The sequence below is a fragment of the Sus scrofa genome, chromosome 7 (genome assembly GCF_054392235.1).
Source record: "Sus scrofa isolate SSC_HxYL_T2T_F1_AM1 chromosome 7, Sscrofa_HxYL_maternal_Yorkshire_Landrace_v2.0, whole genome shotgun sequence".
Classification (NCBI taxonomy): Eukaryota; Metazoa; Chordata; class Mammalia; order Artiodactyla; family Suidae; genus Sus; species Sus scrofa.
The window spans coordinates 128,335,311-128,406,752 of record NC_139389.1 but is presented as its reverse complement, the minus strand read 5'-3'; the positions used below and the strand labels follow the sequence as shown (position 1 = coordinate 128,406,752).

Here is a 71,442-nt window from a genome sequence, read left to right as displayed (position 1 = left end):
GTTGGCACCACAGTGGCAGCAGCTCCTGTCACTGAGCTCTGTGCGGTGCCCCAGGGACTGGATGCTCAGGGCACAGTCTCTTTCATCCTTAAAACCACCCCGAGGAAGAGCCTTGTGTGTGTGTGTCTCCTCTGCTGCCTGTAATAGGCTTAAAGCCACGCAAATTTCTGTCTTATAGTTCTGGCGTGAGGGGTCCAAAGACAGTCTCATTGGGTAAAGTCAAGAACCAGTTGTGCCCAGAACCATGTCCTCCTAGGCTTCCAGGGGAGCTGCCCCCAAAGATGATCCAGAGGAGGAATGAAAAGAGAGGCCTGTCTGTGTCGCTGGCCAGGTGGCCCTACTCTTTAGGAGGGGCTAAGTCTCAGTCTTACCATCTAGGGTAGGGTTGGCAAAATGTTTTGTAAACATTTTCCACTTTCCTGTGTGTGTGATTTCTGCTGTAACAGCTCGACTGCTACTGCGGTGCCCAAACAGCTCTAGATACGATGTGTGAGTGAGTGGGCACACTCTGCCCCAATAAAACTTTATTTACAAAAACAGGCAGTGGGCCGGACTTGGCCCCCGCCCCAGAGCAACTTCTTTTCTCTTGCTTTTCCCAGGACACGAGCCAACAAAGACAGGTGCTTCCTGATGAACTTTAAAGCAGAACAAGCCCTGGAGTTCCCGTCGTGGCTCAGTGGTTAAAGAATCCGACTAGGAACCATGAGGTTGTGAGTTCAATCCCTGGCCTTGCTCAGTGGGTTAGGGATCTGGCATTGCTGTGAGCTGTGGTGTAGGTCACAGACATGGCTCGGATCTGGCGTTGCTGTGGCTGTGGTGCAGGCCGGCAGCTGTAGCTCCGATTAGACCTTTAGCTTGGGAACCTCCATATGCCACGGGAGTGGCCCTCAAAAGGCAAAAAAAAAAAAAAAACAAAAAAAACAAAAAACCCAAAACCAAAACCAAAAAAACAAAACAAAACGAAGCAGAACAAGCCCTGCTTTAACTCTTCCAACCAGGACAGAGCGGGTTTGGAGGGGAGGCTGGGCCGACCCATTGAGCAGTGAGTCCTCAGAGTGGGAATGAAGACTGGCTATGGTCTGGGAGCACGTGCCATATGCAAGGCCAGCAGCTGACATCATCTCGTTAAGTCCCTAGGACTCTCCTGCCTCCTAGTCCTAGGAAATGGAACTATAAACAACCTCAGTTCTCAGGCTGAGCCATCCTGCTCGATGGGGAGGTAGGAGGGGCTTTTATGGAGGATTAGAGGTCCTTACAGAATAGAGCCAGTCTGATGCTCAGAGGCAGCCTGCTAGTTCCACCCTTCCTTCCCCTTCCCAAGTTGGTGCTTTTTAAAGCCAGCATCGCAAACGCAATGTAAGTCAATGCCTACATCGTGGGACTAATGTCAGCTGCTGTAAGACCACATGGAGTTACAGGTGGGCTATCTTGAACATATGCCAGGTCAGAGCAATTGAGCAGAGGCCCTCATACCGTGTGTCCAAATGTATGTGAAAAAAATCTCTAAATCAGCTGCAGAAATGTTGAGTGAAATATTCCCCTGTCTCCTATTCTTCTATCTTGACCAACACACCTTCACAAAAAGTTGGAAGGCTGGATGTGATATAGATGCCTTGGACTCTCTTATGGATAGACTTCTGTGTCACCCTGGGTGGTCTATGGTGGCTCAGTTGTTTAGTCAAACGCCAGTGTCAATGTTGTTGTGAAGGTGTTGTGTAGCTCTTAACATTTAACTCAATAGACTTTGAGGAAAGCAGATTGCCCTCCAGAATATGGTGGGCCTCACCCAATCAGTTGAAGGCCCTAAGAGAACGACTGAGGGCAACTCTTCCCAGAAGAGGTAGGAAGCCTCATGACTGAAGCCTGGAAGGCCTGAGTTTCCAGCCTGCCTTTAGATTTTAGACCTGCCAGGCCCCACCATAGGAGGAGTCAATGCCTTCAAATAAATCTTTATGTACATCTGCTCTTTTTTTTTTTTTTTTTTTGCTTTTTATTTTTTGCACCACACCTGTGGCCTATGGAAGTTCCCAGGATAGGGGTCTAATCGGAGCTACAGCTGTGACCTACACCACAGCTCACGGCAATGCTGGATCCTTAACCCACTAAGCAAGGCCAGAGATGGAACCCATATCCTCATGATTCCTAGTCGGATTTGTTTCCACTGAGCCGCGATGGGAACACCCTCTATATATGTCTATTATATATCCCTTTGCTTCTGTTTCTCTGGAGAACCCTGAGGAATACAGGCCTTGCGGGGCTCTGTGCTAGAACAGGGAGAGTGGGCTCTGGCCTGGGGCCTGGACCCATTTTATGCCCCCCGCCACCATAGCCTGTGCGCCTGAGCGCCACTCAATGCCCCGCTTCCAGTCTCACAAGGAGTTGCCTTGGGAAATGCCCTGGGGCCTAAGGGTGCAGGCACCTAAGGCGTCAGCGGTCAGAGGTACCACCACCCAGGCCTAGAGCAGAGCAGAGTCCTGGCGTCCTGAGCCTGAAGTGTGGTCTGGAAGGAAGGGTGAGCCGTCCACATGGACACGTCTTTGTGGCTCTTCCTCCTACAGGAAGGGGCATGGAGAGGAGGATGGGAAAGGGCCCTTTAAGATGTGGGCTCAGGACTGGGTCTCCTCTTGCCTGGGCTGGGGGCAGGGGAGTGGCATGAATTGATAAGTGCCACCTCCTTGAAATCCGCAGCCAACCTCAGCTCCCTCTGCCCGTGGGCAGGTGGCAGCTTTGGAGCTTTCCATTTTGTTAAGAAAGCCAGATTTCTCTACTGCTGTTGTTGGCAATGAATTAAAATGAATTTGACAGCATTGCGCAGGCTGAAAGGGTTTCTGGATGAGCTGAGAACGTTTGGCTTAGGGACCTGAGTCCTTGGTTTTTGGGTGTGATGACCGTAAAAATTCACTGAACTATACACCTACGTGCGCATTTTCTGTGGGTCATACTTCAGTTGAAAGCTTTATTTAGAAAGAGCGGTGCCTGGGGAATTCTTGTCGCGGCTCAGAGGGTTTAAGAACCCAACGAGGATCTATTAGGATGCAGGTTCAAGCCCTGGCCTTGCGCAGTGGGTTATGGATCTGGCATTGCCATGAGTTGCAGTGTAGGTCACAGAAGTGGCTCAGATCTGGTGGTGTTATGGCTGTGGTGTAGGCCTCAGGTGCAGCTCCAATTCCACCCCTAGCCCTGGGAACTTCCATATGCCATGGCTGGGTCCTTATAAAAGAAAAAAAAAAAAAAAGGAGCTGTGCCCGGGCCCATCAGAAGAGGTCTGAGGGCTGGATTTGACCAGGATCCACCAGTTTGGACCCCGGCTCTAATGTCTGATTGGCATCTGTTCGTAGGTCAGGGTCTAGGGCACTCAGTGTTGATCAGTTTCTGCCAGTTTAAGGCTCCGCCCTGTGGGAACATAATTGGCTGAAAGGTACCATCTCAGAGCTTCTCCGGGTGGAACTGCAGGCCCTTCCTCACACCGTTCTTACCCCTTAAGAGAGGGCCCTGGAGCCCACCTGCCCACTTGGCCCCCTCCAGCTTTGCGCATTCCTAGGCTCATACTGACCCCTGCTGGTCCCGACCTGCTATGTTTGCCCATCTGACTTTTTCTAGACCCCAGAAAGGCTGGGTGGCCTCTGGATGAAATGCAGTGTAGAAGATAGTAGGAGAAAAAAATGTATACATATGGATGACTGGGCCACTAGGCTGTACAGCAGAAAGTGGCACGATGCTGAATATCAACTATTCTTTAATAAAAAATAAAAATTTTAAAAAGTAAAAATTACAAAACAACAAAAAATTTTTTTAATTGCTAAAAAAAAAAAAAAAATGCACTGGAATTTTCTAGACATGGTGGGATTTTGAATGGGTTTCCAGAAGGTTGAAAAGTGAGCGTTAACACAGGTACAGACACATGGAACCCTTTCCTGCAGGTGGGGGAGGGGCTGCAGGTTGGGGGCGCGGGTGGAGGCTGGCAGGGCTCTTGCTAAATTCTCTCAAGGCAGCCCCAACTCTGCTGGACTCCCTTGCTCCTCCAGGCTGAGGGGTGTAAGAGCTTGGCTGTCACCACCTCAGAGCCAAATGGTCCCCAGGGGCCCTCCAGCTACTCCTGATGGCCCAGTGGAATGCCTAAGGGCCACTCCTTATTCACGCTTGTGCCCATAGCTGACCTGTCATCAGTCACACCACACTTTCAATCTCCTATTTGCTAAATAATGCTTCTACTCTCCTTTCCCCAACCCCATTCAAAACAGAATAGCTGGTTTTGGTGATGGCCACTCTGACTGCTGTGAGGCGGAGCCTCATTGTAGTTTTGAGTTGTATTCCTCTAATAATTAGTGATGTTGAGCATCCTTTCATGTGCTTTTGGTCACCTGTCTGTCTTCTTTGGAGAGATCTTCTGACTCTTTTTTGATTGGGTGGTTTGTTTTTTGGATAACAAGCTGCACATCAAAAAGTCTATAAACAGCAGTTCCCTTGTGACACAGCAAGTGAAGCATCCACCGTTGTCACTGCAGCGGCTCAGGTCATTGTTGTGGCAAGGTTTGATCCCTGGCCTGGGAACTTCCATATGACGTGGACACGGCCAAAAAAAAAAAAAAATGTCTACACACAGTAAATGCTGAAGAAGGTGTGCAGAAAAGGGAACTCGCCTATATACTGTGGTGCACCCCGATGTTCATTGCAGCACTATTTACAATAGCCAAGACATGGTAACACCCTAAAAAATCTATCGATAGAGAAATAGATAAAGAGGATGTGGTACATACATGCAGCAGAATATTACTCATTCATAAAAAAGAACAAAAGAATGCCATTTACAGCAACATGGACGGACCTAGAGATGATTATATGAAATGAAGTAAGTCAGAGAAAGACCAATATATCATATCACTTACATGTGGAGTCTAACAAAAATGGTACAAAAAAATCTCATTTATAAAACAGAAAGAGGAGTTCCCATTGCGGCTCATCAGTAACAAACCTGACTAGTATCCATGAGCATGAGGATTCGATCCCTGGCCTCAACGAGTGGGTTAAGGATCCGGTGTTGCTGTGAGCTGTGGTGTAGGTGGTGTAGGCCGGCAGCTGCAGCTCTGATTGGACCCCAGCCTGGGAATGTCCATATGCCGCAGGGGCAGCCCTGAAAAGACAAAATAAACAAACAAACAAAACCAGAAACAAACTCCGATTTCAAAGTCAAACTTATGGTTACCGACGGGGAAGCTGTGAAGGAGGGGGGGATAAATTGGGAAGATGGGATTAAATTGGGAAGATGGGATTCCCAGGTACACACCACTGTACATAAAATAGATAACTAACAAGGACTAAAGGACTAACTAACAAGGACTTCCCATTGTCTCCTCAATGTTCTGTCATAACCTACGTGGGAAAAAAGAATGGATGTATGTGTATATGTAACTGAGTCACTTTGCTGTACACCTGAGACGAATACGACATTGTAACTCAACTCTACTCCAATAAAATTAGAAAAAAATATCCTGGAAAAAGAAAGACAGAAAGAGAAAGAAGAAAGAAAAGAAAGAAATTTCTGTTGTGTTTGACCCATTATGAAACAACCACAGCAAGACCCACACTGTAAGGGGTTGGGGACGAAGTCTTGAGGGGACAGAAGCACGTCTTTGTAACTGGCTTTACACCAAGCATCATTTTTCCCCCCAAGTGAACGGAAGCAAGTCTTTGTTCAGTAACATTTGATACCAGAAAAATTAAAACACAATAATTCTCTTTACAGCAAATATATTATCAGTGTTTTGGCCATTTTAAGGACGCTTTGTCATAACATATATGGTTTTAAATTTTACTTGAATGTATAATCCCTTCATCTTTCCTTCCTATGCACACCAAAAGAGTATAATACAATTAGCAAATTCTAAACTACAATGATAATTTATCATTCTTAGTTTGCCATTTTGGGAAGTAGCACATGCACCTCATACAGGTTGATTCCTTGGCTTTTTTGCTTTTTTGCTTTTTAGGGTCCCACTCTTGGCATCTGAAAGTTCCCAGGCTAGGGGTTGAATTGGAGCTGTAGCTGCCGGCCTACACCACAGCCACAGCAACTCGGGATCCCAGCCAGATCTTCCACCTACACCACAGCTCACGGCAACGCTGGATCCTTAACCCACTGAGCGAGACCAGGGATGGGCTTTATGCTCATGATTCCTAGTCGGGTTCATGACCGCTGAGTGGCTTTTTAGTTGCAGTGTAAAATGCAACAAAATACCCGCTGGATGAATTTTGTTCATGTCAACCGTACAGCAGCTAAATATTAGGGTTCAATATTGACATTTGTAATAAGTCTCTTTTTCACTGGAAAGATCTCACAGAACCTGCTCCCTGTTGATCCTCTTCAGGGCTGTTGGGGGTGGACAGGTGATGGCTTCCATCCCAGAGCCACACTACTGGCCCACAGAGCAAGGAAAGGGAGGGACAAGGTTAAGAGCTGTGGCTGCTGATGACGCTGGGCTGCAGAGAGCTCTCTAAGGCCCTGGTCCTGACCATGAGGCTGGAGGTGAGCCAGTACCTACAGATCCAAAGCCACACATGCCATGGCGTGATAGGAGAGACCATCCTGAAACCTGGTTGCTGGTGGCAGCTTGGGGCATCTAATCAGTGGAGGAGGGGGCAGCTTGGGCTGGGGGTCCAGGAGAACTGGGTTTGAAGCCTACCCGGTCACTCACTGGCTGTGTGACATTTGCTAAGTCACCTAACCTCTCTGAGCTTCAGCTTCCCCATCTATAAAATGGAGAAGAACCTACCGAAGTCTCAGGGCAGTCAGGATGATTGCTTTAAAGGTGTTCCCTAGAAACAGGCCTGGTTCCTGTGCAAGTGATTTATTAAGGACGTGCTTCTGGGGATGTGGGGGTAGGGAGGGTAGCAGTTTTAGGCAAGGTCCTGCAGAGTGCAGCCTCAGCCTGATCCCCTAGGAAGCGCTGGTGTGTGTGTTAAGCTGTATCCCTTTAAGGGCAAAGGAGGGGCATCTGCCAGTCCCTGGTTAAGGGCGGTCCCAGGGGTAGGAAAGAAGGAGCAAAGCCAGGCATTCCTGGCAGCTCCTGCCATAGGCGCAAAGCGCTGCTTCCACAGCCAGAGGGCGGTTCGCAGGCCTCAAAGTTGGAGGCAAAAGCACCGCTGGGGTGGGACGAGCCAAGATATGCAAGATCTCCCAGGGAATCTGGGCAGAGCACAGCATGGGCTGCAACAAGATCAAGTTAGAGGAGTTCCTGTTGTGGCTCAGTGGTTAATGAACCTGACTAGGAACCATGAGTTTGTGGGTTCGATCCCTGGCCTCGCTCAGTGGGTTAAGGATCTGGTGTTGCCATGAGCTGTGGTGTAGGTCACAGACATGGCTCGGATCTGGCGTTGCTGTGGCTCTGGAGTAGGCCAACAGCTACAGCTCCGATTGGACCCCTAGCCTGGGAACCTCCATGTGCCACTGGTTCGGACCTAGAAAAGGCAAACAAACAAACAAAACAAACAAACAAACAAAAAGATCAAGTTAGAATGACCTTGTAAACCTGAAGTGCTATGCGTGTTGTTGGTTACATTAGGCTCCTTGAAGCCACAGTAATCACACAGGCCTGTATGGGGGCTGTGCTTCCCCCCCTACACTCCTGATATGAAAACATAGGGAGTTGGTCTGGTGTGTTCTAATTCACCCGGGCCAAGAGGCAAAGAGATGCCAGTTGCATAGGCTGAGCCAGGATCAGGTCCTGGGGGCTGGCACTCATTGGTGGGGCATACCTGAGGCCATCAGAGGCTAAGAGAAGGCCAAGGTCGGGGGCTATGTGCCAAGCCAGAGAAGCTGAACCTGTGGTCAGATTCAGAGTGCAAGATGCCGTGTGCAGGGGGCACGAGAGGGTGAGCAGGAATAGACTGAGGGGGCAGCAAGATGAAGAGTCCAGGATGCTGGGTAATGAATGCGACAGAGCCTTTGGAGCTCCCTCTAGGTCAGTTCTCATGGGAGTTAAGGTCAGAGCACATTGAGGGAGTATCAGTCAAGAGTCTTTCTGTGACAAGAAGAAACCCAACTCAAACTGGTTCAGACATTAGCTCATGTAGCAGAGAAGCCCACGGGTAGGCCTTCAGGTGTGGCTTGATCCAGGAGTCCAGTGAGACCCATCAGGAACCTATCTTTTCCTTTCCACTTCTAGGCCCTGCTTCCTCTGTGGCTCCATTCTTAGGTGATTCCTCTCTTACAGGAGCAAGAAGGCAGCTGGCCGCTGCAGGCCCACATCCTCATGACTGCCCATCCAGCAGAAAGAAGCTCTTCCTGGTGCTCCCAAATAAGTCAGGTCATTCAGCTTGAACTTAATCATCCCTGATCCAGTCACTTGTGCCAGGAGAATGGAATGTCACAGCTGGCCAGGCTAAAGCCACATGCTGCCTACCCTGCACGTATCACTGTGGTCACTGAGTCTGGGATGGACCGAGTACATAGACCGAGGGGGCTCCCCAAAAGAAGATGGGTGTTCCAGCAAAAGGGGGGACAATGGGCGCTGGGTGGTCTAAGACCGAAACATCTCTGCCTCCGAGTCAAGAAGCAAAGCCTGGTTTCCGGAGGTGCCAGATCTCAAGGGGCACTTGCAGGTGTCACACAGAGATGCCCTTTCCAATTAGGACCATGAAGGTAAAGGGCACTACCGGGGCATGCCCCAAGGCACAGCAGTCCCCTGCCACCCTCTCACCACACGCAGACCCCGGCTGGGAATAAGACGCCTTCAGAGGCTCTCTCTCAGGGGAGAGCTGGGTCATGTCACGTGAACATCTCTGAGTGGGACTTCAAGACTAGACACTGGGAAGCTCCTGTTATGGCTCAGGGGGTTAAGAACCTGACACAGGCTCCATGAGGATGCCGGTTTGATCCCGGGCCTCACTCAGTGGGCTGAGGATCCGGCATTGCTGTGAGCTGCGGTGTAAGTCCCAGATACAGCTCGAATCCGGAGTTGCTGTGGCTGTGGCATAGGCTGGCAGCTGTAGCTCCAATTTGATCTCTAGCCTGGGAACTTCCATAGGCCGCAGGAGCAGCTCTAGAAAAGGCAAAAAGAAAAAAAAAAAAAAAAAAAAACCAAGAAAAAAAATTTAAAAAGACTGGACAGTGGGCCCCAGGGGGCAGGAACCAGGCCACATTCCTCTCTGTCCAGCTCAGAGTGGAAGCTCAGTAAATGCTTGTTGGTTCAATGAATGAATGAATGATGCTCTTTCCAAAGGCAGTTCCGGGGAAGCGCTTTGTAAGGACTGGGTACTAAACTCTCTTCTCTGCCAGCTCCTTAGGGTGGCTGGACACCTGGGATGGCCTCTGTGGACTGTCTCCTGGCTGGGCCCTCACCCCCACTCCCCTGGAAGTGTGGAGACCCACAAAGACTCTTTCTGAACATGCAGACTCTGCCTAAACCCCAGCACGTGACCAACCCTAGCAGGCTTCTGGTGGCCTGCGGCCGTGTCCCCAGGACCACCCAGCCCCCTAGCAGTTCCTGGCTGGAAAAGCTCCGGGCTGTCTGAAGAATTTACCATTTTTCTAACCAACGCCTGACACAGGCCCCTGATTGCCTTTTTGTAGATTATTGGCCAAAATGGGTTAACAATTGCAAACCCTCCCTCTGTCCCTTTGAGACATCTGTGGCTCTCCTACAACCCAGGAGGGTCTTTCTCAGGGAACAGAGAGCCGTTCCTGTGAAATGGGACCCCCAGGAAAGCAGGAAGGAGTGTCCTCTGGCTCCCACTCTGGAGGGGTCTTGAGACTCTATCTACAGAGTGGCCGACTAGCAGACTCAGCTGGCTCAGCATTTTCACAGACCCACATTCTTTTTCATTTCGCACATCCCTGAGCTGCCCAGCCTCCCCCCTCGCCCTCCTCCCACCCTCAACGTCCTTTCAGAAGCATTAGTGACCTCTGCACAAGTCAGAGCAGTGCTCAGCGCCCCCCACCCCACCCCCGCTCCCTCCGAGTTTACCAACCTCAGTTCTCAACATTTCTAGTCTTGCCTGCTGGGTTGATCTTGCCAGCTTCCAGACAGCCCCTTCCAAACAGCCTGCCTTTTCCTTCTAGCCCATAACTAGCTTTCTTTTTTCCCCCGTAACACTTAGCATCATTTGATATTAAAGAGAAACTGTCCCTTTAATTATAACACCTCTGACACCCAAGGCGTGGGGTTATTTTCGCCACACTCCCAAATTCTCCACCTTTCTGACACCTCCTGGGTGTCCAGACCCGGAATTTCATTCAATTCTTTTTTTTAATTTTTAATTTTTGTCTTTTTAGGACCGCTACTGAGGCATATGGAAGTTCCCAGGCGAGGGGTTGCACCAGAGCTGCAAGCTGCCGGTCTACACCACAGCCACAGCAACTCGGGGGTCTGAGCCACGACTGCAGCCTACACCACAGCTCATGGCAATGCTGGATCCTGAACCCACCAAGTGAGGTCAGGGATCGAACCCACATCCTCATGGATGCTAGTCAGATTCATTTCCACCGGGCCACGACGGGAGTTCCTTGATTCAATTCTGACACCAAGTATCTGGAGTTAAGGTCAGGCTTAATTGCACCGACTTAATTGTCTGACTTAAATGTCAGACTAGCTTAATTGCTCAGTCCCAAAGACGGCCCCCACTGCAGACCCAGGTCTCCAGCCCCCCACACAGCTGTAAACTGGGGGTTCCCACCACACCTTCCTCAGCTTTGATAACTTGCAGGAACAACTCACAGAACTCAGGGCACCACTCCACTTACGCTTAGTGGTTTGTCAGAAAGCCCATTATGAAGAGGAGCACAGAGCGAGGCCTGGGAGGGAGTGCAGGAGATCCCAGCCCCGTGGAGTTTTGGGTGCACCCCACCCCTCCCAGCCTTTGTCATCGGCCAGGACGTTCTCCCAACCCCACAGTTTGGAGACATTTATGGAGACTTCATCACACAGACAGGGTCAATGTCTGACTCCGTCTCAGCCCCTCCCCTTCTCCCAGAGAGTTCCAAGCTTCTAATTGTGGCTTGATCTTTCCAGGGACAAGCCCCATCCAGGGCCCACCAACAGTCACCTCATTAGAACAAAAGGCGCTCCTGTCACCCAGGAAGAACCAAGGGACTCAGGAACTCTGTGTGAGATGCTCTGATCACTCAGGGAATAGCAAGGGTCTTAGGAGTCCTATGTCAGAGTCCAGGGGCAAAGACCAAGCATATATTTCCTTTTTTAAAAAACACTTTAGGGAGTTCCCGTCATGGCACAACAGAAACGAATCCGACTAGGAGCCATGAGATTGCGGGTTTGATCCTTGGTCTCGCTCATAGGGTTATGGATCTGGCATTGCCATGAGCTGTGGTGGAGGTCACAGATGCAGCTCGGATCTGGCGTTGCTGTGGCTGTGGTGTAGGCCGGCAGCAACAGCTCCGATTGGACCCCTAGCCTGGGAACAATTGGACCCCTAGCCTGCATATGCCTTCATATGTGGATCTAAAAAAGCAAAAAAAAAAAAAAAAAAAAAAAAAAAAGTGATAAAACAAAACACTTTAGGAGTTCCTGCTGTGGTGCAGTAGGTTAAGGGTCTTGCCTTGTTTCTGAGGCAGTGCAGGTTTAATCCCTGGCCCAGTGCAGTGGGTCCAGAATCTACTGTTGCTGCAGCTGTGGTGTAATTCCATATGCTGCAGGTGCAGCCGGGGGAAAAAAAACACTTTATGGTTCTATGATTGATATGTAAAAGCTATAATGTGTGTGTACATATGTGTATATAATGTATATATATATATAATGCATATAATGGGTATATATAATGTATAATGTACACAATTTGCTGAGTCTGGGGATTCGTACACCCCTGAAACCATCACCGCCATTAAGGCGGTAGACAAATCCATACCTCCCAAAGTTTCCTCCATCCCTCTGTATTATTATTGTCGTTGGTGTGACCCTTAGAACACTTAATGTAAGGTCTACCCTCTTGGCAATTTTTTAAAAATGACTTTTATTTTTCCATTATAGCTGGTTTACAGTGTTCTGTCAATTTCTACTGCACAGCAAGGTGACCCCGTCACATATACATATACACATTCTTTTTCTCACATTATCCTCCATCCTGCTCCATCACAAGTGCCGAGATATTGTTCCCTGTGCTGCACAGCAGGAGCTCATTGCTTATCCCATCTTGGCAATTTTTAAGTATACAATGCAGTATTGTTAGCAATGGACACTAGGATATATTTCTTATGATGTCACAGATATATCTTTTTTTTTGGCCACGCCCATGGCATACAGAAATTCCCAGGCCAGGGATCAAACCGTTGCCCCAGTGGTGACAATACAGGATCCTTAACCCCCTGAACCCCCGTGGACATCTGAAGATATATTATTTATCTGCTTGATTTGCTGCTTCTCCACACTCACCATCAGAAAGGGAAACTGTTTCATTCACTTTGCACCCCACTGTCTGAATATGCCTGGCACCTAGTAGGGGCTCAATCATTATTTTTTTTTTTCCTTTTAGGCTGCACCAGCAGGATATGGAAGTTCCCCAGGCTAGGGGTCAAATTGGAGCTGCAGCTGCTGATCTAGGCCACAGCCACAGCAACATTAGATCCGAGCTGTGTCTTTGACCTATGCTGCAGGTCTCAGCAATGCTGGATCCTTAGCCCTCTGAGCAAGGACAGGGATTGAACCTGCGTCCTCATGGATACTGGTTGGGTTTGTTAACAGCTGAGCCACAATGGGAACTCTTATTTTCTATTTTATCTGTTTTTCTCAATCACTAATTATTGAATGAATGAGTACATGAGCTTCCATTTTCTTTTCTGAAAATTGGAGTCTTGGCCTCTGGCCTGGGCTGCTGGCCTGGCTAGAAGGCCCTCCTCTGGGCGGCCCCCACCCCCGGGCTTCCCACCATCCACACCCCACATGTACATGCTCTTTTTTTTTTTTTTTTTTTTTTTGCTTTTTAGGGTCGCACCCGCAGCATATGGAGGTTCCCAGGCTAGGGGTCTAAACAGAGCCACATCTGTAACCTACACCACAGCTCACAGCAACGCTGGATCCTTAACCCACTGAGCAAGGCCAGGGATCAAACCCGAAACCTCATGGTTCCTAGTCGGATTCCTTTTTGCAGCACCACGATGGGAACTCCCATGCTGTTGTCTTCAACTGATCATTGGTACCTCCCAAGACAAAGAAAAGGGGCCCTGCCTTCCTCCAGCCTGGACAGGCGGGGTGGTGGGGGCCAGGGAGATAGATGCTGGCTGGGAATGGCCTGTTCTGGGGCTCAAAGCTGAAAAATGCTTTGCAAACCCCAAAGGCAGCACCTCTGCCAGTGCTGGTTGCCATGGTAGCTAATGCTATTTGTTTCAGTTACAAAAAGTTCCCAGCACCCTGACTTATATAGATATTAATCATGGGCCATTTCTGCTGCCCTGGCCAAACCAAAAGGAAATGCCCAGAGCGTGGGCTTCAGAGCTCTGTGAACAGGTGGGGACCCCAGAATCACTAGGGGGCCCATCACCTGTCCCTCCCTCCCCTTTCCCCCCACCCACCCTGAGGCTCTGACAGCTCTGGGGGTGATGAGGGGAGTGGCCATCCCACCAAGCCCCAAGGGACCGCTGGGCTTTTCATCGCAGCTCCTCTGTTTTTTATTCTCTCACATGTGTGGACACATGACATGGGTCCATTGATGCGGGGGACACAGGGGAGTCAAAAGGGGGCTTTGCCCTTCATAGACAAAAGTGAAAAGTTGTGGTTGTTTGAACAATTATTTCTTTTCAGGCCCAAAGTTGCCCCTGGACATTCTGCTCCAGGAAACCTGTTCCAGACCATAAAAATATCAAAGTCGACTGGTAGCAGGCAAATAGAATGTGAACGTATGTATTTACAAACCAAATGTGTAAAACCAAAAATTTAGCATAAATGCTAGCAGGGGAGGTGGCAGTGGGCTGTGGGGCATTTTGGGGAAGGGCAGGCCTGGCCACAGCCTCCTAAAATGTACATATAGCAGTTTAGGCTGCCTCCTTCTCTTGAAAAATCTTTCCACCTGCATTCTTGGTTATTTCAAAACAATGCTCATCAATCTTTTTTCTTTTTTGCCTTTTCTAGAGCTGTACTTGTGGCATATGCAGATTCCCAGGCTGGGGGTCTAATCGGAGCTGTAGCTGCCGGCCTACACCACAGCAAAGCGGGATCCACGCTGTGTCTGTGACCTATACCACAGCTCACAGCAATGACGGATCCTTAACCCACTGAGCGAGGCCAGGGATCAAACCCGCAACCCCATAGTTCCTAGTCGGATTCGTTAACCACTGAGCCACGACGGGAACTCCTCATCAGTCTTGAGAACATGGTCCTTTGGGCTGTGTGAGTACTTCTGCCATTTTCCCACACTGCAGGATGGGGAGGAAGACCTAAGGCTACTGGTCCAAGCTGGGGACAGGTGGAGGTGCTGGGAAGATGGCCAAATGGCAGGTTTGCGAGGCAAAATCAGGAGTTACTTCCTAGCTTCCTTGCTGCCCTCCTCTTCCAGACACTGTGCCCCCCTCCTTCTGAGGACCAGCCCTTCTTGGGTACAAGCCACTGCCTACCATGACACCCACCCTGTTATCTGGGGCCCCTTCAAGCTGGCTGGGTCCGTTTAGCAACCTTATCCCCATCACCGCCTTGACCTCCAGGCTCCAGCCTGGCCTCCCTGCCACCAGCGCTCTTGCACCTCTCTGCTGTGCACCTGCTTCTCCAGATTTTACATAAGGTTGAATTTTGCCTCCTCCAGGCAGCCTTCACTGATGACTCGCCCCCTTGGGAGCCCCGTGTGGACTTACATTGTGGAACATCTTCTTTCCCTTGACTCACTTGCCTCTGGGGCATTTAGCAGGTGGTAGCCTGGGACAAAGCAGTGGCCAGGCCCTGGGGTCTCCTTCTCAGGCAGGCTAGCCTCGGCTCTGCAGGGTCCCAAGGTCATCAGGAGAGGGAGCTGCAAGCCCTCCTGAGGCCCCCATCTGGGACTGGCCCACCGTCAGTCCTACCAAACCCTCTTGGTGGATGCAGGTTACAAAACCTACATAGAGTCCAAACCAGTCCATAGAGTCAGATGTTGGGAGACAGGCTCCCCTGTTGGACGGGGGAGCTGCACAGTCCCATTGCGAAGGGAGCCAGCATGTAAGCAGGGGATGTTTTCTGGCCCTTTCTGCCTCTCCCACAAATGGTCCACATGAATTCCCCTGAAGAGCAGCCTGAGGGAGAAGACAGCACCGTGGGGTTAGTCTGCCCCTTGCTTCCCCGGGCTGCAGGGTTTGGGGCGGCGGTGGCCAGGACTGGCTTGTGGGCATGGAACCTGTGGAGTCGCTCAGAAGGGCCCCTCGCTTGGTTTCACGCCCCGTGGTCACCATCTCAAAATTCTTCCTAACCCTAAATAGAACCCCGCATTTTCATTCTGCAGTGTGTCCTGCGATACCGCCAGAACGCATCGTGGGACTTTGGAAAGTGTACGTTCTTCTGTCTGGGTGCAGAAGGAATTCAGCCAGAGGCAGACAGACGGGCAAGGAAACAGCTTATTTATTAGAGTTTAGAACGCTCGTGGGAGATACAAGCGGACAGACAAGGGGGTGCTGCGCCCCAAGAACTTAGAGGACTACGGTTTTATGATCAAAGGAAGAATGGGGAGGGGGAGAAGACCCCTTTCCTCATTCTCATGTCGGCATCGAGCATCCATCACCCACTCCTCCTCCGTGTCTGGCAGAGGAGTTTTCTTGTCCCTACGTGGTCAAACGGGACAGTTGTGATGCAACAGAAATGAGCACAAAGGCAGTAACATACTCTAAATACGGTCAGTCTTCTCCCGTTTTAGCATCATGTCAGCTTTCCCTTTATTTTTGTTTTTAGTGTGTTCAGAGAACATGTCCTAGGGATTAGGGATCATTAATTTACTAACCTCACTGGGCAGCTTATCCGAGCACTGCTTCATAGCTTGGGGGCATGCCTCAGGCTTCCGTGGCATGGTTTTGTTGCTAAGCAATCCTGTTTGGTTTTGTCCTTAAGCAAAGCCTGCCTTCTTGAGTGACCATTAACCTACAGGGGTCTCCCATACTTTTTTCTACTTCATATTCCCTAGTAGGATTCATCTTTGTCCCTTTACTCTGTCTCTCAGTGGGACCTGAGAGTGGCAGGTGTTGGTTATCTGCCCAGCCCAGGAGGAGTCCGCTCTGGGAACCCCGGGGCCCCGGGATCTTCCTGCCTGACAGGGACTAGAAAAGCTGGAGCCATTCAAAGCCATAGATGGGGGAGGGGGAAACTTCTGCAGCCCAGAGCTTCCTGATTATGAAAGCCTGACACTTGACCCATAGATCCATGGATCTTTTTTTTTCCCAAGTTAGGGAACTAATTGGAGCTACAGCTGCCAGCCTAGACCACAGCCATAGCAACGCCAGATCTGAGCCATGTCTGCAACCTACTCCTTAACCCACTGAAGGAGGCCCATAATCGAACCTGCAACCTCATGGTCCCTAGTCAGATTCGTTTCTGCTGAGCCATGACGGGAACTCTGACCCATGGATCTTTTGATGTGGGCCTGCCCTCTTCTGCACCTGCTCTGCAGGTAGACCCCTCCTGCCTTTTAGGATGACCAGGTGCCAAGTTAGGACCCAGAGCTTTGGGTCCAGCCCCCCAGTAGCTGTTAACTGTTGCATAAGTCACTGATCCAATCAATCCCTTGTACCGTTCCTGCCTCACTGGGGTCCTGGCCACCAGGGCGGACCTCCCTTGGGGTCTTATATGGACTGTTCAGAAGGGAACCTCGTGCAGGACCCAGCACTCAGACCCCTCTCGTTTCAGCATGTTACTCCTGACACTGACGTTATCTGGGCCTCTTCCGCCGCCACTCCCCACCCCCCATCCCCCATCCCCCCCCCGACCAAAACTTTTTTCCTGGCCAAGAGCTTCCAACACAAAACTTTTTTCCTGGCCAAGAGCCTCCAACACAATAGGTGTTCCACAAACACGGAGGAGCACTTCATGGCCATTAGAATATGGCATGTGAGCCAGTCCTGAGCTCTGGCCCTGCTTCTGTACCCAACAGCCTCCCTCCCTACCCCCCTACCCCCCGCCCCTGGGTAAGAAACCACTCCACTCCTGCTTCAGTTTCCTCACGTCATTTGTAAAAGCAGGAAGGAGAGTGGGTGAAAAACGTCACGGGGAGGTCAGTAGACCAAGGTTGTTGCCGCCGCTGCAGCCAAGCCAGCAGCCACTGCAGCTGCCCCCAGCTGTGCACCCCTGGGGGGTTCAGGATGGAGTAAAACAGGACACTGGCCCCAGATACCTAAGATCCTATGGAAAGGAATGATTTCAAGGAGTCCAGCCTCTTGCATCTTCCAGGACTTAGAAAGGCACTAAATGCCTTAACTCTCTGTTTGTCTTGTTTTGTTTTTTAGGGCCGGAGGTGCAGCATATGGAAGTTCCCAGGCCAGAGTCGAATCGAAGCTGCAGCTGCCGACCTACACCACAGCCACAGCAACACCAGATCTGAGCCGCATCTGCAACCTACACCACAGCTCACAGCAACGCTGGATCCTTAACCCACCGAGGAGGGACCAAGTATTGAACTCACATCCTCATGGATCCTAGTCGGGTTCATTACCGCTGAGCCATGACAGGCACTCCCAAGCATCTTTTAGATAAAGGATTCAGACACAGAGGAGTTAACATTTTCTCTTTTTAATTATCATAATAGAAAATGATGACAACAGCCACAGTGCCCACATCGCAGGGACATGATTCCACGGCCACGTTTTTACACCCATTTAGGTTAATGACTTTTAATCAAAAGGGCACATTGAGACCCTACCTTAAGAAATAGCCTTTTCACTGTAGTAAAAGTTAGTGATTTCATTGCGAAACCTGGAGGCTTGAGTAGCAAAGGGCTACAAGAATAGCTAAAATACCTTTTTATTAAGTAAACGACTTACATTTACAAGTTGATTATGAAAACGTTTGTAAGACACAGAAACATTTCCAAGTCTCTCGGCAGGAAGAAGTGGTGTCTGGACAAAGGCTAGTTACAAGAATAAGGTTTAAAACTTGAAATAGTAGAAACTTTAAACGGTAGAAAGAGTGTTAATATGTTTTCAACTGGGACAAACAGGGTGGGAAAAAGTCAAAAACATGAGAAGACATAGGTCTGCCCATAGCAGCCAACCCGCCCCTCCCCCACCCCGTCTAAAATTTCCCTCTTGGTTGTATTGGCAAGGGGCCAGGTCCCCCAAGGTCCCAGAGACACACAGTTCCTGGGTGAGGGGACCTGGGACAAGTCCAGCCCCACCCGCATACCCACTTTGCAGGGCTCTCTATTCAGGCTGATTGCCCGCAAAAGCCCAGGAGAGTGGAGATGGAGAGTCATGTGGATTTCAAAAAAAAAAACGTGCCAGATTTCAGATGGCTGCCCTTGGCTGGAGTTATCGGAACTTGAGGCAGCAACGTGATCACCTCTGTAGCTCAGAAGAGCTTTGATTTATTCAGTGACGCACACGCATGCGCAAGTGGACTTGGAAGATTCTCGAGGTTTTGGAGTCGGAGATGACAGTATTCAGGGCAGGGTTTTCCAGCCTCGGGATGATGCACATTTGGGGAACCATTAATTCCTTGTCCTGGGGGCTGTTCAGTAGCCTCTCTGGCTTCTACGCACTGGATGCCAGCAGAACGCGTCCCTCCCAGTTCATGAAAACCAGAACTGTCTCCAGACAAGGCCAAAGGTCCCTTGGGAGATAAAACTGCCCCCCCCCCCTGTTGCAAAGCACGATCCTAAGAAATAGAAATGGTTCAGGGACCGATGTCCTGGGCTCAAGACCAAGGTCTCCTGCTGACCAGTCTGACCTCAAACCTCTCAGAGACTCCTCGAGCATAATTTTTTTTTTTTTTTTTTTTTTTTAGGGCCACACCTGCAGCATACGGAATTTCCCAGGCTAGGGGTTGAATCTGAGCTGAGCTGCCAACCTACACCACAGCCATAGCAGTGCCAGATCCTTAACCCGCTGAGCAAGGCCAGGGATTGAACCTGCATCCTCATGGATACGAGTTGGGTTTGTTACCACTGAGCCACGATGGGAACTCCTCAAGTATAAACATTTGGAAGGGCCCTTCCTGCCAGTTTCCAGGGCCCCAGGCAGAACTATCTGGATTGCTGGGACAACGCTATGACTGTACATTTGGTGGTTGTCCAGTTTGTCAGATGGCTGAGGAGACAGACTCGGGGGCCCCTGGGGCTGCTCAGCAACGTGGGGGGGGGGCTTGGTGTGGAAGGAAGGCTCTGGAGTTCCCTGGCAGCAGTGGGACATGAATTCCTTGCAAATGTGCCTCCTCTGACTGGCAGGATTTATTCCCAAGCCAGCACGAGTCTCAACCCTCCTCCCGGAAGGCAGCAAGACAAGTTGCACAAGAAGCCAGGAGTGGAGAATGGACCTCGTCAAAGGCTTGGTTGGAGAGGTCTGGGCAGGTGCGAGCCTGCACGATGCTCAAAGGGCAGGAGCCAGCTACTGCCCCCCCCCCACCCCCCGGAAGGGTGTAGCCTCTTCCAGCCTCCCTAGGGCTTTCTCTGCTTTTATGATCTATCTTTACCAAAAATGTATGACTTTTACCGTGACTCAGTACAAACAATGCAGAATTATATTCCAAAATTTATGTAGTCAATTGTAGGTATTTTTTCCCTGTTTCTTTTTACAGCTGCACCTGTGGCATATGGGGGTTCCTGGGCTGTGGTTTGAATCAGAGGGGCAGCTGCCAGCCTACGCCACAGCCACAGCAACTCCAGATCTGAGCCACACCTGCGACCTACCCCACAGGGCTCTCAGCAATGCTGGCTCCTTAACCCACTGAGCGAGGCCAGGGATTGAACCTGCCTCTTCATGGACTCTACATTGGGTTTTTAACCTGCTGAGCCACAACGGGAACTCCAATTTTGGGTACTTTTGACCACTCCATTGTAACTGCCGTTTTGTTTTCTCTCTCAGGGGCGGTGGCAGGGGGCCTTTCCTCCCTTTATTCGCAAAGGTTTGCACTGCTTTGTCCCTGGCCCGTGTCCCTGCTCCCCCCTCCCCCACAAAAAAGGGAAAGAAAATGCTCAAAGTCTAATCTCAGAAGTCACTTGCTGAGGACACCAGGCCACCACTGAATTCTGATCACTTGGATTTCTTGGAGTAGCCTCTTTTTCCGCTTGGAGGTGACAGACTCTGTTCCTGTGGGCCCTCAGGGCTCAGTCACCCCGCCTCTCACCTGTCTTGATCACCACACGACCGAGGTCAGGGGTCCGTGGAGCAGATGGGGCAAAGGAGGTGGGCCGGGTGGACCCTGGACTTTTGGGGTTTGGCGAGGAGCACCCCTCCTAGGGCTTCCAGGTCACGGCAGCCCTGCCCACCCAGGACTTGGGGACATAGGGCATTTTCCCAGGACATGGTGAAGGGGGCCAGGTGACATCTGGCAGAGAACACAATGCCTGTCCCAGGGCTGGGGCTGGAAATCCAGCCCCCCACCCCCACGGCCATACCCCTGTTCCCTAGCAAATGCACAGCAAGCTGGGCCAGGCATCCGAAGACCTGTCCACTCTCCACTAATTTACCACGTGGTCCCAGCTGCCCTCCTGAAAGTTTAGGTCCTGATTAAACGCCCTCTAAGACCTCTTGCCATTGCGAGGTTCTCAGACTGATAAATCCCTGGGAACTGCAGCCAGCTCCTTTCTGGGACTCACCCTCGAAATTCGCTCTCCAGGACCAGAACAGCCCAGCCTCAGAGGCCTCTGGCTGGTCCATCCCAGAGGGCTCATCACAGGGGGTGTGGATGCAGGGAGATGCAGGGTAACCGTGCAACCTGCAGAGCCAACAGGGCCGGGTCTGAATCACGGCTCCTCAGCCGTAGGTTCTCAGGCATATAGCCTGGCCTCCTCTTTCTCAACAGAAAAAAAATGTAACTGCTGTGCACCTCTCTCCTGCCCCCGAGGGGTGATTTGAGAAATAAATGAGATACGAATGGCACACAGCACGAAGAAGGTGCATGATAATAACTGCAGGAAGAATAATCATTGTTAGTGACGTCACTGCTAATAACAGCGGGAAGGTCAAGCTCAGGGAGGAGGGGAGGACCCTTCGTCTGGAAGGCGCAGGCGGCACTGCAGATAGCGGCTGAGTCTCGCCAGTCCCCAGGGAGGGATTCTGGCGGATGCTGTGGGCTGGCAGGCTGCCAAATCTTTCATTTAGATCCAGCTGGAAAATGGCCTGTTGTTTCTCCAGCCAAGTGGTCCTAGCCTGTCTTCCCTGCCTTTCTTCCTCGGCTCCTGGGGAACGCCTGAAAGGACATAAAAGCATCTTTCTCTGGGTGGGGGGTGGGAGGGAGATGGGGACCAGGGAATCTCATTTGCTTCCTGACCTTGATCCCTTGGAAAAGGGGAGGGGCAGGAACCACAGAGAAGGACCCTGCAGAGTGCTGATCTCTCGAGGTACCTCTAGAGGCAGAATCCCCTTGGGACACCACCAGCTGAAGTGTCGTCTGGCCTGGCCACTCCTCCAAGGCCCCTGGGACCGCAGCTCCTAACCTCATAAAGCAAGTGAACACACAGGTGCGGGATCACGGTTTGCAGAGGGGCAATGGAGGGGCGTGCAGAGCAGCAAGGACAGGGAACGTTCCAGCAAATGTAGGACCCCTTCTCTGAGGAGCAGATGCTAAAGAGGCAAGCCCCTCCTTCTACAGCCCCAGCTCATCAAGCCAAGGTGGGCTCAGGGGCCAGCCCCACCCAGGAGAAGCCACATCGGTGCCCCAGGCTGGGGTCTGAGACAGCAGCATTCATCCCGGCCAGCTCGGGAGCACCCTGGGGCTCGGCGCAAGACCAGAAGCCAGGGCGGGGGCCCAGCCTGCAACACAGGCCATCCCAGGGCTGTCATCTACTCTGGCTGCATGAACCTCATGCCTCGTGGAGGCCCCTCTGTGGGGCTCCAGGACCCTTCTGCATGTGTCCTGAGAAATCTGGTCTCTGGAAACTTCTCTGGCCATGCAAAGAGGCTTGTGTTCAACTTTGGGGGGGGGGGACAGGCCACAAGAACCCCCACCCCTGAAGCCTGGGCAGGGAGGGGGATGAGCAACACCCCTCCCCCCCAAAGGCTGTCAGAGACTTCCACCTGCAGAAGCCAGAGCTGACCCAGGCCACACCAGGACAGGGGACCTTGAGAAACGGCCTCTGTAGACTCAGGGCCTGGTTTCAGTGTGCCCTGGAAATGCCACCCAACCACTGAAGGCAGAACGTGTTCCTGAAAGAGCCTGGCTTCAGAACTGTAAGGCTCAGGTTCAACCTGCGCATCACGTTGGCGCTGTGTGGCCTCGGCCAAGTTATTCCGATGCTCCAAGCTTCTGGCTCTTGACCTGTGTCTTGGAGCAAAGGTGCTCTGAACTTGGAAGGAGTAAACCTGGCACAGGGCTTGGACACAAGACTCCAGCGAGGAGGTCCGCTCTCGTGGCCTTCACTGAACAGCCAGGACAGAACCCCAACTTGGGCAGGAGGGAGGGGGCGGCTCACGCCCGCTGGAAACCTAACGTGCCCTGTGATCCTGTTCCTTGAGCGACTGGGGAACGAGTTAAAGAAACCACTGGAGCTGGGGCTGGAGGGACTTTGAGCAGGTCACTGAGATCCCCGTGAGGGCACGTTTGGACAAGAAGGTCCCTAAAACACCTGACCATGCTCGCCACGGCCACCACCCTGTCCCGCCTGCAGACAGCAGGGCCCATTAGTGATTCCAGAAGGAGTCCAGGAAGAGGGGGCCACATCCCTCCTTGTGCTCCGCAGAGGTCACGCTAGCTCTCTATGCTTATGACTGCTCCTGGGGCTGAGGCGTGTGCAGAGGGACATAGGCGGCAGTGACAGATGCGGCCCAGAGGAGCTGGCAGCCTTTGCCAGTGCTGTCTGGAGGTCAGGCTGATAATCCTGTTATCACAGCAGCTCAGCGCCAGGCTTCCAGGGACGAGTCGCTGCCTCTGGACAATTCAGATGTCCCTTTGCCTGTCAACAAGGACACTCATTTCTCCTGAGGCCACAGGGAGAAATTCAGCCTTTTGGCCACTGTCTCCGAATATGCATTAGGCTTTCTTTACCAGTCTTTTAACTTTGTCAGCTACAGAGAGGGAGTTCGTGCCATCTATTTTATTTCTTTTTTCTTTTTTCTTTTTACGGTGACACCCGAGGCTTATGGAAGTTTCCAGGCTGGGGTGGGGTGGAATTGGAGCTGCGGCTGCTGGCCTGGGCCGCAGTCACAGCAACGCCAGATCTGAGCCACATCTGTGACCTACACCACAGCCTGAAGCAAAGCTGAATGCTTAACCCACTGAGCGAGGCCAGGGATTAAACCCACATCCTCAGGGATACTAGGTGGGTTCTTAACCTAGTGAGCCACCGCGGGAACTCTGCCATCTCTTTTCTTTTGTGCAGCGCAGGGAGGAAGCCAGGGAAAAACCCGCGCCTGGCCTGTGGGCAAGCGAGCCCATGTCTGAGCTCCTGGCGCCCTTGGGGGCACAGGGAGGGCTGTCTCAAGAAGCGGGGCTCTGGGCCCTGAACTTGCCTGAGGATGGATGAGAAGTGAGCCTGTTCTGATCCTGCCCACTCCCCCTCCTCTGCCCCCACCCTGGCCCTGGCACATCCCAACCTGCTCTGGTCTCAACAGTGAGGCGGCTCCCAGATTTGCAGCCCCCCAGCCACTGACTTCCAAGCGAGTCAGAAAACCGACTCACCCCTGCAAGAACATACAGTAGCCAAACTGAGTCTAGCATGAGGGTGTCTTAGCGCCCCGCCCACCCTGCTCACAGCTTCAGGACCCTCTGGATAGGCTCCTCAAGGCAGCTGAGAGCCAGGAATCTGATCCAGACAGCGCTTAGCTGGGGCACAGGCAGCCCTGAGAGAGGACAGGCAGAAAATATCCCTCCCACTCTGATCCCTGCCTTAATGTGCCTGGGACCACAGGCAGCCCTGCCCCTCCTCCTCTCCCTGCCAAACAACGAGGTGCACACATGCCTCCTTCATCTCTAAAGCTCTGTGATTTCTCAGAGAAGAAAGAGCATCTTCGGCAGGTGGCCAGAGAGGTATCGGCTTGGCAGATCTAATTTTTCAAGGTAACCTTCTGCTCTCTTTCAAAAGAAGAGTGTCCACCCCACAGATAAAAACCACTGCTGCCACCACCCCCAAAATCCACGTCACCAGTAACCCCTCATCCTTGGGTTTCACAAAGGGTCAGGTGTCTGATAACAACGTTGCCATTTCTAAGTCAAGTGAAGAATGTTCTAGGTCCCTTCAAGGGACTGCCACCAATATTCCGAGGGGCTGATCAGGACACCAGACGGGGGGCAAGCACACTCCAGTTTGGAGGGCTGCACGCGCCCTCACGCTCAGGTGTGAGAAGTCTGCATCAAAAGAAGACACAGCGGTGACCGCTGTCTTCCAGCAACTGATCATCCAACCATATCCGTGTCATCAAACCAAACTGGCCGTTCCCTCCAGCCGCATGTCCTTGGAATGCACTTTCAAGAACTCCCCACTCTGCTCCTCCAAGGCTTGGCCCCCTCATGTCTCCAGGAGCTGGAAACCCGTGACCCCTTATCGTCTGGATCAGCTGGACCACAGCGTGGAGGATCTGAGATCAGGGCTGCTGGGGGAACATCCAGACGCATGGCGGCTCCCCTTGGAGGGGCGGTGTGCCTGGGTCAGGACGCCTGGTTCTAGAACGTGGGTGCGGCCAGGGGCCAAGGTGACCGCGCCCGGCTGTGAGCCCGAGGCGGGGTGAGCCGTCCCGGAGCTCCCTCGGCTCAGAAGGTGAAGGCATACACCACCCCCACCACCACGATGTTCCCCAGCGTCGCTATGATGGCGATCCAGAGCAGGACGGCGTCGTTGGAGGACCTCGGGGGCTCCTCCGGCTGGCCCTGGCCGTTGGAGGCGGCGTGGACGTTGTTGGAGGAGTTGAAGAGGGAGTACTCAGTGCTGAAGTCCTCGTTGGGCGAGTCCATGAAGGCGCCTCCCATCATGGGCAGCTGAGAAGAAGGAGAGAGAGAGAATTAACCTGGGCCCCTCTGGGGACGGGGCTGGAAGGCCACCTGCAGAGGGACACCCGCCTGGTCAAGCAGCCCCACGTGAGGATAGAGCACCTAACTGGGCTTTGCTTCTAGCGTTTTGAATAACAGATGGTGCATATTTTCATCTAGAAGAATTTGTATTCACAGCAACCTGTTGAAGCAGACACGCATGCCCACTTTGCAGATGAAAATGTTAGGGTGCCAATGCATTGCACGGCTGGGTGGCAATGCACTGGGACTTACAGACCTTCCCTTTCTAAATGCCAGGCCCTCGGTGATAGCACACGTGGTAAATGTTTTTATACCTCTTCTAATTTGAAAAGACATATAGGCTCAGCATAGAGGATTAAGAAAGTTCAAAAAAGGCAAAAAAAAAAAAAAAAAAAAAAGAATCATCATCTTACCACTTTGGGACCGTCACTGCTAACATTTGATATCTTCTGTTCCAATCTTTTGTGTGTGTGTGTGTGTGTGTGTGTGTGTGTGTGGAAGAGAGAGAGAGAGAGGGAGAAGAGGGAATACCTTTAAACACGAGGTTTTATATTCCTGTACTAAAAAAATAATCTATCAAAACACCATTTTATAGGAGTTCCCGTTGTGGCTCAGCAGGTTACGAATCTGACTGGCTCCATGAGGATCCCTGGCTTCACTCAGTGGGTCAAGGATCCAGTGTTGCTGCAAGCTCTACTTGCAGATGTGGCTCAGATGTGGCGTTGCTGTGGCTGTGGCGCAGGCAGGAAGCTGCAGGTCCAGAATGACCTCTCACTCAGGAACGTCCATATATCACCAGTGTGGGCCTAAAAAAAAAAAAAAAAAATCTGCGGTTGTATACTATTCTACCATAAACACAAGCCATAATTTAACCATTCCTCTAGAATTGGAGACTTAGGAATTTTGGTGTTTTCCTAGAATAAATGATGCACAAGTAAACACCCTTGTGCATACGTGTGGGTGTCCACACAGGCTTGCACATGCATTTATATTTACTGGGCAGACCCAGACTATACAACGCCTCCAGAAACAGGTGTGAACTTTTCAGCGTTTCGGGTACACAGGGACAAACAGGGACAAACTCTCCCCAGACGAGTGATTCTAAGTCTCAAGGCCTCCTTGCTTTGCTGCGCTTGAAGATGCTCGGCTGTTTGCATTCCAGAGGCCTGAGCTTCCTCTTTCCATTTGTAAAGGCTTTTGCTCCTAAGACTCAGGCTGGGGCTGGGGGTGGGCTGCTCAAAGGGAGGTCTTGGCCCTAGGTTTTTTTTTTTAGTACAGGAATATAAACCATGGCTCAAAGGGAGACCCCTCCCTGGTCCAGCCCAGGAGACCAATGTCCAGGCCGTCCAGCCCCTTCTAGACCCCTCCAGAGGCTGACCTAAACCCCAGGATGGGCTCTAGCAACTATTAGGCCCATGATAATAATTTTTTTTTCTTTTTATGGCCACCATCTGTGGCATATGAAAGTTCCTGGGCCAGGGGTGAATAGGAGCCGCTACTGGGGCCTACAACACAGCTTGTGGCAACACCGGGTTCTTTACCCACTGAGCGAGGCCAAGGATCGATCCTGCATCCTCACAGAGACAACATCAGATCCTTAATCTGCTGAGCCACAATGGGAACTCTGTAATTTTTTTTTTTTTTTTTTGGTCTTTTTAGGGCCACACCTGCAGCATATGGAGGTTCTCAGGCTAGGGGTCGAATTGGAGCTGTAGCCGCTGACCTACGGCACAGCCACAGCAATGCCAGATCTGAGCCACATCAGTGACTTGCACCACAGCTCATGGCAACGCCGGATCCTTAACTCACTGAGTGAGACCAGGGATTGAACCTGCAACCTCATGGTTACTAGTTGGATTGGTTTCCGCTACACCATGACGGGAACTCCCATAATTTTTTTTTAATGATACATGAATGAATGATTCGTAAACAGTTAAACCTTCCATCAATACACATTTATTTGAGCACTGCTAGTACTTCCAGCATGGAGGCCCAACTCCCGTCAAGGAATGTCCTAGAGATTTTTAAATACTCTCATTTAATCTTTCCACTATCCTGTGGAAGGTTGTCACAGGACCCCCACTGCACAGATGGGCGAGCAGAGGTCCCGGCCACACCCTCATCTGTGCTGGCATCAGAGGTGAGAGATGGTTGTGTCTGACTGTGGAGCCAGGGTGCTTTCTGCTCTGCCCACAGCCTCCCTGACTCCAGAGTCAGGCTCAGTGCTGAGCCCTGGAGCTGTAATGTCACTGCCCTCAGGGCCATGCTCCAGCTGGGACTATGTGTACCCCCTGGGGATGCTGGGAGCAGAGAGGGGACCACCTCATGTAGCCACTGTCTGACATGTTATTTAGGGGCCACAGCAGTTCCCACTGTGGCTCAGAGGGTTAAAGACCTGATGTTGTCTCTAGGAGGATGTGGGTTCAATCCTTGGCCCTGCTCAGTGGGTTAAGGATCCAGGGTGGCTGTGGCAGTGGTATAGGTCGAAGATGCAACTTTGATTCAACTCCTAGCCCCTGGAATGTCCATATGCTGCAGGTGTGGCCATATAAAAAAAGAAAAGAATTCAGAGCCATAGGTCTAGACACAGACAGTGGTGAGCCAAGAAAGCAAGGCCCTTGCTTTTGCAGGGCCCACACTTCGAATACCTGAAAGAAACACACCATCAGAGTATTTACGCAGAGAGGCTGCTTTCAGGCAGCTCTATGCCTGGCCTGCCCTGATTCTCAGTGGCCTGTTTTTTTTTTTTTTTTTTTTTTGTCTTTTTGCCTTTTCCTAGGTCTGCTCCCGCAGCATATGGAGGTTCCCAGGCTAGGGGTCGAATCGGAGCTGTAGATGCTGGCCTATGCCAGAGCCACAGCAACGCCAGATCCTAGCTGCATCTGTGACCTACACCACAGCTCATGGCAATGCGGGATCTTTAACCCACTGTGGGCGGTTAACCCGCAACCTGTCGAACCCGCAACCTCATGGTTCCTAGTCAGATTCGTTACCCACTGTGCCACGACGGGAACTCCCATCAGTGGCCTCTTTTTAAAGGATGCCCATGACTGCGTCTACAGGTGGCTTCTGGGGACCTGCTGGCCTGCGAGGTGCAGCCTTTGACAAGCTGGTGCTCAGAGGAGGCCAGCATTTCACCTGTAACAAGGCTCTGTCGTTTATTTAGGTGGGGATCTGGCGCTTGTCAACCTAGGGCTGTAGTGACAGGAAACAGCCACCAGGGGGCGGTCAGGACAGACCACGTGCTGATCCTTGGTGGGGCTGCTGGTTACAGGGGTGTGTCCACTTTGTGAGAATTCACCCAGGGCTGCGTTCCTATGGAGGTCTGCCTTATATGTCTATTATAGTATAACGGTGTATTAAATTAGCATATTTAGTATATATTAATAAATATGACAAACAGAAATGAGAATGACAATGAACATATCTTCTATTAAACACACAATTAAAAGTTTAGATAAAAGAACTGTGACCTCGTTTTAGCCCAAAGCTGGTGATGCAGATGAGACAGGTTACAGATGAATCAGGCCTATCAGTCTAAGGTGGTGGAGGGGCGTCCACCTTGAGGGAGGGGCCCGGGCTTTCCCATTAAACCTAGTCACCCCTCGGCTCTCAGCCAATGGTCCAGTCCACTACAGCCCTCCCTCCTGCTCCCCAAAACCACACCCTCTACTTGGGGGCACCTGTCCCAAGACACTGTCCCATCTGCATCCCCCAGTGCCTGGAAGCTCTGAGGGGAAGCAGATGAGTTTATTCTCATCGTGGAACCCTACAGAGCCTGGCCCAGGGGGCCTGATAAATCCCCATTGACTGATGGGTGAGTGACAGCCACCCTCCACTTGGACCATCAGGGTTGCCTGATTCTGCCTCTCCAATGTCTCCCTCCACTGTGGGTCCCCCTCCTCCAGCTCTGCCCGCCCCCAGAGGGCGCCACCTTTCTCTAGAGGACAGAGGCGGTGTCCTCACCTGACCCGCCCACACCAAAAGCATCACTCGGGTTAGGTTCCAAACGCCATGGCTGGTGGCCTGTTAGAAGGCAGGGCTGAGGTCAGACAGGAAGCTGGCTTTCTCCCTCCTGGGCAGGCCTGGACTTTGTGGCTGGTTCCACAGCCACCTCCCCAGGCACCCCTGCCCCACGTCCCCTCCCCCGAATTGACCATGTGCCTCTTGTCCTCTGCCCAGAGGCTGCCCTCAGCCTCCCCTCTGTCCCGCAGGGCCCTGGGGTTTCAGACAGATGCCCTCCCTGGAGTCTACACTCCATCTGGTTGTAACCTCTGGGAGAAGCCTGTTTCTCCCCCTCGTCTCTTCAGGGCACTGCTGAGTCCACTGAGCATTTTCACCCAAATCCCTGGGAAAGAGAGGGGAGCACTGAACCGAGCCTTAGGTGGGGGAGGAGTGAGCAGCCCCTAGGCTAGCACTGCCCTGCTGCTAACCTGCACGGGGTGGGGGGCCTGCCTCCTGCCCCCACCCCCGGCACGGGTCTTCCCTGGTCCCCTTCCCTTCTCTAGGTAGTTAACCCCCTCTATGAGTTTCCTATGATGGTGGAGGAAATGACCACACGCTTAGCAGCTTCACATGATACACCTGTATGATCTTACGGTGCCAGAGGTCAGAAATCTGACTGTGCTCATTGCACTGGGCTCCCTCGGAGGGTCCAGGGTCACCTCCAGCCCAAGATCCTTAACTGTTCCACGACTGCAAGGTCTCCAGCCATGTAAGGTGACAACCACAGGCTCGTCTTAGTGGAGGTCGCCCCACCCCCCACTCCACAGGGGACTCCTGAGGACAAGGCTACAGCCACTCATCTCACACTCCCCCAGCCCCACCTGTAACACAGAAAAGGTGACAAGCACGACCGTGTGGAATCAGTGAACTTGGAATCAGGAGATCTCCCCACAGGCCGAACTTTCTATGCCTGATCCCTGATGGCAGAGCTTCAGGAATGGAGGCCCATTTCCTAGCCTGAGTTTCAGGTTTCTTATTTTAAAATAGGGAAAAGAATACAGACTGTCTCATAGCAGTAGAGGGTCTGGGAAGCCCCTTTGCTATGCGAAAAGCGCTTTCTGGGGGCAAAGGGTAAGTCACAAAATAAACCAACTTACCATCCCTGAAATTAAAAACAGACCTGGGAGTTCCCACTGTGGCTCAGCAGGTTAGAAACCCGACTAATAACCATAAGGATGTGGGTTCCATCCCTGGCCTCGCTCAGTGGATTAAGGATCCGGTGTTGCCGTGAGCTGAGGTGCAGGTCGCAGAGGAGGCTCGGATCCTGCCTTGCTGTGACGTGACTCCTAGCCCGGAAATTTCCATAAGCCGCGGGTGTGGCCCTAAAAAGCACACAAAAAAACAGGCTGAAAAACAGCATTTGTATTATGCACAGATCCGCATGTGTAGAAACACGAACTGTGAAAACACCAGCCGTATTCACCGTAACAGCTGCCTCCGAGAAAGGAGGAGATGGCGGGAAAGAGACTGTTTTTGTTTGCCATATTTTATTATAAGAAAAGAGAAGTAAACGAGTTAAATATTTAAAAATGGTCTATTCTGGTTAGTGGCCATACGGGTGTGTGTCACTTTTTGGTGTTTTAAGCTTCGTGAGTGTTAAGAACAACGCTTTGAACACCTGCCAGAGTATCACTCATGCGGTGGCGGAGGGCCCGCCGCCCTCTGAAGCTAGGATGGCATCCCAGCCCTCGGGGTGCCCGTTCCTTGGCGTCGGGGTCACCGTGTGGCATGTGCGGTCCAGCATGGAGAGGAGAGGCTCCCGGAAGGCGTGGCTGTCGCGGACACGGGTCCAGGGGTGCCCCTCCCTCCACCGCAGCGCCGCTCCGAGGAGGGGGCGTGGTCTCCAGGTTCCCATGGAGACGAAGGTCCATCCATCTCCCCTGATGGGGCCTCTCCGGAAAAAGGAACAGAAGATGCTTTCAAAAGGAAATCTTCAAAGCGTGGTCACCCGCGGTGGCCCAGCCAGACACTTTCCTGAATAATGAGCACCTTCTAGAGGAACGGAAACGAGAGAAAATGGGCATTTGTTGGTGGAGGTTCGGAGAGGGGAGCTTGTTGGCCAGACTCCGGGCTCCACCAGACTCTTTGTCCTTAGAGGGCCACCCTCTGGGCCGGCAATGCCGCATCCTGGCTCAGCCACAGCTAGATTCTATGAGCCCCAGGGTGTGGATTTATTTATTTTTTTTTGCTTTTTGGCCATGTCTGTGGCATGTGGAGGCTCCTGGGCCAGGGGTCAAACTCGAGTCACAGCAGTGGCTACGATGCCAGATTCTTAACCCATGGAGCCACCCGGGAACTCCTGGGCTGTGGATTTTAAAGTTAAATTTGCATGGGAGTGAAAATATTTATATTGTCCTCTGTGCCCTTGGGGCCAGGAGTCTTGGGTTCTGCCCCTGCTGGAGCCCTGCCTCCCTCTCTGAGCCTCACTTACCAGGGAACAGCTCGGAGGAGCCATTGCCAAGGTCGAGCCCAGTGCTCAGAAGTCCTTGCCAGATACTAAGAAGCCCAGAGTCAGTTATAAATGTCCTTAAAGTGAGAGAGCCAGTGTGGGGAGGATTGTCAAGATAAGCCCTTAGACAAAATCCTCGGAGAAAATACAGGACAGCCACTCAAATAAGAATTTCAGATAAACAACAAAACACTTTTTCCTATAATAACAGTAATTTTAGTATAAGTATATCCCAAATATTGCACTGGCCATACAGCAATTATACTAAAAAACGATCTGACATTCAAATTTAACTGGGCATCCATCTTGTGTTGCTACTTGCTTATCTGGTACCTCCACACAGTCTGAGAAAGAGCTGCAGTTTCAGAATTTGTACAAGGGACTACACCTTCTGTTTCATCTCTGCAGAGCCTGCCATGTGTGGCCCAGGCCTTCTGAGTGATCTAGTTCATCAGAAAATTCCAGGAATGCCTCCAGCCAAACTACAAATATCATAAAGATAACATCTCTTATCATTAAATTCTTTTTTTTTTTTTTTTTTTTGGTCACATCCACATCATGCAGAAGTTCCTGGGCCAGGGATCGAACCCAAACCACAGCAGTGACAATGCCAAATTCCTCACCACTAGGCCACCAGGGAAATCCCTCATCATTAAATTCTTGAAGGGTCTCTGTGGTCCAAGTAGAAAAGCTGGACAGATTCAGAGTGTCACTCACCCATTCATTAGTCATTCAACAAACGCTGAAGGCCCACGCTGTACCAGGAGGTGCTGGACAAACAGGAGGGAGGCCAGGGCTAGCCCATGACCTCTGACCTCTTGGGGCTCACATTTAAAAGGAATACAGACTCACACACGGTCACCAAATGGCATTACCTGCATTTTTACAGAGAGAAGAACAAGGCACTGTTTCCCACAGCATGAGGCAGGGCAGGTTGGGGTCAGTTTCAGGGGCTGAAGAATCAGGCCTGAGGCTGAGCCCCAGCTCCGTCCCCTTCCGGCTGTGTGACACAAGCAAGTGACTGACCCTCTCTGGGCCTCAGTTTTTCTATCTGCAAAATGAGAATGGGGGAACCTCCACCCAACCCTGCCTGGTGCTCGTGTCTGAACTAGGCAGTGTCCCAGCTGTGTGCACCCAAAGCTGGTGAGCTGTCATTCTGTGTATGGTCCTCATTGCCATCACTGGGTGGGTCCCTGGCCCCCAGGACAGAGAGCAGGCCTACTGCGCTCTCAAGGCCTCACCATAGCAACTCTATTTTGCACTATGGCATCTGCTTAATTTCAGTGAATTCCACTGGGAACCTGGGAAGAGGAATTCAGAGCCCATTGAAGGGTAAAAAGAGCGATCCTCTTACAATGTATTTTTGAAGGTCAAGGTAAAAACCCATCAGGGCAGGAGCATCGGGGCGATAAGAAGGTGCCAGCTTCCCCCTCCTGCCTGTGGATCTTACTAATGATCACGACTCCCCAGAGGCCTGGTGAGGGTGTTCCCGACCCCAGGAGGGGCACAACCAGGTGGCTGTGAACCAGCAGGGGCACCTGGAGAGGCCTCAGGAAGACACATCGTCCCGGGTCCAGGCCCCGCTGTGCCACCAGCCTGGGTCACTTCTACTGCTGTTTTACCCTGTCTAAACAATGGGGAGCCTAGCCCCAGACCCAGGAGACTCTCAGGAAAAAGTTCAACCACAATGAAAGGCTTTTGGTGTCGAGATTTAGCACAGCGAGGAAGTCTGGACCCGAGGACCCTGCCCAGGAGCACAGCATCTGGCTTCGGGAGTTGGAGCCCTGAAGACAGGACCAGGGGGGGCTTTCTGGGGGTCCCCTTTTTTATTGCTCCCCCACACCCCACCCCCAGGTCCATCTGGGAGAACAACATTCCAGGTTGAGTGGTCCCAACCCTGGACCACAAGGCTGGTCAACAGGCTCCCATCAGACGCCATCGGGAGAGAGCGCTCTGTGACAGTGACACGGAGGCAGAGACTGGGGGTCCACTGGGCAGTGCGGTGCATGTCAATGGCTTAACCAGAGTCACTGCATCCCCGATGATGGCCATCTGAACAGTGGCGTTTATGCCACCAGATCCAGGGGAAGGCTGAGGGGGGCAGGGGTTTGGCCAGGGCACTTCCACAGACGAGGAAGTCCTCTTATGAGCGGGGCACGGAGGCCCCATGGGCACTGGTGGGAGAAGCAGCAGGAAGATGACACGAAACCAACTGTACAGCCAACAGAAGGTGCTGGAAACACCCATACACAGATGTCCAGAGGGGCACATCCAGACTAGTCCCAGGCTGGAAATAATCCAGTTGCCTGTAAACAGTAGAGGACACATTAATTGTGACTTGTTCACGTGATGGAATTCATTGCAACCGTGAGAATTTTTTTTTTTTTTTTTTGTGCTTTTTAGGGCCACACCCACAGCATATAGAAGTTCCCAGGCTAAGGGTCAAATTGGAGCTACAGCTGCCAGCCTACACCACAGCCACAGCAATATCAGATCTGAGCCGTTTCTGTGACCTACATACAGCTCACAGCAAGGCTGGATCCTTAACCCACGGAGCGAGGCCAGGGATCGAACCCACAACCCTCAAGGTTCCTAGTTGACTTCGTTTCTGCCGCACCACGACGGGGACTCCCAGCAGTGAGAATTTTGAACCACAATCCACACAGCAGCGTGGATGACTCTCCCAAACACAATGTTGACAAAACGAAACAAAAGGAAGCCCTCAGACACGAAGAGGAGGCGGCTGCAGTAGGATTCCATTCTCATCACTGTTCTTGGCCTGGAGCTATTCTGCCCCAGGTGACTTCCAGTGATCTCTGCAGACAGTTTGATTGTCACAGCGGGTGGGGAGGGGATGCTCCTGGCATCCAGTGGGTGGAGGCTGGAATGGTGCCCACGCCCTACAGAGCACAGGGCAGCCCCTGGCCACAGGGTCCTCCCAAATGCCAAGAGGGGCAGGTTGGGAAACTGATTTTTCTAAAGGTCGGAACCAGGCAAAACTAGTATCTGGTGTCAGCGATAGAGTTGCTCCCGGGGTGGGGGGTGAAGTCTGGGAAGAGGACAAGGGGGCTTGAGGGAGGGGCTAGCTGTGTTTTGACCTGGGAGCTGGTCACCCGGGCCTGACGACACATCAAGCTGTCCATTTGCCCGCATGTCTATCCTATTTCAAAAATCTCCCTTAAGAAGAATAAGAGCAGTGAGGCTTGTACAGGAATCTCTAATTGATTCAAATGACTTGAGATGGACCCTCTATGCAGGCAATTCCCACTTCAAGGGATATTGTTTTCCCTTCTTTGCGCCTCAAATGACAGATCGGGATGAGCTCAGAGGTCCCTGTGAACTGCAGGCAGAGGGCATCGCAGGGAGCCCATTCATTTAGCTGCCTGCCAGCGACCTGCAGGCCCCCAGGATAGAGAGCGCGGGGTGAGGCAGGGGCCTTCTGAGGGCAGAGGCTGGACCTGGATGTGGGCTGTGTGGCCACTTCTGGGCATGGCTTCAGCCTGGATTTTTATAACGGCTAACAGCCCAGGGAGGGTTGCTTTTACTAATGCCTTCAACAAACAGGGATGCAGAACCTGCCTCTCGAAAGGGTTAAGGAGTTTGCACAAGGTCAGTTCCTTGGCTAACAAGGAGTGGGGGTCAGAAGGTGTGTGTGTGTGTGCGTGTGAGAGAGAGAGAGAGAGAGAGAACACGAATGAGAGAATTCAGGTGCACAGATCAGTGGAACTTTGCGACCCACACAGCAGTTCAAGCTCAGAATCTGGGTCCAGCAGCCACACGCCTCAAGTGTGTCCCCCTCCCTGAGGCCCTGCATTTCTCTAAACACAGTCTGAGTTTTCTCTGCCAAGGGCCTCCCCAGAGAGGCTCAGATGGAGCGTTGAGGACATGACAGGTACCCAGCTCCGGGAAGGGAAGGACGCTGAGTCCACGCCCGTGACCCAGGTCAGGGTGCCCTGGGCGACACCAAAGGGGGAACTCGCTTATGTAAAAAGTAAACAACCATGCAGAGACTGTAAGATTCTGGGCATCCGAGTCCTCACTGAGGGAAATGCAGAGATGACCCCCAGAGCACCCTCCACGCTGAAGCTCAGGGCCAGAATCAGTGCCGGGTCTGGTCTGTAGCGACCGCCCCTCTAGCCCCAAGTTTTAGGCATCTGCCTAAAATCGCCCCTCCAGCCCCAATTCTCCTTTGGCCGAAGCACCCAGGCCTCGGCTCCGGCTCCGGGTACAGGGGTTGAGGTGGAGTATATGAAATGGGAGCAGGATGACATCTTGCTCTGTTCATTTCTTCCCCTGGGACCTGTGGAAAGTGCTGGAAGAAATGCTAATAAGCAGGGGTTTGGAGACTTTTTAACATGGTGGCGGTGGCATCTGGGCCCAGGGCCCCATCGAAACTTCCAGGTTGTGAAAATAAGCCAAGAAGAAGGGCCCCAGAATAAAACAGGGAGTCACTGCCTCTAAATCAACACACTTGAAAGCCTTTAAGACCTAAGACAAGGCAGTGATTTGTGGAGCCCAAAGCAGCAGCATCAGTGTCCTGGGACTCCACCTCAGAGTTCACTCTCCAAGGTCATGGTCAGTTGTCAGGCCCTGAGCCCTGAGCCTTCGAGGCCAGAGGAGGAGGCTGAAGTCTCCCAAAGCCACCCAGCCTGCTGTCCAGCTCCACATGCCCTGCCCATGGCACCTTGCGCCACGCCCACCCCACGCCTGCCCGGGGTCAGCCAGGGTGCCTCGATGGGAGGTGGTCGTTCCCCATCGTACAGATGGCAAAACTGAGGCTTCAACAGGTTCCATGGTCCCAAAGTTCCAGAGCCCGAATTCCAACTGCCCGAGTATTGTGGGGTACCTGGCAAGGCTCCAAGAGTATTACTAGGAAAATCAGCATGTGCCAGGGCTCAGCACCTGGAACAGAGGTGCTAAAGGCAATAAAGTAGCAATAGATGGAAACTTTCTACAGGGGCCGGATATGCAGGCTTTTGCTGAGAAACTCAGCTGTGCTCTGCCCGCCTTCTCTGCCCGCTGTGCTGACCGGCTGATGCCCTCGACACCAGATGTGTGCTTGTTCTGCCTTGGTCTCACGTGGAAGCGGGACCTCCTTTTCTCCTCTCTGTGAGAGGATCAGCAGGCAGGTTCTGCCTCCTACTGCAGATGCTGAAGCTCACAGCCAGAATCAGTGCCGGGTCTGGTCTGTCGAGACCGCTCCTCTAGCCCCAAGCTTTTAGGCATCTGGCCTCAAATCACTCCAGGGTGCATCATACAACGGAGAATGGCATCCAGGCTTTTGGATCACCAATTGCGAAGGCTTTCTCCTGATACCTGGGGTTGGGGGGAAAACCCTGGCAGAGAACTGGCCTCCAAACTTGGCTGTTTTGTTGAAAGAACATGAGGGAAAAAAGCCGTTCTGCCCTTAAATCAAGATTTACAGCACATAGTCAGTTACTCATTTTTCTGTTTTTCTTCCGTGTAGCCTGAAGTTAATGGCAACAGTTGCTGCCTAATGTCAATACTTGCCACTCTTGTGGGTTAATGCTTACGTGCTGAAGAGTTTTTAATTAAAAACAAAGCATAGGAAATAAAAATAAAAACCACTATGTATTGAGAGCCTGCTCTATGCCAGGTATGCACTGGGCATCTTACGAGCATGATGGTGTTTTATCATGAACAATCCCCTGGGGTGGGTGGCATCACCATGTTTGTCTGATGGGGCAAGGAGAGGAGACAGAGGCACACGCCGAGGGGGAGAATGTGCGACATCGCCCCTCAGCCCTCCAGAGTCGCTCTATGTGGCTGTGTCCGACCAAGAGGACAGATGCTTCATTCCCTCAAAGAGGGGAAGGCAGAGGGCACGGGTGATGGGTCAGATCCCATCACCTGTCTGGGCCACACTGCCCTTCTTCCTTCCCCCGAGCCCTGTGTGCCAGGCACTTTCATGAAGCATTTCACTGCTCAGGCTGCTGCCTTTGCAGCAGGCTCACCTGCTCCTCCACGCCTACGGGTCCTCTGCCTCTGCTCACGTCCTCTCCTGAGCACCCAGGGGCCGACCAGAGATGAGCAGGAAGTCCCAAGGAAGAGTGGCTGTGGACTGGGTGGGTGCCATTTCAGCCTCACACCAGCCCAGCACGAGGAGGGTGGCTGGGAGCTCAGAGAGGGGCAGTCATTTCTCTGAGCTTGCACAGCTCCAAGAAACTGATCAGGAATCACCATCCCCATCTGCCAGCTCCTAACCCTTGCTGTCCCTCTAGGCTGAATGGCTTTCTCCACTGGAGCCCCACACTAATTTATTCTTACAACTGATGAAATATTTATTAGGTTATATTACATTATATTTATTATATTATAATGTATACATTGTATTATAGTTAGCTATGTACTAACACATCATGTTCGATTACATTATACCATAGTCAGCTATGTGCTAACAGAATATTATATTATCTAATGGTATGTTAAATTAACATTATAGCTAGCTGCGTGCTTGTTTACCTTTCCTAGAGATTGTGAGGTTTTTTTTTTTAGTCTTTTTAGGGCCACTCCCGAGGCATATAGAGGTTTCCAGGCTTGGGGTAGAATCAGAGCTGCAGCTGCTGGCCTACACCACAGCCACAGCAACATGGGATCCGAGCCGCGTCTGTGACCTATACCACAGCTCACAGCAATGCTGGATCCCTGACCCAATGAGTGGGGCCAGGGATCGAACCCGAGTCTTCACGGATTCTAGTCGGGTTCGTTACCACCGAGCTGCCATGGGAACTCCAGGGACTGTGAGCTTTTGAAGGACAGGAGCTCATTTCTCTCTGAATCCTCAGTGCCTAGCATAGCAACTCACACAGAGTAGCTGCGAAAAACATTTTTTGTTAAGAAAGTTTTCTCCATTACTTGCTGCATCTTGCCCGCTTTGATACAACATCCCACGGTGGATGAGGTGGTTCTCCTTGCTGTGGCTGAATATCTCCAGGTCCACCAAAGGCCCAGGATAACAAGGATATTTGGGGATGGCTGAGAGCATTAGAGATTAAGAAGAAAAATCAAATTCACCATCTTTGAAACCGTTGCCATAGAAACCCAGCATGATGCAGCGGGAGGAAAATGCTGTCTTGTCTGAACACATCATCTTTGATTACCAGTAATAAAGGGAACACTTGCCTTGCAGACAGAAAGGCTAGACATCCTTGTGGGGGTTCAGGGCTTCCGGGTGCAGGGCGTTCGTGGTCCACAGTGGAACTCAGGGGCCCTAGCTTGTTTCTAGAAGAGGCCGACTGAGAACCTCAAGGAGAAACAGCCAAGTCCAGTTTGGGGTGATGCAACCCTCCTTGGCTGCACCTACAAGGTCAAGGGTCCCAGCAATGGGGTCCCCACCCCTCTGTGGGGTCAGGTATGAGAAGCTCCTGTCTCCTTCACTGACTATCTGCAGTTGAGCAAACAAACAATGATGGGATGTGTTTAAGTTTTCCCTTCGGGAAGAGCTGCCAAAGGTGTCATAAGTTCATACCTATTGTGCCCCAGTGAATTCACGAGCATCTTTGGAGGGATTCAAGAGCATCCATGCAACCAAATGAGTGTCTCCTGTGTGGGCCCACAGCCTCCTGATCACAGTAAATTCCCTTTCATCCTGTAGAATAAAATCTCAGGGACTTAGGGGGATGGTGGGAAATTTGCTCCACTGTTTGCTATTGTTCTTGTTGTTGTTTGCTTTTTAGGGCATGTGTGGCACAGGGAAGTTCCCAGGCTAGGGGTCTAATCGGAGCTTGGGCTTACACCACAGTCACAGCAACATGGGATCCGAGCTGCATCTGTGACCGACACCACAGCTCATGGCAACACTGGATCCTTAACCGACTGAGCGAGGCCAGGGATCGAACCTGCGTCCTCATGGATACTAGTCGGATTCGTTTCCACTGCGCCATAACGGGAACTCCCTGTTCCACTATTTATTCATTCACTGCTAAAGGAGTATCCACTACAGGGGGTGGGGCTGGGGGGGGCCTGGAAGCCAGGGGTGCAAAAAGAAAAACCACACATGATATCTCTTTTGGAAGAAGAGAGAGAGAGAAAGGGAAAGGAGAGAGAAGGAGGGAGAGAGCGAGAGGGAGGGAGGGCGTGGGGACAGAACTAACAAACGAAAGTCAGACTAGAGCGCGTTCTCCAGCAGCTGAGCAGAGAGAGGGTGGGATGGGCGAGGGCACGCCCAGCACCTTCATCTCCCTGAGTGGATCCTTTTGCATCGCTTTTTTGGGCTGCGTCTTTGGCATGCAGAAGTTCCCCGGGCCAGGGATCAAACCCGCACCGTAGCAGCAACCTGAGCCACAGCAGTGACATCAGATCCTTAACTCACCGAGCCACCAGGGAACTCCTTTGGATCATTTAAAAAACCTCCCCTCCTCTACATGACAAAACGACAAGATCAATAGCAATGGTAATATGAAACAAGCAGCAACGACACTGCAGGGGAACACTGGGACCTCCATGGAGCGATTTTAAAACACCAGAGCCTCTTCCATCCTATAAAGGTCCCCATGAATTGCCACAACTGCCCCTCCACCACCCTGGACACCTGTGTGTGCAGGGAAAAGGGACAGACCCAGCACGAGGCAAGGCATGACTAATGTCTGAGGAGCTTCCAGAAAGGAAGGAATCAGTCAGGCAGAGAGAGGGGGTTGCTCTGTCCAACTCCTTCTGATGTTCTGAGTTGGAACCTGGTGAGTAACCACCAAATGAGCCCCGACCTTTTTTTTTTTGCCATTTCTAGGGCCGCTCCTGTGGCACATGGAGGTTCCCAGGCTAGGGGTCTAATCAGAGCTGTAGCCACCGGCCTACGCCACAGCCACAGCAATGCAGGATCTGAGCCGCATCTGTGACCTACACCACAGCTCACAACAATGCCGGATTCTTAACCCACGGAGCGAGGCCAGGGACCGAACCCGCAACCGCATGGTTCCTAGTCGGATTCGTTAACCACTGAGCCACGACGGGAACTCCTGAGCCCCTCTTTTGTTGGTTGTACCGGTTACCGTCTTGGAAAGCTGGCTGTTGCTCACACAAGCCCGCTAAGGACACGTACAGCACTGACAGGTGTTTCAGGTCAGCAGCCACAGCAAGATGCTTCTCCAGCTTTGAAAAGCTAGGTCAAAGCCCCTGCCTGAGCATGGGAGAAAAAGAGCCCATTGTGTTGGGAAGAAAACAGCGCTGTCCCAGACCTGGCCTGAACCGCATCCCAGGGTGCTAGGAAAACAAATAAGGCTGGTGTGTGACTTCTATGATTCCCCCAAAGTCCCCCACCATCCTGGTCCTTTTTAGAAGTAACTGCTTCCAAGGAAGCTAATTCCTTTTCAGCTGGCATGGCCAGCGAGCCAGACTCCTTCTTAACCCCTGTCTCCGAGGGTAAGGCTCCACCTTTGGGGGCTCACAGCGCAAGGAAGCTGAGACCTTGCCCGGAGCCACCCATCAACAGCTGCTCAAAAACCTCCCTGGCCTCAGCTCGTCAAACTCTCAAACGAACCTGCTGATCCCTGCCTCATCCAACCCCCAGGGTTTTTTCAAGCATCAGATGAAACGATCTTCCTTTTTATGCAATAATAGCCATGATTTTACTGTGTTCTGACACCCTCTTGTTTTGTGATTCAGGACAAGAGGACCTGTGCTATCTTTGATCCTGAGTATTCAGCACACAGCAGGTACTCAATAAATGCTCACTGGCTTGTTTGGGCAAAATTGAGTCTGTATTACGCACCGTGGGAGACTTGCCTGATGGAGAGAAATCATCTTGGAAACAAGGCTGTATTCTTTTTTTTTTTTTTTGTCTTTTTGTCTTTTTTGTTGTTGTTGTTGTTGTTGCTATTCCTTGGGCCGCTCCCGCGGCATATGGAGGTTCCCAGGCTAGGGGTCTAATCGGAGCTGTAGCCACCGGCCTACGCCAGAAGCACAGCAACGCGGGATCCGAGCCGCGTCTGCAACCTACACCACAGCTCACGGCAACGCCGGATTGTTAACCCACTGAGCAAGGGCAGGGACCGAACCCGCAACCTCATGGTTCCTAGTCGGATTCGTTAACCACTGCGCCACGACGGGAACTCCAAGGCTGTATTCTTCCCAAGAGTATTTAAGGACACTTGAGAGCTGACAAGGGCCAGGGCACCCCAAGAAAGGGCGTGTTTGACATCCTGGGACCAAAGAAAGCACCCAGTCCTCCGTGGAAAAACCCTGGTCTAGTTTCAGCTGAGAAGCTGGAAAAGGGATCTGGGCCTGTTCCCCGGGGGCCTGACAACGATGCCACTCAGAGGGTTGGTACTGAGAGCACACGATTTTTAACAGCGGCTGGAGGGCTCGGGGGAGGAGGAATTTTCTCTAAGAGGCAGAAAATGCCTCCTTTCCAATCGAAAAACGACAGTCCTGTTGTTTCAAACAATTAATGCAAAGACACTCGTGGGTGCCTGTAATTTCCATATCAGCTTTTGCAATGTGCAGGCAAGAAAAAGAAAAAAGAGCAGATGAATGAAAGACGAGTACAGAGATCCATGGTCCTTGTGGCTTTCTATCCTGATGAATTGCGGGCAATCAGAGACCGAGACGCTCATGCCAGAGATGAAATGGAAAGAGGCGTGCAAATTCAGGCTCTGTCTCCCACGGAGGGTGTAGCCACAGGCCTGCTACCTCAACCCAAGCCCATTTTCTTCACTTGGCCCTCGGGGCCACACTCGGACTGCCAGACCATGGGGAGGACCAGCGATGATGTGTGGACAGCAGGTGCTCCATAAGTGCGGCGACTTGATGGAGAAAAAGCAGGGAGTGGATAAGAAGGCTGCCCGCGAGGGCTTATGACTTCAAAACGTGCCGAAGGTCTAGGGCAGCTGGATAGGGGATTTATCCGCAGGAATGTTGGTGAACTCTTTCTTAAAAAGGATGTGGGTACCAAGACAGGTGACCAAGTAATAGAGGAATTAGCTCACTGAGGATTACTGAGAAAGCTGCAGAATTACGCGGAGATGTTTCTTTAAATCTTGCCCGCCTGCAGGCATCACCTGCGATATGCCCGGGATACTGTGGCTCACAAGAGCTACTTAAGAGAAAACACAGTAAGTTAAACACACACCCACAAACATCCCACTTGCTCCTGTAGCTTGGATGTTCCTCACGCCAGGCCCTAGCAACTGCACTGGGTTCTCCAGGGCCCTGGTTTCTGTTCGTCAGACACTTAACTAAGATCAGACAGCTCTTTGCGTGAATTTCTGGGCTGAAATCTGGAGGTGACAACACATAGGCCTGATGACAACAGTTAATGCCTAACCCCAGCTATCCCAACAGAGAGAAAGTGCGGGACAAGGAACTGGGCCATCTGATCCTACCATATGATTTGGCCACCAAGGAGCTGTGTGACCACGGCTGCATCATTCACCCTCTCTGAGTCTTACTTTTCTCACTGGAACATGGGACCAATGAGAACTCCTGTCTCCTTGTGGTGCTGGGGGGACTGTGAGCCCACAGATACAAAGACCCAAGCTCAACGCTTGGCATGTAGTGTCAAGCTCAGCTCATGGCACTGCACAGATAATAACTTCATAAGCAACTATATTGCTAGTAACTCGTGTTAGTAGCGTTATTATTAGCGGTAGTAGTTGGTAGCTCTTTCCACTCTATTTTTACTCCTTTAAGATGGTGCATACTCTGAAAAGAACCTTCTCGATCTCTGGAATGAGGAGTTCAGTATTTCCATCCGACTCAAGACTGCAGCAAATAAGCCATGCGCTGGGGAAATGGGCTGGTGGTGTGGGTTGGGGGATTGGGGAACCCTCTGCACCCCCTTCTTAGACCACATCTTGGGCCCTCTGATGCCTGGTGTGTTAGATGGAATGAAGGGCTTAACCCTCTTTGGACAGATATGTGTTTGTTGATTGGCTGGTGGTGGACAGATTCCCTGGGGCTGGCAGTGAGCGGGAGGGAAGAGGCGCCTGGCCGAGGAGGAAAGCAAGGGAGTGGGTGCGGCAGGAGGAGGGTGAGGAGGAGGGTGAGAAAGAGAGAAGACATTGCCCTAATTCCCAGCTCTGAGCAGAGAAAGAGAGAGCGCGGGCTGTCAACCACCTGCTGGGATAAACTCAACCTACAGTTTATCCGCGGAACCAACAAACACGCACAGCACTAGAAACTTCAACCCCCCCACCGCCCCTGCCCAGAAAGCTCATCTCCACTCCCTCCGCTCACTGAGCGCTCCATGTGTAAACACGGCCACTCTCCATCTGTGACTCTGGGGGCGAGGACTTGCCTGTGGTCCTGCAGTGAGCATGGAGAGTCAGCTCAGACCTGGGTTGCCACCCTGTCCCACCTGCCTTCATGCCAGCCCTGCATTCCATGCTGGGGGGGTGGGGGATGGCGGACGGCTGGGAAGAATGACAAAGTCTGGGCCACAGGGGCTGCACCTGACACCTGCCTGCGCCAGTGCCAGCCTGGTGATGGGAAGGAGCAGTGCCCTGGAGAGCAGGGCACCAAGTTTCCTGGAGAGGGGCTTCTGAACGTGGCTTTGGAGGAGGGGCGGGGGCATTCTGGAGAAAGCACGGAGGGTTCAGGTGGCACCTGGCCAAAGCAGGGACCAGGAAGGTGTGTGTGTGGGTGGTGGGGCAGGGCAAGTCAGGATGCCTAGGGCCGCTCCCAGGCCCAGAGGGGCAGCCCAATGTTCTCCCAACGTGGGTGGTGGGGGCACAGAGGAGCCTCAGCCAGAGAAAACGCCCCGCACAGGTGAGGAAAGGAAAAGAGATCAGGAAGGAAGCAGACACAACCCACCAGGTAAGAGGCACCGGGTCCAGGCAGGAGAGGAGACCTGGCCAAGGGCTGCAGCAGCAATCTGGGAATTTGAGGATGAATGTCCCCATGTCCGGAAGTACCCCACCTTGCTAGACCCCTCTCAGTGGAGCCTGTCCCCAGGTAAACAGTATCCTTCAAGTTCTCTTGCAGTTGACAGGGGAGCTCGGCACGCGGTTGAGAGCTAGGACACCCGACCATGGACCTTCAAATCTCCCTCTGCCGCTCATATCTTGTATGACTTGGGCAAGTAATGGACCCTCTGAGTCTCAGTTTCCCCACCTGCAGAATGGGAATGATGATAAGAAGCACACTTCCTGCTCCGGGCTGTGGTGAAGATTAACACCCATAAAGTGCTTCGAGTCCTGGGCACGTGTAAGTGCTTAGTAAGTACCAGGCTTCATCCTTACTGCCACTGGTAGATCTGCAAAGCTGTCTGCACACATTAGCGCATCAATGTTCAAAATAAACCGGTATGGCGGGTAATCACCGAGCCCAGACACGTGAATGGACGCAGCTTGCTCAGGCACCTGAGGGTCGTGGCTGAGCTGGGACTGTGGACTTGAGGCCCCTTGGGTGAACTGCGGCCACTCTGCATGAAGGACGAATCATCCCCCAGCCGCCCTTGGTCCTGCCACCAGCAGCCCTTTGGCTGCATCAGAGGAGCACAGAATTCTGGGAAGGCTGGTCCTTCCAAAGCTGTTTGATGTCCAACTTGCTTGATCCAGTATTTGGAATCGCCAGGTGAGTGGGGTTATTGGTTCTCACCCCACAAAGCTCTCTGGTTGAGAGAGAAAAACCTCAAGGTTAACTTCGACTGAAAATTGTTCTGGGAGTTCCTGTCATGGCTCAGTGGAAATGAATCTGACTAGTATCTATAAGGACGCAAGTTCAATCCCTGGCCTTGCTCATTGGGTTAAGGATCCGGCGTAGCCGTGAGCTGTAGTGTAGGTCGGCAGCTATAGCTCCGATTCAACCCCTAGCCTGAGAACTTCCATATGCCATGGGTGCAGCAGAAAAAAGACAAAAAAAAAAAATCATTCTGATAAACCCTGCTCTGCTTTAAAATATTCTCAGAGCAGATGGAGGATTAGAGCCTTGTAAGAAATTTCCAGCAAGAAGGCAGACTATTAAAACCTCTGGTGGCGTTTTAATAAGGTGCATCATTTTAAATACACCAATATTTATAAGATTTTTAAAAGTCAGGAGGAGGAGTTATTTATAAGATTTTTAAAAGTCAGGCGAGAGGCAGGCAGAGATGGCATCATTAAGGGCTGCTCTTCCAGCGGATAAAGCATTTCTGGGCCAGGGGACAGCCATCTCCAACAGACAAGGATGTGAGTGAGCCGTGTGCAAAAAGGGGCAGCAATTCTTCCATGTGAGACAGAGAAGCAGGGGAGGGGTCAAGTGAGAAGTGTGCATCCTAAGAACTGTAGACAGGGATGGGGGGACAAGGATCAAGTCCTTGGGGGGACTGGCTGGGAGAGGGTGTAAGGAGACATTCCATTTCTTGATCCGGGTGGCAGTTATGAGAGCGTCCACCTGTGTAGCCTGGGGTCCCCAAGACCACCCCCCGTTCAGTGATTCTTTAGGAGGATCATGGTTCCCACTTATTACCACACTGGACGCAAAGCAAAACCAGCAAGGGGAAAAAGCACGAGGGATGAGGAGCCCACCAGAAACAGGCTTCCAAGCTTCCCTCCCAGCGGGGACTCACACAGGACCCACCTCATTCCCCAGCAGTGGGCTGTGATGAAAGGTCTAAGATGTAGCCAACTCGAGATACTCAGTGCCCAGGGCTTTTACGGGGGGCTGGTCAGCTGCTACCACCTGACCAGTGTGGACCCAACCCAGGTTTCCAGAAGGAAAGCAGGTGTAAACCGTTCAGTCTGCAAGAACCGCATAGACCACAGCCAGCCATCCATATCAGCTGGGATAGGACAGAACCCAGCCAGGGGCCAACGCTGTAAGCAGGGTTTTCACAGGACAGCCGTCAATCAGGCTTGTTATGTAAATTAGATGTAAATTCCAAGGGCTATACACTTAAGAGTTGTGTTTTCTACTGCCTGTAAGTTCTCCTTTGATTAAAAAATGGACTCAGAGACAAAAAATAAAACAGAAGCCACGGCTAGGCCTGCCTGAAATTTGGGAGACGGTGAAGCTATTGACACTGGATCTTTTAATCGTCGTTTCAACAGATAAAAGATTGTTGAGGATTTATGTATGAGTTCCTGTAACATTTACGTCAAGCTGTATCATTCTGCATCTCGCCCTCAAAAGGTCAAACTTCTTCCTACTTACCAGGAAGAATCACCAGCTTGGCTGTTGTAATGAGTATTTTGTTGTAACAGGTCGAAGGGCTGCTGACTTATAACCTCGAGTCTATGCATATTTGTTTTCATGGATTAGCATATTTGCTCTAGAAAATTCTTTGGCCATCCAAGGTTAGGAACTCTGCTTCAGAAGGATTTCCTCGACCCACCGGGCTGTAAGCAGCCCACGGATGGCCTCAACTGGGGTGAATCAGCTCAAAGATGCTGGAGCGTAGTCTTGAAATCAAGGTCACAGCTAAAGACTTTGGCTTCCTTACATGCAATTCATTTTACAAGTACAACAACTGGTCTGACAGATGAACTTTCAAACGCAATGCCGCATCTCACCCTTGACCTGCAGAAAGAGCTCAAAAAATGAGAAAAGCTCATCATATTTGGGGGAGAAGGGGCCGGCCTGAATGGGGAGCTTTCGCCAGCTGCCACCAGGCTGGCCAGAGGGAGCACGGGGCAGTCAGTGTGGGTGACAGGCGACTCCAATGCTATGGGTTTCTGTCCTTGAACCAGTGAAGGCACATGCCTTTCCCCTCCCTGGGCCTTGATAATGCTCATTACCAGGCCCATGGCAGGTGCCTTATTCTTGACCTTCCTCATCCCCATTCAACCCCTCCAGACAAAGGTCATTTGCTCAGTTTTGCAGGGCGTGTGGTGACTGAGCAGCCTGGATGGTGGAACCAGGATTTGGAGGCAGGGGTGTCTTCCTCCAAAGGCAGAAGCACAGCTGGGGATAGGGGACACAGAGGAGACCATGTGGCCCCAAACTGGGGGCTTTTCTGGGGACTGGGTGGCTAGGAGAGCTGTTAAGGCTGATGAAAAGAAGACAGAGGCAGAAGAGCAGGTGCTCAAGAGGGCGGCCTTCTGGAAGCCAGCTCCGACCGGGCTGCAGACCCTGCCCTAGGCTGGTGCCTGCACCCTGAGCATCGCGGCACACAGAAATGGCTCTGGATATCTGCGCAGGAGGCCCCAGGCCAAGCCGGTCCTCGGGGCAGCAGGATGCAAGTGTGTGATTGGCAGGCTGAGTCCTACTCGCTCGCCCTTATAGCATCTCCTGCTGGAAGAACACAGAACCAAAGGTCTCGGGTGGGCAAATGCCCCAAGGCAGATGCCCAGAGACCTGAGGCTCCACGCAGAAGGGGTCCGAGTGAACTTGGCAGGAACGGAACCACTTGGGCTGTGAGGCGGCACCTGACAGTGGGCCTTGTGAGTTACACAGGGGATGGGGTGGGGGAGTCCGGATGCGGAGGTTCAAGCCTCAGCGGGTGGAGGAGAAGATGGAAGGGACAGCCTGGTCTCTGCCTCAGCCTTTCTTCCTTCCCGAGGGGACCTCACTGCTCCAGTGCTAAACTTTGGATGCCCCAGACCAGACAGTGCCTGGAACTGGCTGGGATCCAGAGTCACAGAACTCAGGGACCTGCCCAGCTGTTCCCTCCAGAGCCCTTGGCCACAGTGGAGCTGCCTCCACCTGCAAGGTGGGCTCAAGTGAACAGAGAAGCAGAGCAGCTGGAGAGGAAGTGCTGTAACGGCAGGCTTGAGAGAGGCCACCTCCTCCAGGAAGCCCTCTGACAAAGCCTACTCCTGCAGGCTGCTTGAGGGGCCCTCCTCAGAGACCCAGCCCCACCCCTCTCTCTGAGCATTGTCAGTTCTCTGGGCCCCTCTGCTATCCCTCCAGATGGCTGGTCCCTTCATAGCAAGGGCTGTCCTCGTCACCTCTTCTCCCAGTACCCAGCCTGGAGCCAGGCCCAGGAGACAGCTACTGAATGAATGGACCAAGTGATGAAAACAAGGCCTGGCAGGAGGGCTTGCCAAGCCTCGTCTGCTCATTCTGTGGTCTGGGTGCCTCTTCTGTGCAGGCCTGGGGGGCTCGTCCCCAGGGAGCACTGAAGCCCAGGATGCAGCACATGTCAGGTGCTCAGTCCTTCAGTGCAGCTCTGTCCTGCCAGCCCCCCACCCCAAGGCTCTTCTCTGCGGGCAGAGCAGCCATCAGATGCAGCTCAGGCACCTTCCCAGGCCACTCACCAGCCACTTCCTCAGCTCCCACGGAGCAGGTCCCAGGTTCCGCGTGCCTCTCTTTCTGTCCCGTCTGCACCCTTCTCAATGGCCGGGAGCCCGCCTGGCGTGGAGGTGGGTGGCCCATCTGACCAGGAGGTGCCCATTTCTCCCCTCTGCACGTTTCTGCTTTTCAAAACCTAGGTGGCAAACCGCGTTCCCCTATATCAGACTCGCTCCACACCAGCTGCGCCCTGCAAGCCACATGGCGGAAATGAGAGCGACGCCAGCCACTGCGATCTTTCCATCCCCTGCTCAGGCTGAGCTCAGATCTTTTTACAAAGAATCAGGCCAAACCGAGGAGCCACTGAGCCCGGAGAGGAAGCTGGGAGAAAAAGCCCGTGGGTGCCTGGCGGCTGGTTCAAATCCCAGCTCTGTTACTTAGGTTACCTTCCCCAGCCTCAGTTGCTCCATCTCAAAAATGGGCATGATTGTAATGTGCACTTGAGGGTGTGGTGGTGAGGCTTGGCTGTGTTGATCTGGGTGGAGCATTTAGCAGAGAGCCTGCCACCCTCTCTGTTTTGTTTTTTTTTTTTTTTGGCTGCATCTGTAGGATGCAAAAATTTCCAGGCCAGAGATTGTGACAACGGCTGGATCCTTAACCCTCTAAGCCACCAGGGAACTCCTGGACCCTCTTCGAATCCACAGATGGAGGCCGCATGCTCCCCCCACCCCACTCCACCCCCCTGCTGAGAATACCCACGAGCACCACTTCATTTCCCTGACCCAAAGTATCAAAAATAGACATCACCCCCTCCCAGGGTCCAGTAAACAGCATTTGTCAGGAGAAGGCGGAGCAGATTCTCCTTTTGCAGAAGACACCGTCCCTCCCCGTCTGCCCATGGGATGGTCCACCCTGCTTGCCACTGGGGTGCCATGAGCTGCAGGGTCCCTTAGCTTAAGCTACTTCAGTGGCTCCAAAAACATCCTAAGAACTAATGGGTCGGGGCAGAGCAAATGCCAGCTCCAGCCATTGGGACCTGCTGGCCAGCCCACTTTAAGGGCCCCTGTGTGCTCCTGACCCAGCCAGTGTTCTATGCGTTGTCACCTGCCTACCTGTTAGACCCTGAATACACCAGGTGCTCCCTGAAGCTGGCAGCCTTGCTGACTGACAAGCTTGGCGCTGAGAGGGGCCCTGAGCTGGCACCACTGACGGCGCGGTGCAGAAAAGGAAAATGACTTGTCACATACAACCAGAGAGAGGCCAAAGAGAATTGGGGCCAGGATTTTTTGACCTTGATTCCACAGAATCTTTGACTCGGGAGAGATGCTGTGGTCCCCCGGCCACCCTCTCACCCCATTTTGTAGCCCAAGAAACAGAAAATAATGTTTTATCATAGTAGACACCACTGCTTGGCTAGGCTCTGCACACACGTGGCCTTGTCTGATCATCCTAACAGCCCCATGAGTCAGGAAAGGGTGTTACCCCACCTGACAGATGAGGAAACTGAGGCTTAGGAAGCTCTGTGACATGAGTTTTCCAGCTGGTTGCAATCTCAGGGTTCACACCCAGGTCTGTCTGACTCTCTCAAACGCTTAACTATCATGCTATCGGAGGTTCCCTAAATGGAGGCCAGAGAGAGCTTAGTCCCCCATCCCAGGGAAGTGAACAGCCATTGCCAAGGCCAGGGAGCAGGTCTCCTAATCTCTAGACCCCAGGGAGTGATGCCTCGGGCAGTCAGTTCTGTAATCCCCGCAGGAGGCAGAGCACAGGGGGTCCTGCCACTTGAATGCCCGTAAATTGCTTGCAAAAGGAGCTCACACCCCACAGCCTTTGGTGTTGAGCTTTTCCTAATCAGCTCCCTCCAGGGAGCAGGCAGAATGGCCACTTTCCTCACCAGGCAGCAAGCGCCCGTCTTCAGCCCTACACTGCTGAGCACACATCACAGGCAGACGCGTTCCACATGGTCCGTGTTTATCATCTCCTTTCGTTCTTCCTTCGATCCCAGGAGGTGGGATTCATCTTATGGATGAGAAAGCTGAGGCTCAGAAACTAACTCATCTGGGGGTCCTGGAGCTCAGACACAACCCAGGTCCTGCTCATTCTGCTCCGAGCCTCCTGACACCAGCTTCCCAGGTCCTCGCCACCTGCTGGTGGGCTCAGGGCCAGGACGGTGACGCTACCCCACTTGACAGGAGAGAAGGGACAGGCTCCCCAAATCGTGCAGATTCTGCTGCCTCCTTTCTAGGGTCTGCTCTATACCAGGCATGGTCAGGATGCTTCAAAGACACTACTTGAAAGAGTTCCTTGCAACCCTTTGGGAAGGTAGGAATTATATCTCTTTCAGCCTGTAGAAACTAAGGATCAGAGAGGCTGGGAGTTTGCCCAAGGTGGCACAGCTCTGGAGTGGCCAAGGGAGATGCAAGCCCAGATCTGTGCCATTTTGGTGGAATTAGTATAAATACATTCTTCATGGGGGCAGTTCTCCATGGGTTCCTGTGTTCTGCATGTCTTCTCTGGACTATCTTTTCAATGATGTTTGTCCAGCAAGCCATCTCTGCTAAGAAAGAGAGGGCGGAGTTCCTGTCGTGGCTCAGTGGTTAATGAATCCAACTAGGAACCATGAGGTTGCAGGTTCGATCCCTGGCCTTGATCAGTGGGTAGAGGATTCCGTGTTGCCCTGAGCTGTGGTGTAGGTTGCAGATGTGGCTTGGATCCTGCATTGCTGTGGCTATGGCATAGGCTGGCAGCTATAGCTCTGATTAGACCCCTAACCTGGGAACCTGAATATGCTGCAGGAGCGGCCCTAGAAAAGGCAAAAAGACAAAAAAAAGAAAAAGAAAAAAGAAAGAGAGGGCATCTTCTCTGGGGCAGAGGGCAGATCTGTTCCCTAACCAGGCTGATTCTCTCTCTCTGAGACAAAGATTGGGCAGGTTTGCTGGCAACTCCTTTTGAAAGAGCAGAGTTTAAGAAGCATGGGGTGCCTCACTGTTACACAAACTCAGTGCACACACAGAATCCACCCAGGCTGCTCTGCCTGGTCCCCAGGGGACTTGTAGGGTCAGGAGCACTGGTGTGAACGCGAACCTCCTGCTGCTGACTGTGCTGTGAGCAATAAAGCGCTTTGTCCGTGAGTCTCTTGTCCATGGTCAGCATCTTTTACATCATGGCAGGCTAGCTTGCAAGCCGGCTACACTTTCAGACCCTTCACCATTCTTGACATATCTGTGCTAAGGTTCAAAAAAAATCAGTTGCACAAATCCTGAAAGGGAGAATTGGCTGAGCAGCAGCACTCAGGCAAGAGGGACGTCTCATCAGTAAGAGGCAAAGGTACTATCTTACACAGGGCAAGATTCTGCTCCCAGCAGCCATATTAATGGGTGCAGCAGGACTAGATTCAAGGAGGGGATAGGTGCTTCTGGAGCATCATGTCTTGTTCTGAGAAAACTGATTTATAAAGAAGACCGACACACCAGAGCCTGACCAGGTGAAGATACCTGAGAGAAGAGTTGTTTGGGAAAATAGCTGAAGGAAAGGGCCACATTTAGTCCAAAAAAGGGGCTGATGCAGAGGGAGGATACAGAATGCTGTATCCCCATCACGTTATCCTCACCAGTACAGAATTATTACTGGCATTCGTGCACCCTTGTGCAGTGCACACTTTCATCTCCAATCTCATTTCACCCTCTGCCCACACTCTAAGCTGGTTTTACTATTACCTTTAATTTGGGACATATGGAGGTTCCTAGGCTAGGAGTCGAATCGGAGCAGTAGCTGCCGGCCTACACCACAGCCACAGCAATGCAGGATCCAAGCCATGTCTGTGACCTACACCACAGCTCATGGCAGTGCTGGATCCTTAACCCACTGAGGGAGGCCAGGGATCCAACCTGCCTCCTCATGGATACTAGTCACATTCATTTCCACTGAGCCTCAACGGGAACGCTTATTCCCATTTAACAGACAGAGAAACTGAGGCTCTAAGAAGCTAAGCATCTTGCTCCAAGTCATGAGTGACAGAGCCAGGCATCTGGCTTCAGGTGCTCTCCGTGGTCCCGGGCAACCACAGAGCAGGCAACCACGTGCAAGCAGGATTAGACTTGCTTCCTAGGACCAAGGGGCAGAGTTAAAGGGAAGCGCATTTCTGACTCAAGAGAGGAGGCTCCGAATGAGCAATTCCCACTTCCTGACCCTTACGGGTGCCGCCTTACCACGTCTAAGTCTCAGGACTCTCAGATTCATCGTAACTTATCACAGCGGCCATCATTCCATTGCACAGCTGGGAAAGATGGGGTGGTTTCCCAGGATGCACAGCGGCAGGGCCTTGTCTGAGCCCCCAGGCCACCTGCCCCCCTGTGGAAGTCACTGCCCTGGGAGCTGATGACACCCCTGTCAGTGAAAATACACAGAGGGTGACTCAACCGTGCCAGGAATGCTGGGGAGGGCTTTTGACATTTTAGGGTAGATCTGCCAGATTGATGTGGCCAGGGTTCTAGAGCAAGGCAAATACACATCAGGCGAGGCAGAAAGGGGACAGATGGTGTAGATGAACTGGGGCACCTGCTGAAGACCAGGCTCTGTGCTGCCCAGCGCCCCCGTGAGGACAGTGCCATCACACGCCCGTTTCAGAGAGGAGGAGAGTGAGGCTCAGAGAACCTGAGGGTCTGGCCCAGAGTCACACAGGCAGGAAGAGCTGGGACAAGTGGCCTTGTGCCTCATGGAAAGCCCTAGTCCTGGGCCCCCCTCATGGCAGATACCCTGCAGGGGGCAAGGGTGGATTGGAACCTGGGAGTCTGAGGGACGAGGCAGGACGGAGTGTTGTCACCTGATGGCTTCAGGGAAGCTGTGATGCAGATCTGAGAAGGGAGTGTCCCGCAAGCTGATGGAGCATTTGAGCTTTCCACATGCTTCTATTGAGTCCTTGCTCTCTTTTGTTTCATTTATTAAAAATTGATCAGCCTGGCCCTGGGCTGGGCGGCAGAAATCCTGACATAAATGAGACATGAACCTTTGCCTTCAGGGAACCTCCCACACAGAGAAGCTGATGGAGAGCTGGACTGAGCCTCGGGGGCTCAGAGGAGGGGGGCCGGCTGATCATTTCCAGAAGGATAAAGCTTCCCCTCCCCCACAGCCCTCCCTGGTTCCTTCATCCCCCCCTGGGCTCCGCCTCCGCCTCTGGTGCCAGCCTGTCTGGGTTCTGGAACAACTCGCTTGTTTACTCTGCCCGCACAGACCCCAGGCAGGAAGGCGCAGGCTGACAGAAGGCTGGGGTGCGGAGGCTGGGGACATGGAAGTGCACCTGCTTGGACCTCAGGTCCCCCTCCACTCCCACTTCAACACTCTGTAATCTGTCTGCTGCCACTCAGAATTGGTATCAGGGCCCCAGGCTCCGATTCAGCCTGTCTTAGCCTTTCCTGCCTGCGTGACTTGGGGCTACACCCTCACGCTCTCTGAGCCTCACTCTTCTCCTCTCTGAAATGGGTGTGTGACGGCACTGTCCTCACGGGGGCGCTGGGCAGCACAGAGCCTGGTCCTCCGCAGGAGCTCCAGTTCATCTACACCATCTGCCCCTTCTTCTCCCACCAGAGGGGGGCTCCTGTCTCACCTGTGTGCTGGAGACTGATATCCTTACTTCGTGCTCGCGTGATGTTGGTGACGGTGACGCAGGCTGGCAATAGCTTCTTTTCGATTCCTCCACAGCCCCCAACACAGCATGGGGGATGTTCCAGGCATGCTGCCTACAGGCACCCCCTCCCCGCCTGGCTGACGTGAGTATGGGGATGCGCAGTGGAGCCCAGGTGGCATCTCCAGGGGAAGGGAAGAAGGGCTGGCCGGATGGTAGAGAGGAGGCAGGTGATGCAGGCAGCACAGCCACGGCTCAGTCACGCAGGGCGGGGCTTGGGCATCTGGAGGTAGGGGCGAATGAGTCATTTCCTTTGTGTCTCTTTCAAACCTGCTAGAAGCCAAGCCTTAACGCATTTCTAATCAGCTCCCAGAGCTCTGTGCTGAGGAGATGGATAAGGGGCCGAGATGGGGTCTAGAGAGGACAAACAGGGTCCCAGCTGTTGGCTGGCATCGTGGGTGAGCCTGAGGCTGGAGCCACCTGCTCCCCGCGCCCTCACTTTCAACCTCCTGCAGAATGAGGCTCTCCCAAGTCCCAATGCCTGGGATGGAGGCCTGAGGGAACCAGCCCTGCTACGCTGGGCAGCCCAACTTCCGCTGCCACCCCTGACACCTGGCTCACTACCTGGCTCTCTTGGTGTCCTATGCAGCATCCTGTCACAAGACTCTTGGAAGGAACTCTAGCAGCAATGGCACTGCAGGAAGGAATCTGGGCAGTCCTTGCACCGTTTGGCTTTCTAAGTCTGGTGTCAGAACTCACTTGAGACGTTCCGTACACTACACACATTTTATGACTTTCAGAAGGGACAGAGACGTACCAGACCAAAGATCCACTGCTGAGAGGGGAAGGCAGTGGGCCAGATTCAGACGTACCAGTACATTCCTTTTCCCACAGTGAGAGGGAAGGAGCGAGAGTGGAAACATACTAGTTAGAGACACAGGGTTAAGAAAACTCTGCTTCCAGCCAAGATGGAGCAACAGGGACTGGATTTACCCTCCCAATGGAAATAATCAAAAAGTGGACAGGAGTTCCCTTTGTGGCTCAGCGGAAACAAACCCAACCACTATCCACGAGGACATGGGTTCGATCCCTGGCCCTTATCAGTGGGTTAAAGGATCCAGTGTTGCCACAAGCCACAGTGTGGATCCCACATTGCTGTGGCTGTGGTGTAGGCTGGCAGCTACAGCTCCGATTCAACCCCTAGCCTGGGAACCTCCATATGTCCTGGGTGCAGCCCTAAAAAGCAAAACAAAACAAAAGTAATAAAAATAAAAAGTGGTCAAAACATTGGAAAATGGTTTTCAAGGCACTGGGCATCAGGCAGTGAAAGACAGTGACCCTTGACAGCTGGGAAACAAGCAAAGTAAGCCCTATAAATGACGGTTTGCTGGCTGGGAAGAGATTCTAGGCTGTGGAATAGGAAAGGGGAACCCAGGCTGATGCGAGGGGACTCCTGGATTGAGGAGACGGGACAGAGAGTCTGGGAGACCAAGGCAGCTGAGGCAGAGGATGGAGAGGAGAGCGATGAACAGAGATCTGCAGAAGGTCTGCTCAGCTCTTCAGCAGTGGATCGGTGAGCACATGAGTGCAAGGAAAACCCCTGAGGCAGCAAGGATGACAGGGAATAGTGCCCGTTACTCATACAGGCCAGAAATAGTGCCTCTTTCCACTGGCAGTTCTGAAAATCTCCTAATTCACTGGGCATTGGGTAGAACGCTCAGAGCAATCTTGTCTCAGTGGTGGGAAGTAATTAGTCTCAGATTAAAGATGGTTCTGGTCCTGCCTAACAAATCTTTTTTTCTTTTTTCTTTTTCTTTTTCTTGCTTTTTAAGGCCACACTTGCAGCATATGGAAGGTCCCAGGCTAGGGGTTGAATCAGAGCTGCAGCTACCAGTCTCTCCCACAGCCACAGGAACACAGGATCTGAGCCTTTTCTGCAAGCTACACCACCACTCAGGGCAACGCTGGATCCTTAACCCACTGATCAAGGCCAGGGATCGAACACACATCCTCACAGATATTAATCTGGTTCATAACCTGCTGAGCCACAATGGGAACTCCAACCCTAAAAAACCTTAAAGTCAAGACCCAAAAGGATTCAATTGTTCCCAAGTAACATAATTGCACCCCAGAACAAAGCTTGAGGATATTTATAGGAATACAATAATATCTAGCATCCAATAAGGTAAAAGTCATAATGTTTGGCATCCAATCAAAAATTATCAGGCATGCAAAACAGCAGGAAAATATGATCCACTGAGGAGAAAGAGCAATAAATCAAAACCATCCGAGAGCTGACGCAGATTTAGAATTAGTATACGAGGACATTCACACAGTTCTTATAACTGTATTCCATATGTTCAAACAGCGAGAGGAAAATATCGAACATGTTAAGAAGCGGACTAAAAATATAAAAAAGACCCAAATTAAGCTTCTAGACATGAAAACTACAATGTCTGGGGTTAAAAATACACTAGGCGGGATTAGTGGAAATTAGATATTCAAAAGAAATTATCGCTGGACTCGAACACATGTTAATAATAACTATCCAAAATGAAACAAACGGAAAAAAAAAAGAATAAAACAAAAACAAAAAAGAGCAAGCACCAGGGAGCTGTGAGACAATGTCAGGTAGCCTAAAATACGTGTAAGTAGAATCCTCGAAGGAGAGGAGAGAAAGGGGGAAACAGAAATCCGTAAAGAAACAATGGAAAGCTCATAGAACTCAATAGTAAATCATCATCATCATCATCGAATTCAAAATGGGCTAAGGGCCTAAATAGGCATTTTTTCAAAGAAGATATTCAAATGGCCAACAGGTGCATGGAAAGGTGCTGACATCACTAATCATCAGGGAAACACAAATCAGAACCACAATGAGACACTGCCTCAAGCCTGTTAGAATGCCTGTTATCAAAAAGACAGAGGTAAGAAGTATTAGAGGCTCATCTTTTCAAGTACTGAAAAACAGCCAACCCAGAATTTTATTCCCACACATTCAAAAGGGACAGCCAAAAAAGAAAAATACTTTTTTTTTTTCATCAGCATACCAAAGCTGAAAGAATTCATCACCAGCACTTCCTCACTACTAGAAATCTTAACGTCCTTTTGGCAGAAAGAAAATGACAACACAGAAATATGCTTCTATACAAAGGACTACACAACAGTGGAAGGAGCACATGGGAAAATAAGTTTTTTCCTTACGATTTAAATCTTTTTAAAAGGTAAATGACTTTTTACAAAAATAATAATAAAGTAATGTGAGGTTTATAACATATGTAGAAGTGAAATGTGTAACAATAATAGCACAAAAGCTGAGTAGTGAGGGATAGGAATATATTGTTATAAGGTTCTTACACTGCATGTGAACTGGCATAATATCACTTGCAGAGAGGCTGTATATATATACTAGTGTGTGTGTGTGTGTGTGTGTGTGTGTGTGATTTATATACTATAAATCCTAAAGCAACCACTAAAATACCACAACTGTTACAGCTAACAAAGCAGGAGATAAGACAACATGAAAAAATAAAAATTTCTCAATGAATCCAAAAGAAGGCAGAAAAAGAGGAAAGGGGAACAAAGAATAGATGGGACCAATCGGGAATGGTCAGATAGTAAATTTAACCTAACTATATAAAAAAAAATCACATTAAATGTAAACGGTTTAAACACTCCAGTCTGAAGGCAGAGATTGTAAAACTGGATTTAATAAATAAGCTGAAGAGGCACAGAGATCTGGGTTTGAAACCCAGCTTCTGTGCCCTGGAGAAGTGACTTTGCTTCTCTGGGCCTCAGTTTTTTCATCTGTGAAATGGATCTTAAAATTGCCTATTCCATGGGGCTGTCAAAAGATTTAGAAGATTCTATATATTATTCAACTCAGGGCCTGCCTGGTAACTCCCAAGTGTTTGATAAAGGGAAGCTATAATGGGAAGGTACAGAATGAGGGGGGTAAGTGAACAGAGATAGGTTGCCATCATCTCAGGGTAGAAGGAGCTGGGATTTGAATACCCAAAGCCAGGCTGAGCACACAGCAGGTGCCCCATAAACACTCAGGTGTTTAATTGGAGATTTGTAATCCACCTCCAAATGCCCTGCTTCTCCTAACTCTGTGCGACATAATTGTTTCAAATCAGAGGGAATGTTTTGACTCTTAAAACCTCGTCTAGAAATCTGGTCTGCAAAACGTACTACAGATTTTTACTTCTTCCTTAACTTCTCATTACGGTTAAGTCTAATTAGAATGATAAAACATTTAAATCTTTTAAATGGGACCTCAGGAGTACAAGAAGACAAGCCCTTTGGTTAAAAACTTCTGCAATAATGGACAATTTGTATTTTAATGATAATTCTTGCTTTAAGAAAAAGGAACAGTCGCTGGCTGGGGAAAAACAATCCCCAAGTAGCAGATTGCCAGACTCTTTAGAATTCTCTTTTTCTGGGCAGTAATGTGTTCCTCTGGGGAGGAAAAACTTCTGCTGGTTTCTTGCAAATCTTCTGGAATGCTCCCACAGGCCCTGGAGTACAGCTGGGGCCCTCTCGAGAAATAATAGAACAGCCTTTACAGTGAGACCAGAAGTCTATTGCCACTTCTTTTCCCCTCTCTGGGAAAAATGATTAGAATGCAAATTAACCGTGAGCCTCCCAAGGTCCAAGGGGATGAGAGGGTGGGAGAACAGGGAGTGGAGGTGGATGTATCAGCATCTCAACTAAGAGGAGACCATGGGTCTTATCAACCAGAAAGACCCATGGTGAGGGCAGGGGCACATAAAGTTCCAGGTGTGACCAAGTCCTCTCACCTGCAAGGCCAAGGTTCTAAGAGCTGGGCTGAGGGGAGAAGAGGGGTTAAGGCCCTGGTCCTCAAAGACAGGAAGCCTCCTTGGACTCCCTGCAGGTAGCAACCACCCCCTCCCATGTCCCACAGCCCTTCCTCCCTCCATAACTCAAGGAACGGATTTCCAATTAGTACCTGTTAGGTTGAACGGCGTGAAATTGTTTTTAGGTCACACATCAGCTACTTCATATGGTTCGACCTAATAAAGTCATGGTCTACTTCCGTGTAATAATTTACTTCTTGGAAGTTTACAAGGTTTTGTCAAGCTCTACACACACCTGCCTAGTCAAGAGATATTTATTACATGGGCAGCCCCAGGATGAACCCAGGCCAATTCTGCTTGGTCCACATGCAGCCAATCTCCCAAGATGTTCACCATCCATCCTTGCTTCTCCCTGGCCGTGCATGCTTCTTCCCACATCAAGACATGGGACTGGAGTTCCCACTGTGACTCGGTGGGTTAAGAACCTGACATAGTGTCCATGAGGATGAGGGTTTGACCCCTGGCCTCGCTCAGGGGGTTTAAGATCGGGCATTGCTGTGGCTGTGGCGTAGGCCAGAAGTTGCATCTCCAATTTGACCCCTAGCCTGGGAACTTCCATATGCTGCAGGTGCAGCCGTAAAAACAAAAAAAAGAAGTGGAATTGGATTCCTCTGCCCTTAAATCTGGGCTGGCCTTAGGATTTTCTTGGCCAAATGAAAGTGGAAGTAGTGACATTCTAGGGCTTCCCAGTCTGGCTCATAAGAGGCTTCGTAAGATCCACTGGAAGGCAGGCTTTGGGGGAAGGCAGCGCCACACAAAATGTTCAATGACACTGAGACCACCACGCTGGGAGGGAGCCCCACTTGCCTAGCGAAACATTTGCAGGATGCAAGGTCAGGTGGAGAGAAGGGTCTGGCTGCACAGAGGTGTCTGACAGGCGTGTGAAGCTGGGACGCACGTCTAGACCCCAGCCCCGTGGCCCCAGCTGATGCCACTGGAACAGAAACAAACGGCCTAGCCCACCTCTTCCCAAATTCTGGTCCCCCAAAACAAATTATGGCTTTAAGGAACTGAAATGATAATCAGTGAGTAACTAAAAAAACAGCTCCCATCGGGTTGATCAGTTGGTTTAAACATTTTAATTAGTTGCCAGCATTTGAAAAACCAGACTGCTTGCAAGAGTCAAGAGTGTTCAGTTTTCTTGAAAACCCAGAATCACCCTCGGCCCTGGGCCTCGGCGTTTGCACAGCATGAGCGAGTTGCTAGAGCTCAGGGCCACTGCCTGTATCCCCTGCAGGCCAGGCCCCTGCTCTCTGGGTCACTGCAGCCCCTACCCCATCCTGCTTCACTCTATGAGGCCACCTGCCCAACCCTAGTCTCCCAGCCTCATCTCTACTCCTTCCCACCTGCCCCTCAACCCAACCAAATGGCTGCTTGCAACTGGCATTCCCAACAGGAGACAGCTTCAAGCCCATTCCATTGCAAGCTGTTGCATGCCACTCCCCCAGCCTGGAATGACCTCGCACCTGGATCTAACAGCCATGCATCCTCCAAACTCAGCTCAAGTGAAACCTCCAGACGCCTTCCCTGACTCCCAAAGTTGGGTAAGGGGCCTCCTCTAGGCTATGGGGGTACCTATATTTACCTCCACCCTGTCACACATCCCAAGAGGCACGTGACCCTCTGCCCCCAGCACTTCAGAGGGAGGGCCTGGCACACAGAAAATGTCTGCTCAATGACGAGATGAAGGTCATTTTGTTCCCATTTCACAGATGATGAAACTGAGGTTTAGAGAAGTGATCTGTCCACTGCCTCTCAAAGATCAGTAGCCACTAACACAAGAACCAAGATCCTTATTCTTTAGGGATCTTCAGACCCTATTATAGCTTGAATTGCGTCTCCCCAAAAGATATTCTCAAGTCCAACTCCCAGTACTGCAGTATATTGATGCAGATGTTATCAAATTAAGATGAGGTCATTTGGACGGACCTTAATCCAATATGACGGGTGTCCTGATAGGAAGAGAAGAGACACAGAGACATGGTGAGAGTGCCAGGTAGGTGACAACAGAGGCAGAGATCAGAGTGTGTCTACAAGCCATGGAACGCCAGCGATGGCAGACCACACGTGAAGCTAAGGGAGAGGCATAGAAATATCCTCTCCAGAGTCTTCAGAGAGACCACAGCCCTGTCGACACCTTGACTTTGGCCTTTGAGCCTCCGGAACCAGGAGAGATTAAGTCTCTGGTATCTTAAGTCACCCAGCTCATGGTCTTTTGTTATAGCATCTCTAGGAAACTCATAGAGATTTCTTTTTAAGAACTCGTTTTAAAGTGTTCCTGAACATGATATTTTGTGTACCACAGAGGCTGGATGATTCCCTGAGGCTGATACAGGTCCTAGGTTGCCCTGGGATCCTCTACCACTTGCCTTCCTCTGGGAGGTCGGAGGGTGATGGGTGGGATGGCGCTGTGGTCAGGAGACCAGGCTCCACCCCTGGCTCCATTTCTTCTCTGTCTGTCCTCTGAGGATAATAAAGACACCAACTCCAGGTTTTCTACCTGTGGCAGGTGTGATCTGGAGGAGAACCTCAATTTTCTTTTTCCTTTTTTTTTAAAGCTTATTTTATTGGAGTGTGGTTAATTTACCATGTTGTGTTAGTTTCAGGTATATAGCAAAGTGATTCCGTTAGACATATGTTAAGTTTTTTCATATTCTTTCCCATTATGGTTTATTGCGGAATATTGAATATAGTTTCTTATGCTACACAGCAGGACCTTGTTTTTTTAAATTACATTCTACATATAATAGTTTGTGTCTGCTAATCTCAAACGAGAACCTTAATTTTGGAGCAAGTTCTCAGGTTACATTTTTCTGGACCTCAGTATTTGCTGAATTGATGCTGGGATGACTTCCAGGGATGATGTGACTTTTTACGACCTAAAAGGGACCAGAGAGCCAAGGATCTGCTCCATCCAGAGAAGGGGGAGGGGGATAGCCCTACAGTGTGGGTTTAAGGTCTGGGTCTCAACCTTTTTTTTGTGTGTGTGTCCTTTTTTGGGCCGCACCTGCGGCATATGGACGTTCCCGGGCTAGGGGCTGAATCAGAGCTACAGCTGCTGGCTTACACCACAGCCAGAGCAACACAGGATCCGAGCCGCATCTGTGACCTACACTGCAGCTTGCAGCAACACCAGATCCTTAACCTACTGAGTGAGGCCAAGGATCGAACCCACGTCCTCACAGACACTATGTCGGGTTCTTAACCCACTGAGCCACAACAGGAACTCCCCTGTCGCAACCTTGATTGCATACTGGACTCACCCAAGGGGTGAAAAAAAAATGTCGATGCTGACGTGGATGGGAGTGTCAGGGGCAGGTCCTGGGCAGCAAAACTCTTAAAATCTCCAGGTGATTCTAATGGCAGCAACATTTGGGAACAACTGGCTTTAGAGTAGTCACTATAGCGACAATGCAAGACAAAAATCTTAAGCCACAGCCATGTTTGTTCTACAGTGAGCAGGGCCCCTTGTCCCTCTAGTTCATTCCAAGCACCGGCCCAGCACACAGCAGGTTCCTTAAATGCTCCTTCCCCTCCCGAAATGTGGAGGTCTCAGGGTTTCATGCATGACAGTGGGCTCTTCCCCCAGAACACACGTTCCAAAAGTCCCACATGGAGGCTGCAGGTTTCTTACCAGCTAATCTCAGACTGTCACTCATGCCTCATTGTCTTGGCCAGCAAAATCACTGAGGCCAGGTCAGATTTAAGGGGAGGGAATCAGATCCCCCACCCTTTCATTGGGGGCAGGGGCATGAGAGCCCAGGAGGAAGGGAAGGAATGGATGGGGCAGCTCTGGAGTCAGGCTACCCCACCAACAACACAGGGATTGGGGATCAATCCTTGGGATCTGTGCTTCTCCGCCCTTCCCCAGCTCCCAGGAGGTCTGGATGCACCTGTTCACTCGTCATCCTTCTAGAGTCTCCAGGGACCCAGGGACTGTGGAGAGTGTGGCTGGGGTGTTTCCAGGGTGGGAGAAGAGGCAGCTGAGGGCCTCCAGAGTTTGGGGGCGAGCTGAGTCTTTATATCTTTAGCACTCACAGCCTCTTCTAATCCCACATGCACAGCCCCACACACCCAGGGAGGGCACATCTGCACCAGATGACCTGCTGGATAACTGACGTCCACTCCGCACATCATGCTTAGCTTTGCAGAGGGACCTCTGTCTAAAAGAGCATAAATCTTCTATGTCTGCTTAAGTTCATGAAGAGGAATCATATTTCACAACTTGGTGGAGGGGAAGAGATTGGGGTTTTGGAGTCACAAGGATCTGTTTGTGATCAAGCAGGTGTGCATTCCTGACTCCATCCATCCCTCCAGCTTCTGGCCTCTCCTGAAGCCTGGGATTTCCCCCAAGACACTGCTTCAACCATCCCCTGCTCAATCACCTACAATCCTCCCGCTGTCCACTGAGATGCCAACTTCTCATCTCTGGCAGACAGCTGGTCACTTCCATAACCTCGCCCTGGCCTCCCTCTCTCTTCCCCAGTTCTACTGGGCCCCCCACCCTCCAGCTTCCTGAAGGATTCTGGGAGTTTATTCTGGGCTTCCCTACCTCCATGCCTCTCTGCTTAGAATGACCTTATTCCCAGGCTTCCCCAAGGGAAATCTGCCCCTAGCTCCCTTTCATTAGAACACCCAGCCTCAAGCGCTCATCAACAGGTGTTTGGGAGGGCATCTGACACCTCGAATTCACTCTTCCTGTCAACATCTTTGCAGCTAACAGATACTTGTGGAGGCCCTAGTACATGCCAGGTATTTTGGTTGCCCTTTCTGAGAATGGCCTGGCCCATTATTTCTCCATTACTCTGCAAGCATCCAGAAAGAAAATCTCCAATCCATTCAACGCTTTCCCCCAGCGTCTCCATCCCAGTGCCTGACACGGAGCTTGGCACAAGGCAGGTACTCAACACTGGCTGAACAAGTGGATGGAGGCATTCACATTTTTCCCATCAAACCATCCTCTGCTGATGTATGGGAACCATGACTCGGTCACGGCCCACTTACGGTACATGCTGAGCACTCACTGTGGCTGAGCACTGCTAAGTGCTGCAGGTGATGAAGTAAGAGCCCTTGTCCTTGTGGGGATAAGAGATGCAGAGCAAAACCAAGATGAAATCCATTAGATCACAACGCACCATAAGACCACTTCCGGGGGAAGGAGAAGAGTGAGTATCTTTAAATACGTCTGCCCCGACCCTTCCGTTTGTCTTTCTCAGGATACAGCAATAAGGTGGAAAACCCAGCAGCTCTGCAGATACTCAGATCCAGATTTAAGACCCATTTTCCCTCCTTGCTAATGGTGTGTGGCCAAATTGTTTAATTTCACTGAAGTTTGGTATGCTGATCTATAGAATGGGATAACAGTGCCAGCGTCACAGACTGGTAAGGATTTACTGTAATAAAGTGTGTCAGAGCCCTTGTTTGGCACATAGCAGATGCTCAACAAACATCAGCATCTCTCTCCATCTGATCGCACTTCGTGTTTCTGTCTTTGCAGCTAGCTCAGGACTGAGCATATAATTGATGCCCAAACATTCAACTACAGGAATAAAATGATCACACTGAACTTGAATTGTAAACAAAAAAGAAAAAAAAAAAATCCAATCTCTGTAGAGGCTCTGCGGATAGGTGCTGAAAAGCCCAATGTTTATTTTGTCAAGTTACCATAGCAACTCCTGATGCTCCAGCCAGCCCCAGGGTGAACAGTAATCAATTTATCTTGTAACCATGGAAACGCCAGCTCTTTGGTAGGATCCAGCAGGGAAAGGCAGAGGTAGATGTTTGAGTGCCTTTCCCCTCTAGAAATAAACCTGGTGAAGCCTCCTCAGCCATCACACAACAACAGTCACTGTTGATGTGTGATGTGCACATGACCAGAGTCGTCAACGTGGGTTTAGGAACAGGAGACAGACAATTAGACAAAAAAAGACCAGCACTGCTCATGGGAGCAAGCAGCATTCTGAAAAACTTCTAGCTGCCAAGAGCTAGAATCTGGGTTCCCTTGAGCCGACTTGGGGGTTCTGCACCCATCCACGCCTGTACTGGTGACCCCTGGTCCCTCCAGCCTGGGTTCTGCCATTATTTTTTAAATAGACTTCCACCACGGTGAAGTTGGGGGGACAAGGAAAGTGTCCCTTGAAACTCCATTCCCTGGAAATGCAAACAGCAGCCAGCCTGGCCCACACCTATGGGGCAGAGGGAACCAGGGGGCCTTCCTATCACTGGGCTCCCAGCATAACCAGCCCCCTAGAAGGTGCAAGGTCTGAATTTGGTACATGGGGACTTAGTCTCCCAGCCTAAATGTGGTGGCCAGACTGTAACTCCAAAAGGCCACAGACAGCTCCTCAAAGCAGCTGACTCAAGAGAGTTAAGGCATGAAACATAAAGATCACCCCGCCACAGAGCTTCTAGGGGATGCTCCTGGTGCAAAGACCAAGCGATGAGAAGTCATGTTTTCTTTGCGACTGGGAATCTGTTTTGTGTCCAGGGGAGAGTTATGGTCGCGCGGGGCACTGATGGCTAACAGACCCGGCACAAAGCAAAAAAGGATAAAATGACCGCGGTGCTCTGGCGCTTGGCTGGTCACAGAGCGGGTCTCGCCGCCTTCCTCGGGGCTGCACAGGCTATGGTTGCCTTCAAAGGGGAGAAACGTGAGATGGGAGGTGCCCGCGATCATCTGCAAGTGACGGATTATCCGGCGCCTCGAGAAGACAGAGAATTAGGAAGAGCGAGGTTGCCTGTCCACCCGGGTTCGCACGGATCTGGGCTGCCCCGCCTTGGAGGGCTCCGGGGTAACGGAAGGGGGACAGCAGATGGGGGATGGGCAGGGAGGGGACCACTGCCCAGGCCCCTAGCACAGGTCGACCCGGGGAGCTTTGAGATCACCGCGCGCCCCACCCGCAGGAAGCCAGGCTCGCCACCCCCTGAGCGAGCACCAGGTGGGGATACCAGCTCGGGACAAAGGACAGGGACTTAGACTCGCGGCGGGCGCCACCGCCCGGCCTGAAGCCTCCCGGCGCGCCCAGCCCCGGCAGAGAGGGCGAGACCGTGGCCTCGAACCTGCCCGAAGGTGGCGGCCCGGGGCGCGCCTGGAAGGTGCCCGGTTACCTGTGCGGCCATAAAGGACAGGTCCATGGTGTCGCTGCTGCAGCCCGCGCTCGAGTCCTCGCCGCTGCTGCTGGTCCAGCCGCCTGCACAGCTGGCCGGGAGAAGCCACGCAGTGAGCAGGCGTCCCCGAACCCTCGCGGCGACCTCAGCAGCCGGGTGTCGGCGGCGGAGCCCGAGCCGGCGCGGCGCCTTCGGCTGGCTCTGCGCTCTGGGCTCCAGATCTCCAGATCCGGACCGAGTGGAGGGCCGGGAGCCTGGGGGCGGGGCGGGGCGGGGCTCGGGGGGCCCGGGCGCCCCTCCACGTGACTGCTCCCAGCCCCACCCCCGAGGGCGGGGCTCGGCGGAACGCCCACGAGCGCTCGCGGTTGCCTCCCTACTTCTGCAGGATGGAGCGAGGGAGGCCCGAGGTGGGGGTCTCACATCTGCAAGAATCAGCCCTGAACCGAAGTCCAGAGCTGTTGGCGCCCCGCCCCGTGCTTTTGAGCCCAGTTCCCCAGGGGCGATCCGCAGCGCCTCCGAGGGGCTGACCTTCCAGGGTCAGGGTTAACAGGGTTTTAGTGCCAGCACTGCGTCCAGTATCCTCGGGGGCTCTGGAACGGGGCTGAAGGAGGTTTAACTCCTCGCTCTGTTCTTGCGGCTTGTGTCTCGCTGAGTCTGGGCTTCGTCATGTGTAAAATGAGGAACACTGAACCAGAGAATTAAATGCGATCATGTATCTGGTACATGGTGTCTTCAACAAAGGCGAACTGCACTACAGCTAAGGACGTAACAGAGACTGAGCAGTGAATGGTGCCTTCTGGAACTGCACAGTGTGCAGCTTGCACAACTGGTATTTTACAGCTCTGTTTTGATCTCTCCTTACTTCCAACAGGTATCCCAAACCTTGCTGATGCCATGGCTAAGACGAGGACAACAGCAGAGATGCTAGAAGGGGCCTAAGCCGTGTGTGTGTGTGTGTGTGTGTGTGTGTGTGTGTGTGTGTAAGAGAGAAACAGACAGACAGACACCCCAGACCTGTGGCTGGCCCACAGAGGAGCAGATGGGAGCTCTGTGGGTCTGGAAGGCCTCACTGGTGGGGAATGGGTTGCGCTCTAACAGGTCTCTCTGACAGCTGAGGGCTACTTGGGTCCTCCTGGCCATGTCCCTCCCAGGGCCGTCTCACCCAGCGTGTCACGAGAGCCTTTACAGCCTGTGACGGAGGCAGCCTGGACTCTCAGGCTCGGTCAAGAGTGAGCGAGCTGCGGCACCAGGTGATGGAAGCGTTTGTTCAATGTCATACAGCAGCCGGGAGCCCAGCAGGGGCTGTGGAAATGGGGACCAGTGACTTCCTGACAATGGTTGTGTCCCCTCTAAATTCACGTGTTGAAACCCTAATCCCCAGCATGACAGCATTTGGAGGTGGGGCCTTGAGAAGTAATTAGGTCACTAGGTCATGAAAGCCGGGCTCGAATGATGGGCTTACTTCTCTTGTAAGAAGAGACACCGGGCCAGAAGTTCTTCATTTTAATTTAATCAAAGTTTATTCACATTTAACTTTAAAGTTAGCCCTTGTTTAAGACATCCTTTCCCAACTTGAGACCATAAAGATACTCTTCTGTAGTTTTTAGCTTTTATTTGTCTGTGGTGTGTGTGTTTCGGCCCCTTTCTTACTGACAGATTTTTTGGCAGGGGTTAAGGAAGCAGTTCCATCTTTCCCGTAGTAATAACCCATTCTCCATCCCTTTTATTGACCACCGCAGCCCTTTTTGTTTGGTGGTGATTCGCAACGTCAGATTTGTCAAGTTTCAGTCTAGCGTGGGCCTGGTTCTGGGTTGTCTATGCTAGTCTCTTGGTTGTTCATCTGTGCCTGTAGTTATGCTGTTCTGACTCAGTTACCATGGTGGTTAATTTTATCTGCCACCTTGACTGGGCCACAGAATGCCCAGATAGCTGGTTAGCAGTCTTATGTATCAAAATGGGGAGAAATCTTACCTTTCCTATGCTGAGTCTTTCAATCCATGAAGATGGGATGTCTATGCATTTAGACCATCTTTGACTTTTTTCCATCACTGTTGTATAGTTTACATCACACAAGGCCTGGACATGTGTGTTAAATGCACACATAAAATTTGTCACTTTTTTTTTTTGCTTTTTAGGGCCGCACTTGCAGCATATGGAGGTTCCCAGGCTAGGGATCTAATCGGAGCTACAGCTGCCGGCCTATACCACAGCTACAGCAATGCTAGATCCTTAACCCCCTGCAAGTGAGGCCAGGGATCGAACCCACAACCTCACGGTTCCTAGTCAGATTCGTTTCCGCTGCACCACAATGGGAACTCCTCTTTCATGTCTTTTCGATTATAAATTTTTAGGCATTGTACTTTTTTTTTGTTTGTTTGTTTTTTGGCTGTGATGGTGGCAGGTAGAAGTTCCTGGGATCGAACCCATGCCACAGCAGTGACCTGAGCCACTGCAGGGACAATGTTGGGTCCTTAACCCACTGCACCACAAGGGAACTCCTAGGTATTGTAGTTTTAATTTTGGTCCATGTATTCATTGCTAGTGTGTAAAGATACCATCGATGTTGTATGTTTATCTTGCATCCTGTGACCTAGGGTTATTAGTTCTTGGAATCTTTTAGTAGATTCCTTTGTAGATTCTCTAGATGGATAATCATGTCATCTGCAAATAGGGACCATTTGCTTTATTCCCTTCTGATCTTTATTTCCTTGTCTTGCCTTATCGCACTGACCAGACATCTAGGTTGAATAAGAGTGGTAGGAGCAGGCAGCCGTGTTTTTGTGTCCTTGTGAGGATTCTGGGATGCTGGGCGGTGGTGGATGCAGGGAGACCAGCACGAGGTGGTGTCTGCTGAAAAGCAGTGTTCAGTTCCTGCACCCTCCCTGCTGTGGGATGACCTTGTTCACAGGCCAGGGGCCTCATCTAGAAGCGCTCGGCAGACAAAAGTTTTGTGCACTTACTGGCCTGCAGGCCTGGCCTTGCTCGGGGGAACCCAGACCTCTCCCTGGTCTTGGCTCTGAAGGAAAAAGAGATCAACACGAACTGTCTGTTTGCTTCTTTTGTTTTCATGGTTTAAAAAATTGTTTTTCAAATGTTTATTGTTTTAAGTCTTATGGCCACACCCTTGTTATATGGAAGTCCCTGGGCCAGGGATTGAATCCATCCAAGCCACGGCTGCATCAACACTGGATCCTTTTAACCCACTGCACTGGGCCAGGGATCCAACCTGCACCTTTGTGACAATCTGAGCCTCTTTAATCAGGTTCTTATCCCACTGTGCCACAGTGGAAACTCCCTTATTTGTATGTTTTAAACCCAAACATCCCTGAGCAACACCTTGGGGTCAATACCTACATCAAGCTGGGTGTCTTTCAACAAGGACCATGCTCTCTGGGCCCCAGTTCCCTCAACTCTAAGCAAAGGGGCAGGCAGGGACCCACGAATATTGCATCTGTTTTTTGCGGGGGTCCAGTTGGAGCTACAGCTGCCAGCCTATGTCACAGCCACAGCAACATCAGATCCTAGCCTCATCTGCAACCTACACCACAGCTCACAGCAACACCGGATCCTTAACCCACTGGCAAGCCCAGGGATCGAACCCACAACCTCATGGTTCCCTGTTGGATTCATTTCTGCTGTGCCACAACCGGAACTCCTCTTACGTCTATTTTTTAACGCCTGCTATGTTCTGGAATTGAACAGAATTATTTAATTTTCTTTTCTCTTTTCTAATCACCGTCCTTGGAGAAAGAAAACATTCTGATGTTACCACACTCAGAGTGACGAGGCGGATCGGAGGACTTGTCAGCCAAAAACTAAACGAGGGTATTTTTAAGTCACTCTATTGATGCATAATTTATATAAATGTATGCATTTTACATAAACAAGTTGATGAGTCTTGATACACATACACATCCGTGTAACCAGAACTATAATTAGGATGGAGAACATTCTACTCACCCCTAAAGGAACCCTCTCCTCTCTTTGCAGTCAACTCCCTGCCCCCAACGCCAGCCTCAGGCAAGCACTGATCAGGTTTCCATGACTACAGATTAGATTTGCCTCTTCGTGGAATCATTCAGATTTTACTTTTTTCTTTATTCAGCTTCCTTTGTTCAGCATGAGGTTTTTGAGAATCGTCCATATTGTTGCATGTAGCGGTAATTCTTTCTTTTTTTTTTTTTTTTCCTGAAATGCATTCTGATGTCTGGATGTTCCACAGTTTGTTAGTCCATCCTCCTGCTGGCAGACACTTGGCTGTTTCCAACTTTTGAGCTCTTGTAACTAAAGCACCTGTGAATATTTGTGTACAAATCTCTGTATAGACATTTTGTGCTCATTTTCTTGGGTAAAAAGCTAGGAATGGAATTGCTTAGTTGTATGTTTATAATAAACTGCCAAACTCTTTTACAAAGGGTTTGTACTTTTTACGTTCCCAACAACACTATGAGAATTCCAGTTGGTTCGTATTCTCACCAACCCTTGGTGTTTTTGTCGTTTTTACTTTAAGCCTTTCAAGAGGGTATAAAGTGGTGCTTTATATGGCTTGAATTTGCATTTCTCTGATGACTGAGGCTGTTGAACGTCTCTTTGACCTGCTCACTACTGGCCATTTGTATATTTTCTTTTATGAAAAATCTATTCCAACCTTTCCCCCATTTAAAAAAATATTGGGTCAGTTATCTTTTTATTACTGAGTTGTAAGACTTCCTTTCGTGTTTTGGATACAAGTCCTGTGTCAGATACAAGTACTGCATGTATTTTCTGTCTGTGGTTTTATATTTTCTTGATATTTCTCAAAGGAAAGTTCTTAGTTTTGATAAAAATCCACTTCATCTTTGTTCTTTCTTTTATGGTTCATGCTTTTTGTGTCCTACTTAAGAAATCTTTGCCTATTGCAAAGTCATAAAGATTTTTTTTTCTCTTTTCTAAAAGTTTTATGTAGTCATAGCTTTTGTGTTGGTGTCTATGATCTATTTTTGTTTTTACATATGGTGAGAAATGAGAGTTGAGATTCTTTTTTTTTTTTCTTTTCCAAATGAATGTTCTGTTGTGCCATCACCATGGACCACGCTGTCTCCATTCAAGTACCCCAGACCAGGACTAGATTTAAGAAGACACAGAATTTAAGGTGGCATGTACTCTCAGGTGCCAGCTTTGCACTTGCATGACCTTGAGAATGTCTCCTTAAATTTTGATTCCTCAGCACCTTGCTGGCCCCATCCACTGACT

At 51.2% G+C, this 71,442-nt stretch overlaps 1 protein-coding gene across 1 annotated transcript; it reads right to left on the bottom strand.

Moving 5' to 3' along the window:
• Nucleotides 1–17,659: 17,659 nt before the first annotated feature.
• C7H14orf132 (chromosome 7 C14orf132 homolog) lies at nt 17,660–66,514 on the bottom strand. The gene is given in 2 exon segments (NM_001444722.1): nt 17,660–25,010; nt 66,211–66,514. Coding segments are annotated over 2 exon segments (252 nt in total). The 5' UTR covers nt 66,238–66,514; the 3' UTR covers nt 17,660–24,785.
• Nucleotides 66,515–71,442: the final 4,928 nt, after the last annotated feature.